Here is a 72089-nt window from a genome sequence, read left to right on the forward strand (position 1 = left end):
AGAGTATTTAACCTACCAACTCCTCTCAGTCATTAATGAGGGCTTCTCTCATGGAGTGTTAATTCCTCATGACTTTTGACCTGCCATACCTGTGCAGAAAGGGCTCTAGAGGCCACAGAAGTCCACAAAGAGATGCAGGTGTTATCAGATGGAGTTTGGGCCTTTGTGTATAGAAACAGTAATGACTAAGAGGATATGAGTGGGCCATCAATGTCATCTACAATACTATATCCTACAGCTATGGCCAGCTGTGGGTGTCACATGATCTTATTTTTTACCATATAAGGGAAAGTGGCTCTTTTTCTTATAAAAAGCAGAAATTTGAAAAATCCTAAGGAGAAGTCTGTTAGCGCTGACATTTGTTATTTCTGGAATAAAACCCTCTGACTAGGGAGATGGGTTCTTGAGAAAAGAAGACAACTTTAAGTCAGGCTATATGGTGTGAACTTGGGGAAAGCAGTTTGCAACTAAAGACAAATATTCCCAGAAGATAACTGATTTGCTTTTGTCTATTTTGTTTATAGACAATAAAAAAGGAGGTCATTATAGTGAATGGGACACAAAATTCAGGTGTATTAGTCTCTATGGGTGACTCATGATTCAGTGTGATATATCGGGCCTGATACTACATACAGGCAGCATCTGAATACATAAAAATGGGCTGCAAATTCTATAGGGAAGAGGAAGAAAACTAGGTATGGTGCGAGGCATTCTAGGAAAATAATAGATTTAAGATAATTGAGTTCCAGAGAAACTGCAGTACAATCAGAATTTGACTCAGGGATCTAGTTGTAGTGAAGAAGCGAAGGTGGCATTCCTCTAAGCTTAAATTGCAATTGAGTGCACGTGCTAGTCCTTGGTAGACTCACCATACACATACCACATAATGGAATAAGAGTAAAATTGATAGTTCCAAATCCTACCACTGGTAGTAAGAGGGCTTACTGTGTTCTATTTCCAAGGTTCAGATTAATTGGTTTAGGTCCTTGATGAGACTGAGCTCATAATTTGGAGGCCTCAGTTTCTCTAGCCATGTGGGGTCAGGAGAAGTAGGAGGCAATAATACCTGTAATAGTCTAAAGAGTCATCTTTCTACTATGTTTTTTCTAGAAATTTATTTTTATTAAGTTCAGGTTTAAAACTGTGTGACCTTAAATAATGCTCATTCTAAAATAGGGCGCCAAGCATTACAGAATCTGAGAAGGTAGTTCTAGGGACTGCAACGGACCTAATCTAGTTTTATTTTTGACAAAAGGAGAAAAATGAGAACTGAATCAGTTTTCATTTATCCTGTTGTAACAGCACATGTGCAATCTATATAAAGACAATTTTATAGGGTTTTTCTTTTTTGTAGCAATATTAAGATCTGCTCCCTTTTATACTTTATTTTCATGCTTCTAGGGTTTGCTATAGAACTTTAATGTCTGTGCTTTGGTTTCACAAGATTAAATATTAAACAATATCACTAACTAGATATGGTACATTTACTTTCCAAGTAATTGGATTGTGGATGAACCTGCTGCTACTGTTCATTAGTCTGTAACTTCATAAGACTTTAACTCTATTCTTCTTTTACGACACTGCAATTTGGAAACTTTCCATAGAGCTGAGAGTAGCTGAAAATAGTTGGATATGGCCTTACATTACCTTTGGGATGCAGTATCATGCTCATCAACAAAGGTGTCATGCCATTAGTGTTGAACTGTAATACACAGCATGCCAAATCATTCATAATTTCCTACCTAAACATAGATGTCACCATTAGTAATTTAACAGTAGCTTTACTTTCTTTTAAAAATTAGCTTTAAAGTAATATATGCTATCATAGAAGATGTGAAAAATTGATGAAAATAAAAAATCAGCTATAATTTCTCTACTCGGAGATAATACTAATACTTCCTTGCACATATGTGTACTTTTATGCACATGCTGTAATTCCATAAATATAAAATATGTTCTATTTTTCTTTTGACATTACATTATGAGCATTTTCCATATCTTTAAAATTCTTCATAAGTATATTTTACAATAGCTGCCTATTCTTTATTCTTATGGCTGCACCATGATATAGTTAATCATTTATTGCAGGACATTTGGATTGCTTCCAGATGGTCGCTGCCATAAATAATGGCATGATAAAATCTCTGTACATAAATCTTTGTCCTCATTTCTGATAATTTCTTTAGAAGAGATTCCCAGAAATGAAATTGCTGGGTCAAAGAGAATGAATATGTTTAAAGTTTTTGATATCTTTCCAAACTTGCTTTCCTAAAAGGCTTTATAAACATATTTGTATACCTACCATGAGTTTATGACCATGCTTCTTTCACTACACCCCACCAGATTTGTATTTTAATTAATTGCCCAATACTAGTCTAAGATTTGAATAAGTTATGATACTATCACTAGATGAAATAATATGCATTTCATTAAAGTTAAAATTATGCATATTATGTTGTAACATTAAACTTATTGATGATATGCTATTAAGTAAAACACATGATATAAAATTGAACCTACTCCATCATTGCAAATATGCAAATAGGCATGCATATGAAAATTATTGGACAAAGATGATGACCAATAAAAATAAAACCTAATAATAATAGAGTATCCTAGTAACTGACAGCTTACTATGTAGTTAATACACAACAGTGTACCGTGAAGTGCTTAAAATTCATTATTTCATTCCATTTTATAATAACAATGTGAAGGAAGTCCTAAAGCTTGAAACTTTTATACAAATGTCTTATAATCATACAGGATGTCAGCATGGTTCTGAAATTCAAACCCAAGTTGCTCGCTTCAAATCCAAATTGAAATTAGGATAGTAAGCTTATGTCTGAATCCCTTAAACATTTCTCTGTCTCCTGAACTTTATAAAATGCTGCTGCCTATTCTTTATAGAATAATGTAAAGTGTTATATTTAAGAGAATCCAAAATGGATAAGTTATGATTTTTTAGAGAACAAGTTAACCACTAAGAACCAAATAAAAAAAAGAATCTTTAAGACAGTACTCTGAATAGGAAAACATGAAAAACAGAGAAAGGCAAATACCATAAGATTTCAGTTATATGTGGAATCAAAAAACCCCAAAGAAAAGAAGAAACAAAACAAAGCAGAACTGGGGCGCCTGGGTGGCTCAGTCGGTTAAGCGTCTGCCTTCGGCTCAGGTCATGATCCCAGGGTCCTGGGATCGAGCCCCACGTCAGGCTCCCTGCTCAGTGGGGAGCCTGCTTCTTCCTCTCCCTCTCCCTGCTGTTCTGCCTACTTGTGCTCTCTCTCTCTCTGTCAAATAAATAAAAAATCTTTAAAAAAAAAAAAAAAACAGAACTTACAGATACAAAGAACAGAACAGTGGTTGCTAGACAGGAGGGGGTTGGGGGACTGGGCAAAATAGGTGAAGGAGGTCAAGAGGTACAAATTTCCAATTATAAGATAAATAAGTCATGGGGATATAATGTACAACATGGGGACTATACTCAGTAACATTGTAGTGCACACTTGAAAGTTGCCAAGAGAGTAAATCCTAAAATTTCTCATCAGAAGAAAAAAAATCATAAATTTATATGGTGAAAGATGATAATTAGACTTATCATGGTGATTACTTCACAGTGTATACAAATACTGAATTATTATGTTGTACACCTGAAACTAATATAATGTTATATGTTGACTATATCTCAATTAAATCAATGAAAATATAATATTTGATCTAACCATTAATCAGTGAAATGCAAGCAAAACAATAAAGTAGCATCAATTTAACCCAATCCAAGGATGGAGATCACTAAATGGTACCCAGAGTTCACTCTTTATATTTTTTTAAGATTCTTATATGAGTAAATAAATGATTATTTTTAATAAATGCTCAATTTCTTTTTATTGCTACAGATAAAGATATGCATTGTAGTAGAGCTGACTCTTCATATAATTCATGTATTTTTCATAAAGTTCACTAAATTGAGTATTTTTCATTGAAATGATAAAATACACTCTTTAACCCTTTCAATAAATATTTATTGATTACTTACCAAGTGCTAGAGGTTACTGTAGGAGTTACATGACTATATCCAAGAAACAAAAACAGTTGCCCTCAGCTATCTTATAATCTAATATGGAATACAGATAATAAACAAGATAAATCATTAAAATATATATTCTGTTATATTGATAAATATACACATAAATGCCTATGATAAGACATAGAAGGTAAACATGAAATGTTGGGGAGGGGATAATGAAATTTTAGATATCATGGCCAGAGAATGCATCATTAAGAAAGTAACTGTGGAGAACAGACTTCAGAGAAATGTAAAAGAGTGCACCATGAATAAAATTATGAAAAGAGCATTCCAGGGAGGGGAAGCAATCCTTGCAAAGACCCTGTTGTGATGGAGGATTTATTGATTTGCTCAAAAGAGTAGAAGGGCCAGTGTAACGATGACAGCCTAATTAAAGGAGGGCAATGAAAGAAGATCAGAGAAATAACAGGGGCCACATAAGAATTTGTAATCACCATGACTATACACCCCAGTTTATGCCTGCTCTTCTACTGTAATTATTAATAAACACATAGTTTTCACCCTCAAAAGCTTTCCAGTTTGAATAATAAGTCAGCATAGTTATAGGGAGGAGTTTGAATTTTACCCTAATAGAATCTGCCATTGGATGGTTTGAACAGGTAAATTTTATGATCTGTCTTCTGCTTCACTTGAATAACCGATGGCTTTGTTCAAAGTAGACTGAATGGGGGCAAGTAAATCCATTATTTAAATTTATAGACATTTAATCATGTCTTTTGAATCAAACAAAAACAAAAATAAAATAAAACGTGCCTGGTCCAGGATTATATGTAATGTTTAGTTGTCATGCATTTTTAGTCCTTTTTAATTTAGAACAATTTGTCCCTCTTCCTTTGTCTTTTATGTCCTTGCTATTTTTTAAGGGTATAGGGCAATTTTCTGTGGAATATATCTAAGTTTGGATGTCTAATAATCCCTCTTGTTTTTAAGTGATATTGTATTATTCTCAGTACTTCATGTCAGTATGTCATGATATCAATTTGTCTCTTTACTGATCATCTTATTTTGGTCACTTGCATCAGGTGGTATTTGCCTAGTTTATACAACTGTAAAGTTACTATTCCTTTTCCTTTTGTCATTGATAAATACCTTCTTACCCCATAAGTTTAACATCCATTGGTTAGTTTTGCCTGAATGAATTATTACCATTATGTTCTTTAAATGGAGATTTTCTAATTTTATCAATCTTTTTACATCTATTAGTATTCTATCTTAAGAAAATATTTTTTATTCTCCCCACTTTTTAATTTTTTCATTTCACTATGGACTCATAGATTTACACTTTAATCAAAAATTATAAAAGTTTATATTAATTTTTTACATTATTTAGTTTCAGCTATACAACATAATGATTTAATATTTGTGTATATTACAAAATAATCACAGTAAGTCTAGTTAATATCCCTCACTACACATGGTTATAAATGTTTCTTTCTTGTAATGAAAATTTTCAAGATCTACTATCTTAGCAACAATTATTTTTTTAATGCTCAAATTGTTTCAAATTTGGCCAGTGGAAAACTCCTTCAAAGGTCTTTCTTTGACACTTCACAACTTGACAATACAAGATGTTACATGCTTTATCATGTGATTACACAGGCTAGGACCCTGGATACACACACACACACACACACAAACACACACACGCACACACTGTCAACTGTCAACAAATACTGGAAACTATTGGTTTATATGATCAAAATAGAGAGGGAAGAGTGGTAACCCTGGGGATTGAAACATGATGCACATGGATAGATTACTTCATGTACACAGAGGCTGAAATGGCATTCCTCAGTTCAGGTGAAAAGAGAAAAATTCAGACATTCATTTGAATGTTTGGGGTCTCTTTCTGCCAAATGTCTGGTTTTTTGGAAGCGCACTTTTGAAACTGTGCCAAACAAAAGATGTTGCTTGCTTCATTCATCTCTGGGTCTATGCCAAGGAAGACACATTTGAGTTTTAGAATCATAATCAGTAGTTGTGTTTTAAGTGTTTTTCTTATTCTGGCAAGAAGATTCATCCCTCTCTGATCTTCTTTAAGTCCACTCTGTTCTGCCAACTCTTGCCTTTATGAGATTCTCAGAACTCTTGAGGCCCAGCTCTAACGTGCAATTTCCTGTTTTACGTAAATCACTGTGGAGCAGATGCTACTTGTGAATGGGGTAGGAAACATACTGGCATATTACTTTTGAGGGAGAAGTTAATAATCATTAATATTGCTATTCATATTTAGCAGAAAGTATTTTTTTTTCCTATGAGTTTGCTGAACAACAGCTATCTTAGTACCAGTAACTAGGAACACAGTATCTTCCTGTCTATTGACAATACAGAGAAAAGCAAACATAGTTTGACTTGTAAGGATAAGAGTAAATCATTGTAAGGGAATGGAGACCATATGTTCCACATTTTGCCAAAGCATCAGGATGGAAATTTTAAGAAGGAATAAAGAAACAAAGGATGAAGAAGGAAGGAGGGAGGGAGGGAAGGAGGGAAGGAAGGGAAGAAGGAAGGGAGGGAGGGAGGAAAGGAACTTCCTCTTATGTGAATGATCCCTATAACAAAACTTTTTTTCATTATGTCACCTCTATTGATACTTTTCCTTCTTTTAAGAGCATTTTTTTCTCTCTCCTTTTCATTTCTCACAATAAATCTATGGGTATAAAGCCATGCTGACCTGTGTAGTCTCCAATATAACATTATTATGTGACAGAAATGAGGATAATGATAGTAAAATAATATCTATGCTGATGACTCAAACTAAGTTTATTTCTCATTATCTCCATTTTGATAAATGAACTAAAAAGCACTTCATGTTTGGCTATCATCTCAAAACATTACAAAGTATGTTAGAGTTTAAATAAGCTGAAACTGAGTTATCCTTCAATTTTCCCTGACATTAAAAACATAATTACCTGTGTGTAACCCATAAACTTCTATTTACAACTAATTTACATTAAATTTATTTTTGCTCTCCTTGACAAACCTAAGAAGAATTTTTTTCCCCAGTAAGTCACTTTAAGATTTCATCGGAAGGTTACAGTCCAACTTACAACTTAAAATGTATAATTTTGAGGCATTCAGTCAGGTTCAAGCTATTGAAAGAGTTGATATATTTTTTTTTTTGCCCTACACCACATAAATGTTCACATTTGAAATAAGGTGTAATTACCAGTGGAGTTAAGCAGATTGAGATGACATGGTGCTTAGATAAGAAATTAAAATCAGAATAAATTCAGGCAGAAAATAATTTACATTGTTGTAAACAGAAAAAAAAAATTTTCCTTTTTGGCAGTAGTAAAGATTGCTTTCCCTCATGTTAGTCCTCTCAAAGTTTTAAACTGATTGTAATTTTTCTGCCTATCAAATCCAAATCTCAATGACTAACCATGTTGTTTTTAAGTTTCGGAAGCATACGTCATTTGCAAAGTGATAGAGTTTAAGAAGTTGTTGTTTTTTTTAATTTTATTTTATTATGTTATGTTAATCACCATACATTACATCATTTAAAAAAAAAAAAAAGAATAGTTCGAAAACATCAAGATCCATACTTAATGGTTTGGCAATAGCATGTTAAGACCATAGAATGATTTAAAATTATGGTGGAATTTTATATGACACGCACAGCTACATTTACATTTGTATATTCATATTATGTGTAGATATAAATGCCTCGGGAATATCTGTGATACCTTAATTGTCCAAAATAAACCTTCAATATTTATTTAAAAAAAAAAGAAGATGTTGGTTTGAAAGTTCTACTACCTTTAACTTTTTAAATGTATGTTCCTCTAGAAGACAAATTTTTCTGTTAGGAAAGAAAACATTTCATACTCAAACAGACAATAGTACTCAAGCAAGGTACATTTAGGAAGATAGACTAAAACCAATTAGAATTGAATAAAGCTCATGTTGACTTCAGGAAAAACTGAGTTAATTGAAGGGCAAGCTGTATTTCAAGACTGTTTCTTTCAATCCTCATACACCAAAACAGAGCAATCGATCATTTATCATAAATGGTAATATGAATTTCTTTTGATATTTAGAAGATATTTTTGTATTGTGATAGAACTCTGATTAGACAGGAACTGTGTGTGGGTATGTGCGCATGTGTATGTATTTATATTTGTATACATATTTTAATAAATTCATATATATTAATATATCTATATACACTTAACATTTACATGCTTAATTATATGTGCACTCATATACATACATATATATGTGTTTATATATGTGTATATATATATTGTTATATATACACATTTGTTTCCATATCAATATATACACATATATGAATTTATGTGAAATATTACAAACGCATATAAAAACTATGTAACAGACCTATTTCTTGAACATGGAACATCTGACCTACACCTTAAGCATTTCAGCATCCTCTACTCTAGAGTTCCATATAATAATGTGACACTCTTCAATGCACAGTGCTCACAAAGAGTAACTGGATTGATCCTTCAATCTAAAAAAACCCCCATGTTTTGGTACAACCAGAAAATTAGGAAAGAATGTGCAAGACTGGTCAAATGATACAAGTGATCCATTTTCTCCCCTCTTTTCTGAGTCTATTAATCAGTCTGTCATGACACTGCCTTTGATATTTATGTCTGCCTAGAAACAATAAAAGTCCACTTTCCCTTTTCCAAAAAGTTGTTATGCTATGTTGACATTTTCACCCTGGAGGAAAGCCACATTGCACTGAACAGATGCTGCAAACTGGTTCATTCATGCTAATTCTGCATAAATACGCTTACCTGCTGAGCTCAAAAATCGAATCACAGCAATATATTTTGAGGCATATGTATGACCTCCCAAATAAGTTTAAATGCAAATAGAATTGAAAAGGAAGATACAGACTCCACTTAATTTGTTGATATTATTTTTTTAAATTTTTATTGTTATGTTAATCACCATACATCATTAGTTTTTGAGGTAGTGTTCCATGATTCATTGTTTGTGCATAACACCCGTGCTCCATACAGAACGTGCCCTCTTTAATACCCATCACCAGGCTAACCCAACCTCCCACCCCCTCCCCTCTAGAACCCTCTAATTTGTTGATATTATTAAAAGCATGTATCAATATTTCTTTTCTGATAGTTTTAGCTTAAATATATGTACAAAAAAGAAACTGAGCTTCTTGGGGAATAACTTGTCTTCATTAGCCTTGCATGTCAGAAACCTGTGGGTCTGACCCGAGTTGGAGCCTCAAGAGATCTTTATGGTATTCCAAGGTTGAAATTTTAAACCCTTAAATATAAAACCATTTTAAAAACGATTTAAGGTGTATAATGTTTTAAGCAACATATAAATGAAGTTTTTGTTTTGTTTTGTTTGTTTCTTTTGCTAAGTTGAAATCCAGTTGCTGTTGCTTTAATTGGGGTACTCACTGATTTATTTCAATTTCAATTTGCCATATCACTATTAATTTTCTCTTTGTGCTTCCCATTCTACATTTCCTCCTCTTTTCTTCTTTTGTAATTAATCAATTGTTTAAATTTTATATTTACTCATAATTAATCAATTGTTTAAATTTTATATTTACTCATAATTAATCAATTGTTTAAATTTTATATTTACCCAGCTATTAGCTTATTAAGTAGACATTCTCTTTCTATTCTCTTAAGGGTTACTCTAGGTATTGTGATATGTATTTGTGACATCAAAATTTAATAAATAGAAATAATTTTATCACTTAATGGAAAGATGTTACAATATGCTATTCACATTCAACTCCCTTTGAACTGATGGAATAATATGGTTTTATATTTAATTGTGTGTATATATAAATTAATATTTATAACCACAAACATATTACAGTTTGTTTTATATGGATATTTTTCATTTGCCCATATAATTACCATTTTAATAGCTCATCATTTCTCCTTCATATTTGACCTGGGATCTTAGGATCAGTTTTCTCCTGCCTGAAATACTCCTTTTAAGATTTCCATTAGTGTAGGTCTGCTAGTAAAATTTCTCAGATCCCGATTATCTGAAAATGTCTTCATTTTTGAGAACATTTTCATCAGTTATAGAATTCTAGGTTAGTTATTCTAGGCAGTTATTCTCACTCAAAATGCCTTTCAAAATGCCCCCCCCCTTTTTTTTAGTCTTTTGCTTCCATTGTCTCTATTGAGAAATGAGTTGCCAGTTTTATTGTTGCTTCTCTGAAGATAAGATGTCCTTTTTCAGGGGGAAGTGCTTTACAGAAAATTTTCTCTTTGTCTTTGATTTTTTACATTTTAGTTATCATGGGCCAGTTGTGGTTTTCCTAGCACCTATTTCACTTAAATTTCACAATTCTTTTTTACAGCTTTACTGAGTTATAAAATTGGTATACAACAAATTGAACATAAATTGAGTGCATAATTTCATGAGTTTTGACAAACAGATACATCCATGTAACAATCAAAATAAAAGGCATTTCTTTCCCCATCAAGGGTTTCCTAGCCTCTTGGTAATTCACCACTCACTCCACCTCAATCTCCAGGCAACCACTGATCTGTTTTCTATCACTATTAATTAGTTTGCATTTTATAGAATTCCATCAAATTGAACTATATAAGGTTCTCTTTTGCCTGTTTCTTTTACTCAGCATAGTTATTTCAAGATTCACCCTTGTTTTCATGTGCATCGATAATTTGTACCTTTTTGCTGATGAATAATATTGCATTGAGTGGATATACTGAAATGTGTTTATTCCTTCCCCTGGTTATTTTGAGACTTGAGATGGAGTTGTTTCTAGTTGAGGGATGTTATAATTAAAGGTCCTGGGAACATTTGTATACAATTCTTTGCATAGATGTATGCTTTTAATACCCTTTCATTACTCTTGAGCAATAGCTGAATCTATCTATATGTCAAAACTCATAAGATAGCTTCATATTTAGCTTTTCACAATACTGCCAAACATTTTTAGCAAAGTGGTTGTATTCTTTTTAAAATCCTTATCCAGCAGCGGATAAGGATCCTAGCCCCACCCTCTTGCATCATTTGATATACTGAAACTTGTTAATTTTAACCATTCTAGTGATATCCCATTGTGATTCCCTAATGACCAGTGACACTGAGAATATTTCCATGTGCATATTTGCCAACTACAAATCTTCGGTGAAATGTCTGTCGAAATTTTACCATTTTAAAAATTGGTTTGTCAGTGTTTTGGTTCTATTACATTTTAAATTTATTAGGTTATAAGAGTTCTTTATATAATCTATATACGAGGGTTTTTTGGTGACTTACGTATTTTGCAAATCTTATCTCCCAATCTGGTTTGTCTTTTCGTTTTCTTAACTGAGTCTTTTGAAGAACAACAGGTCTTAATTTTGGTATGCTGCATGGTTGGTTGGTTTGTTTGTTTTTTGTTTCTGTTTAACTAAAGGTAACTAAGATTTTCTGTAATATTTTCCCTGGAAGTTTTGTAGCTTTGGCTCCCTTAAATTTAAGTTTATAGGGGTGCCTGGGTGGCTCAGTCGCTAAGCATCTGCCTTCGGCTCAGGTCATGATCGTACCCAGGGTCCTGGGATCGAGCCCCGCATCGGGCTCCCTGCTCCTGTAGGAATTCTGCTTCTCTCTCTCCCACTCTCCCTGCTTGTGTTCCCTCTCTCGCTGTCTCTGTCAAATAAATAAATAAAATCTTTAAAAAAAATTAAAAAAATTAAAAAAATTTAAGTTTATAATCCATTTCAAGTTAATTTTTGCATATGGTGTGAAATAAGGGTTGAGGTTCATTTTTTTCCCTTTTTATTTGCATATATGTAAAGATCTTTACTGAATTAACAGGTGCAAGTCACTGTACTACGCTCGATAGGGAAAGCAAAGATGACTAAATTAAGATTCTGTCCTTAAAAAAATTACAGCTCAGTAATACAGAAAACAATATTCTAAATTATATATTGTATAGTTGTCTCTTTACACAATATAAACTATCTACCTATTAATCAACTTGTCATATTTAATGATCACTACTTCTTACCTGTTCCTGGTAGAAATGATCTTACGTACTAATATTGACAACTGAATAGGTATTTTTTTTTCTTTTGAAAAATATTTATTGAGTATAAATAAATGTCCTATACATTAAATATCAAGACATTTTTAACCTATACATTTAAAATAATATTAACCTTGAAACAATAATATGTCTTTAATTTAAAATATAATTGTTACTTTTATTTTCGGTTTTGTTCGGGGCCCAAACAACAGCATTTACTGGTCCTTTTCAGCCTGATGTTTCACTTCGTCTCCCCCATTCCCCATTTCATTGCCAAAAGATCAACATATTTTTCTGAGGCAACAAGCAGTATCTGTGAGGAACTGGCATATTTCTTCACTGTTGGAATTATTGTTTCTGCCTTTGGTTTCCTGTTATTCTTGTCACGTGGCTGTGGTAAGTTTTCTTTTCTATTGTTTTTCCAGTTATCCTCAGTTGACTTCAAAGGCTTCTGTCTGGTATTCAATTTCATTTCCATTGCTTAGACTCTGTACTCAAAGCCAGATGTAATTTCAGTTTCTCTACTCCTCCATTTTCAATCTACCTATCAATATCTTGGCCATGTTTTCAGAATGCTTTTTTGTTTGTTTCTCCTACAACTTTTAGCCAGACCATGTAATTTCTTGCTTTTTCTACTTTCAGCTAGTCTCTGGAATTATTCTTAAATCCTTGCCTCTTAAATCTTAGGACAATCCACGGAGAATACAATAGCAATACCTTTCTAGCTCCAAAATGAACATCATATCAAATTCTCCTGCAAATAGAATCATAGACTCAATTCTCAACTCAATGAACTAGGCATATATTGAGAGACAACTATGTAGCTACTCGAAGATGCAGTGAATAATATATCTTCACATCCAGTATAAAAATTTTCTTTCTGTATCCCACTGAAGTTCATTTCAAAAAATTGATTTTAGAATGTTAAAATAATCTTGAATTTTGGAATAAACCTTGCTTAGTCACAAACTATCATGGTTTTTTTTTTTTTTTTTTTACTATCATGTTTTTTATATACTTCTGGATTCCATTTGATCCATTCTGATGAAAATGTGTATAGTTGTATTCATGAAAAATATTAGTCCATGGTTTTCTCTTCCACTAATGTCTTTGTGCTACCAGATAATGCATATCGGTGAGAATGAACTGAGAAGCATTTCTTCAGCTTCTATTTTCTGGAAGAATTTATATAGATTTGGTATTATTTCCTTCTTAAATTTTTGGTTCAATTTGGGCCTATAGTTGTATTTTTTGTTTTATTTTTGTTTATGTGTATTTTGTTGTTGTTGTTTTTTGAGGAGGAGACATATAATAAAAATTTCAATTTCCTAATAAGATATAATGCTATTCTCTGGCACTTTGCCTCACAAATTCTAGCTCTCCTGGACTTCTCCAATTATAAACTCCACTGCTCAATTCAAGAGTATTGGTCTCCATTTAGGTTCCCTCCTGTGCTGCATCCTTGGAAACTCTATCCAGCTGCCAACTTGGCAATCATTGGACTCACAGTGTTCATTCCCCTTCCTTCAGGAATCACTATCTTATGCTGCCTGGGGTTCAATGCCTGCAAATACTTGTTTCATATAGTTTTCTATTTCTATTTTTTTTTTAATATAACAAAAAGTCTTTTTTTGGTGTGTTTTTTTTTGGCGAGCATATTTTTAAAAATTCAATTAGCCAACATGTAGCACATCATTATTTTCAGATGTAGCGTTCAATAATTCATCAGTTGCGTAAAACACCCAGTGCTCATCACATTACGTGCCCTCCTTAATGCCCATCACCCAGTTACCCCATCCCCCCCACCTACCTCCCCTCCAGCAACCCTCAGTTTGTTTCCTGTAGTTGAGAGTCTCTCATGGTTTGGCTTCCTCTTTGATTTCTTTCCACTCCAGAGTTCTATTTTTGTAAATTATTTTTAAAGATTTTATTTATTTGAGAGAGACAGAGAGCAAGAGAGAGCACAAGTCGGGGGGGAGGGTCAGAGGCAGAGGGAGAAGCAGGCTCCCGGCTGAGCACGGAGTCAACCACACGGGGCTCCATCCCAGGATCCCAGGATCATGACCTGAGCCAAAGGCAGTTGCTTAACTGACTGAGCCACCCAGGCGACCCTAGTTTTCTATTTTTTAAAGTCACTTAATGTGTGGGGATATATCTAGTTCCTATTGATTATACCCAGAAGCAGAAGTATTATGATACTTTTATTCTTTTCTAGATGTTGTCAATCATTTTTAGAAAATATCAATTATTATCCTTTTAAATATTGTATCTGCTGCATTTCTTTCCCTTAGAGTTCACTAACTCCAATTACACATAAGTTAGATTTATTCACCATGTTCTATAGATCATAGTCATTTCTCTATTTTTCCTTTTTGACTCATTATGCTTCTATTTGGATATTTTCCACTAATGTAACTTAAAGCTAATTAATTTTCTCTTTAATTTTATCTAACTGGCTATTAAACCCATCCATTTATTTCTCAATTTTAATTCTTACATTTTATTTTATATAATATCCATTTGACCTTTTTACAGTTACTAGTTCTCAGCCAAATTAATTCATCTTAATGTTTAATTTCTTTAACATATCAATCATAAATATTTTAAATTTTGCTTCTAATAATGCCATCATATGAATTGCCTATGGGTTTGTTCCCTTATTTCTTGTTCTCAGGGGGTTTCCTTATATGCCTGGATATTTATTGATTAAGCACTGTGCATTATACTTGAAAAGCCATAATAAAACCTAGTGTCTGAGTTATGTTTTACTGCTCAAGAAAGCATTTACTTTTGATTCTGACAACAAGTTGGGCTAAGAATAAATTATTTTAAAAAATACATGAGATTGAGCTGATTGAAAGATTCATTTCAGGCTGTGTATAGAAGTGTATGGATTTTAGAGGTTCCCACTAAGAGCCCATGATGTTTTCAGAAGCTTCTCCCATCCAATCACTTAACTCCATTTTTTCTCCCTTTCTAGCCCTGTGGGACTGGTGAAAGCTGTACTTAGTCTCTGACCACCAGTTATAAGTAGAGGAGAAATGTGGCATAGAATGTTAGGCTCTTAGTTTGAGTCCTCCAAGAATTAGACACAAAGACAAGATTAGACAACAAACAAATAAATAAAACACATCTATTGGCTGGAATGCTTGTGAAAAAAAAAGGGTCTTAGAGAAGGTGGAGAGAGTCTTTTAAGTATAACTCTTATGAAGGAGAGGGAAAAGAATGAAGTGTTTTTAGAAAAGATGTGACTACACCACAGTTACAAGAGTATTTCACTCAGGCTGGTGTGGAGTTCTCAAAACAAAGTTGTCCATTAAAGGAGTTTTGGATACTACAGTAACTGACCTGAAATTAGTATCCCTGTGTGTGTGTGTGTGTGTGTGTGTGTGTGTGTGTGTGTGTGTGTAGAGAAAGAAAGAGAGACTGATTCAGATTTCTACTTGTTCTTAGGATGAGGATTGGTCTAATAAAACTAGTTCATAATAGCTGAAAGGAGAAGTAGAATACCAGTTTGAAATTTTTGTTAGTTTCATCTTTAGTTTATACAAATGACATATATAATTCAAAATGTGATGTCTTTTGTGTAGAGCAATTCAGTATTATCCAAGCTGAATTTATTTATTTATTTATTTATTTATTTATTTTAAAGATTTTATTTATTTATTTGACAGAGAGAGACACAGTAAGAGAAGGAACACAAGCAGGGGGAGCGGGAGAGGGAGAAGCAGGCTTCCCGTGGAGCAGGGAGCCCGATGCGGGGCTCGATTCCAGGACCGCAGGATCATGACCTGAGCCGAAGGCAGACACTTAACGACTGAGCCACTCAGGTGCGCCTCCAAGCTGAATTTAAAGAAACTACTGAAGAAAGTACAGAAAATAACCAAAGATATCAATTTGAAAAAGACAAATGTCTCAAAACTTTTAAAGCATGCATGTGAGAACAATTAGATTTTTGCAGCTCAAAATAAAACGTGTGGAGTTACATGAAATATAGATAGATGATAGATAGACAGATAGAGAGAGAGAGAGAGAGAGAGAGATCTTCTAAGATTTTATTTATTTGTCAGAGAGCGTGAGCACAAACAGGGGGAGTGGCAGGCAGAGGGAGAGGGAGACTCCTTGCTAAGCAAGGAGCCCAAAGCAGAACTGGATCCCAGGACCCTGAGATCATGACCTGAGCTGAAGGCAGGCGCTTAACCAACTGAGCCACCCAGGTGTCCCAAGAAGATATATATTTTAACCAAATTAAGCCTTAATTTTTTAAAAATGCCAGTAACTAAAATTTTCAAATCTTGTCATAAGTAGCTGACAAGACAATTCGCTTAACCAGAAACTGAACAATCACCTATGAAACTCATGAGAAGGTTACTTTTATTAGATGTTAGATATGAAATCAGAGAAGATAAGAAATTAGGGAAGTTGGACATGAAATTAGAAGTTATTTAGGGACCAAGGGATCTTCCGATCCTAAGTTTCTAAGATCCAGTCCCCTCTAAACATTCAGTATATTTTGTAGTTCTCCTTCAATAAAGTATTTGCCAAATATCTGTACAGCCCCTGACATTGCGGTGTTTATTATATAGGTTACTTTAAAGACCAGCCAATGTCCCTGGCTACAAAAAATTTAAATTTCCCTCTCTCCATTAAAATTTCCTTTCCTAAATGGTCCTTTGTCCTTCTCTCTTCTATACTCCGTAACTGTCATTTTCCATTATCTACTGTAAGGCATGTGATGTGAATTACTGTAATTCCAGCATGGTTTGTAGATTGAGTATGTGCAAATAACATTTTGTACTCTGTATGTACCATTAAGGAGTTCTTCAGAAAATGGATATCTGAAAGAACAAAACAAGGGCAAAACTTCTGACTTTCTCTATCATATTACAAAACAATCTATCAGAATCCTCAAAGCATATGCAAATTACCTTCTTTTAAAATGTGAATCTTGTTAAACCCTGAAAATGGAGTTATGTTTCAATATGCAAATGCTCCTGTTTCCCTTTTTGGAAAAAAAAAAGGCAGATATTTTAAATATGAAAGCATTAGGAATTTAAAAGGAGTCTGTAGGAATTGCACAGCTATCCTTCTGTTGACAGCTCAGACCTACTGTACTAAAATCATCTAGTTACGATCATATAGGTGGAACTACTTGACCAATCGAATTAAATTCAACAAACACTGAGCAGGCATTGTATTAGGCCCTGCAAGGTGCAAATAGGTAAATAAGTCATGATTTGTGCCATCATGGAGCACCATGAGATAATTTTATTTACTTGCTCATCTAAAATTTTTATTGAGGTAGAACATACATTAAGTACGTAAATTTTAAATAGATTGATTTACTCATGTAATGGCCACCCAAGTCACTATATAACTCTAAATGTTACCCCCCAAAGTACCCTCATGACCCTTCCCAATTGTACTCCCCCACAGTAACCACTAGTCTGACATCTACTTTACTAGATTGGTTTTGCCTGTTCTTATACTCCATAAAAATGAAACCTTTTCATGTTTGGCCTTTTCAGCTCGTTATTATTTTGGTTTGACTCATCTATGTGATGTGTATCATTCATTTAATGATACACATCATTATGTGTATCAGTTTTTAGTTCTTTTTTTAATACTATATAGTACCCCACCACAGAATATACACAGTTTCTTTGTTCTACTATTGATAGGTATTTAGATTATTTCAATTTGAAGCTGTTATTGATAAAACTGCTATAACTATTCTCATTCTTATCATATGGTCAACATATACACTTACTCATAAGAGAGGAACTGGTAGGTCATAGGATATGTATATTCAGCTTTGGTAAATATTCCCAGTTTTCTACTCCTGCTGGCAAAGCATGAGAAATCTAATTGTTTTACATGTCACTAACACTTGGTATTATCAGTGTTTTTTAATTTTAGCCCTTCTGGTGGGTAGTATCTCATTATGGTTTAATTTGCATTTCCCTGATGATTAATGACATTGAGCACATTTTCATATATTTATTGGCCAATTATCCTCTTTCATGAAGTCTTTCAAGTTTTTTTCTCACTTTTTAAAAAATAACTTTACTGAATATAATTCACATAACATACAACTCAACCTTTGGCTCACTTAAAGAAAATTAGTTTATTTAAACAAAATTAAACTAAACGAACAAACAAGCAAATAAATAAAAGAAACCGTTCACCTGTTTCTCTTCCCAACTCCCCCCCCCCCCAACCTCTGGCAACCACCCATCTGTATCTGTGAACATTTTTTTTTCCTCTAGATTCCACATATAAGAGAAATCATGGTATTTGTCTTTCTCTGTCTGACTTAACTTCACCCTCTCTGATACAAGCTTTTCAAATGAATATATCTAATATTTTGTTAATAATAGGGGTCTAGAAAGACTTCAATCTCCTTACCAGCCTTCACATTCAAACAACTGATGTGTTGTGATTTGTGTTTGCATTCTTAATTTTTCCTTTCATCTTCTTCCTTATTTTTAATAAAAATTTGCTGGCAGTTTTTATTGCCTGCTCGAAGTAATTCTTAGACTTTATTTTTCAAAGGAGAGTGGCTTTTTGTTTCTAATCCCTTTTTTGTGTGTTGAAACAAACTAAATTATCTCTTCTCTTACCATGGTTTTTAATCTTTACAATAAAACACTTCTTCAGAGGTAGTCTTGATCATTGTTCTTTTGATAATCCTCAATTTCAATTTTAATAAAATTTCTCTTGGCAGTAATGAATTATTTATTGATAGAGTCAGTGTCAGTTTTATTTTAACACTTACCTGTGGATTAATAATTCAGTTGTTAAAACACTAAAATCTCTATCGTTCTGTTCTCTTCTCAGGTTAAACATTTCTAATCCTAATAATTTCTGATGTGATTAATACTGAATGTGTTTCAGTTTTGTTTGTTTGTTTTAATATTCTCTCTGAAAGTAAATTTTCTCATGCCTGGCATATAGTTGATAACATGGAAGTCACTTGATATTACCAGATAAATGTTACCTGGTCTGCTGAATGCTTAAATACTTCTCTAATTTTAATATTAACTTCTGATCAAGAGCATTGCAAATTTATTTTGTATACAATGGCTTGGTTAAGCATCAACTTTTAGCCATCAAACATCTTTTTGTTTTAATTTTCATCTTGCATGATTTTGAAAATACTGAAAATATGAACGCACTCCGTTCCTAAGTTCTCTACTAACAACCTTAACTTCTACTGAAAAAAAAAAAAAAAAAAAAACCTTAGGAATTTTACTTGCTGGTGATATGAAAATCGTATTTCCAATGCTTTGATTATATGCTAGGCTAGGCATTTTAAAAGGTTTCAGAGGAGACTTATTAGATTTACCAAGGCTAAGAAGTTACGTTCATACAAAATTAATTCTGTTTGAGGCGAATTGTGAGGTGAGACCTCCCTCCTTCACTCTTGCTACACCTCTCAGCTCTTATGGGTGTAACACATATTGCTCATTTTGATGCCTGTATTTACTTCCACTCCCAAAATAGTCCAGCTGCCCTCTACAGCATTACTCTAGTGCATTTGCAGAGTATACTGTCAAGGAACAAAATGTCTTCTATAATGAGCCAAGAGCTTTCTAACTCTTTGCCTTTCTCCTCTGAACCTTTCCTTTCATGGTGTTGTATCAGCATTCATAATCTAGCCTGCATCTGGAGTCACTGAAGCTATGTGCAATTCTGCTAGCAATGTCAACACAAGGACATCAAGATTCTCCTTGTGTATCACTGTCTTTATCACATAACAGATCTCGGGATCATACAAATGCCCTTTCACAGAAGTGCTGGGGGAGGGTTAATAATATATCCGCTTCTAGGATTATAAATAATCATTTCTCCTTCCATCTTTTCATCTTTTTATTTCTTCCATGGTGCCTTGTTACTTTATTGTGGAATAATAGATTCTACGTTACCAAACAAACAAACATGAAATCACAAATTGCTAACATGTGCCTTGGGTTCAATGTCCATTCTGTACTAGACTGTAACTTAAACAACCATTTCTGAACCAGTATATTTTTTACTATCATATTTATGGTATTTTGATATCTAGAGTGCAGGCACGGTGTCATCTCAAAGACTGATTATGTGGCCTTTCCCCACCGAGTCACTTTAAATCTCCATGAGGAAAAGCATATAAAAAAGACAGCCCTTGTGAAAGTGGAAGGAAAGCCACTCACGATGTGACAGGTAGGTAGCTCGTGAAAACAGACTGACAGAGTCAGGTGCACTTACCGAGTGTAAACTGCCAACAAACTGTCAACTGCCAAAATGAATTAGACTCTCATACCAAGGAGGTCTCAAATCTTAAATGTTTAAACATTCAGAAACTTCACTAAGACATCTAGTCATGCTATGTTTCCATGGGTGTCCCTGCCACACCTTCACTGCTGTTCAAAAGTAAGATAAAATAAAGACATTCTTTATCTTGCATGAATAATTTCTCAATAGGCTTCATAGTCTACCAGAGAGAGAGAGAGGAGGGGGGGAGGTTGAAGATTCCCTGGAAGACTGTCAATGTGTCATCTAGCTGTATCTGCTTCCATTTTGATTATATTCTTCAGTTACACCTTTTCCAGCATTTTTTTTTTAAAGATTTTATTTATTTATTTGAGAGAGAGAGAGTAAGAGAGAGCATGAGAGGGGAGAGGGTCAGAGGGAGAAGCAGACTCCCCACTGAGTGGGGAGCCCAATGTGGGACTCGATCCTGGGACTCCAGGATCACGACCTGAGCCGAAGGCAGTCGCTTAACCAACTGAGCCACCCAGGCGCCCCCTTTTCCAGCATTTTTGTTGTCAAAGTTGTGTGCATCTTTGAAATATGCCTTATTTTGTTTTTAATCCCATTAGCATAATGTATCAATTACATGCAACCAAACTTGAGATCACTTTGGGTTATTTCTAAATATGTTAACTGAGGACATGTAGTTGGCTCCTAGAATATTTCCCTTCCTTTCCTCCCTCTGTGGCACAATCATATCTTTGTCACTTAAAAATAATAATGTCAGAGAAAGACAAATGCTGTATGACCTCACTCATGTGCAATCTAAAAGAATAAATAAACTCTATAGAAACAGAGAACAGACTGATGGTTATCAGAGGTGGGGGGGTCGGAGGTGAGGGAAATGTTCAAAAGGTAGATGAAGATGTTCAAATGTACCACCTTTCAGTTATAGGCTAAATAAGTTCTGGGGATATAAGGCACAGAATGGTGACAACGATTAACAATACTGTATCGTATATTTGAGAAACGGTAAGAGAGTAAATTGTTGAAGTTCTCATCACAAGAAAAACTTACAACTATGTAAGGTGATGGATGTTTTCTAAAGTTATTGTGGTAAGCATTTTGCAATATGTACATACATTAAATCATTATGTTGCATACTTTAATACAACGTTATATGTCAATTATATATCAATACAACTAGAAAAAAAATGCCTTAGCTAAATATACTGATTGGGAAGGTAGTATCATAGTTTTCTTTTTCACCAAATAGAAGGACATGTCACTTGTGGGCCTTTGGTAAATATCTGGCAAAGAAAAGATATCCATAAGCTTAATATGGTTTTTCTGCCATTGTTGAAATAATAAATAAAAATATATACTCTTGCACCTGCCACTTAAATCTTGTGGCATTCATTGATTCCTTTTTCAACTGGTGTTACAAGGACATTCTATCACCTAAAGTATTGGAAGGGGTTAGCTTCTTCTCTCTGTCACACATTTGGGTTATTCATGGAGCTCTTTTATTTCTCCTCAGTGCTTTCTTTTAAAGTCATAAAGAATATGTTGCACTATTGTTCAGTACTTGAATTTGTTATAATATTTTGAATTGCATCAGCATTATAACTGCTCAGAGGAGTTACAGTATAAAGGAACTATGAGATAGAATGCTAAGTTCCTAAGCACAAAAGCAGTTTGACCAAGCATAGCCAAGTGTTTTAACATATTGTGAGAAAGTTTCTTTATTATGATTGTTGGTGATGAACTTAATTTAGGGATATTTTTCATGACTGAATCCTTCTCTCTGGTTTTTACTGAAAGCCTGAGGCTCTTGTCCTTCTTTCTGTTAATCAACGTAGTATGATTACTACAATAATGTTGTAGTTTCAGCTTGAATGATGTCTTTCTTCTACTGTCATCAGAAACAACTGAAAGCCCACACTTTTTTCTTCAGAGTATTTATGACAATTTATAATTATACACTTACTTGTATGCTTATGTTTCATTAACTCTTCTTAGAGTACAATTTTTTGAAGATATAAGCAATGTCTATTTATTCTCCAATATACATAAATCTCATGTGTGCCACTTAAGAGATGCTCAATAAATATTTGATTATTAAAAGAGTGGATAGTTAGATGAATATTCTAGCTTGCATTGGTTTAGTTACACTCTTTATTGGCATCAAAAGAAATTTGGGCCATTAGAAAAGGCTTGGCTCAGCCAACCCTACATCTTTCGGTCAGCCTACTTCGTAATATATTCTGAAGTTCTCTTCATAGGGAAATTATAAAATGTGACTTTGGCACAATTTCTGGTACCAAATAAGCACTTAATAAGTATTTTCACTTCAAATACAAGTCTAAGTTATTTGCCAGGCAATTCTACAAATTTCTGAAGTGCTAAGTTTTTCTCTCACTCTCTGGTTTCCTATTTCTCTTATTTACATTTTTGTTGGAAACTGCAGATACCTCAAGTGCCAATCATGCCATATTAATTTCTTCATCTATTACATTTCCACTATAACATGGCTCTTGTTAGGAATGTAATAGAGAGAGGAAAGGGATTTGGAGACAAGAGTAGAAATCTAAGTCCTATCTCATTACCAATGAAGTATAGCGTATTTGCACTAGATAATTTTTGTTTTATTTTTAGAAAGGAATATATCATCATGAACTGAACAGAAACAGAGATCTTTGAGATTTCTGTAGATTCCAGGAAGGAGTAAAATGAAGATAAGCTGACACATAGGACCAAATTGTTAAATTAGACTTTCACAACCAGTGATCCTCTAAATAGTATCAGGCTTACTAAGTAATTCCCAGTGGAGAAAGGGGAACTCTCCTACACTGTTGGTAGGAATGCAAACTGGTGCAGCCACTCTGGAGAACAGTACAGAGGATCCTCAAAATGTTAAAAACAGAACTACCCTACAATCTAGCAATTGCACTTCTAGGTATTTACCCAAAGGATATGAAAATACTAACTCAAAGGGATACATGCACCCCGATGTTCATAGCAGCATTATCTGCAATAGCCAAATTATGGAACCAGCCCAAGTGTCCATCGACTGATGAATGGATAAAGAAGATGTAGTATAAATATACAATAGAATATTACTCAGCCATAAAAAGAATGGAATCTTGCCATTTGCAATGATATGGATGGAGCTAGAGTATTATGCTAAGCAAAATAAGACAGTCAGAGAAAGACAAATGCCATATGATTTCACTCACATGTGGAATTTAAGAAACAAAACAAATGAGCATAGGGAAAAAAGAGAGAGAGAAGGAAACCAAGTAAGAGACTCTTAACTACAGAGAACAAACTGATGGTAACTACAGGGAGGGTGGGTAGGGGGGCTGGGTTAAATAGGTGATGGGGATTAAGGAGTACACTTGTGGTGAGCACAGCATGATATATGGAAGTACTGAATCACTCTATTATATGCCCGAAACTAATATTACACTGTATATTAAGTAACTGGAATTTAAGTAAAAACTTAAAATAAAATTCCCACTATATAAAGAGATCCAGTTGGCAAATAGATTAAGTTAGGTCACCTACCTTCTTTTCTTACCCCAGAAAGGGCAAACCCACCTTTCGGTTTCTTTTCCTCCCCTCTCCTCCCCCTCTGCCACCACAACTAGCTACCTAAATCAGCATTTTAGAGGCTTGTCAAAACATATGGGTTAAAGAGAGAAGTACATATTTTACTCCATTTTGCAGAGATAAATAGCAGGCTTAAATAAACAGCAAATAACAAAACAAAAGATCTATGTGAAATAGGTGTTCATTTCAAGCATTGGTACTTGTGTCCAACCAAGAAGAAACTATTAAATACTGAGGGAGGTACAAACAAAGAATTCATTGTATTTTGCAGAAAGGTGCCTTGAGACAACATATCTAAATGGAAACTTTGGGTACTTGAGTTCATTTCCTCTCATTCCTTAACCTCTAAGCAAAATACGTTTGGAACAATCAAAATCGAGTTCTTCAATGAAGGTCTAATGGAAACACTGCATAGCTAGATGGAGAGCAGAGCAAAAGAGAATTCTGAAGGAAAGAGAAAGAATGGACCTATTCAAGGAGGAGTAACAAACAGAAAGAAAGCACGATTGCCTTGCCTGGTTCCTACCAAAAAGAAACGAAAGGTGAAGAAACCCACGTGAAGAATAAGGACTCTACATCCAAAGTACTGTTCATTAATACAGTTCAGAATGTCTCCAAATCTCCAGAGAGAGAATACGGTAGACATGAATGTCCCTACATATTATCAACCACAGATTCAAGAAAGAAGAGCAGAGTGTCACTGTCTAGCACGACACGAAGAGCAGGCTTCCTCTAAAAGACTGTAAAACTATGCCAATTTTGAGAAATATATTAAAAATACATCAAATTAACAGGTCAAAGGAATGTATGGTCATAGGTTTGATGCTCACATGTTACTTGATAAAATCAAGCATCCATGCCTTATTAATATCTTAGCAAACTGAGAGTAAATATATATATTATATTATTTTTATAAGAAGGGATACTAGGAAGTAGAATATGCTATTGTAACTGATAGAAGATTTGACTGTATATTTGGAAATCTTAAGAAAGAAAATTATAAGCAATGTAAAAAAAGTGAGTATGGTGGCTGGTTGTGAAAGTTATATAAAACAATATTTTTTTCTAATGACAGATGTAGTGAGTTTATTGCTATAATTTAAAAATACCATATTCATTCTATTGACAAACAAAAAATAATGAAAAACTTGGGAGGAAATGTAGAAGTAATATTAGTTATATATATTAAGAGGATTTTAAATACTAAATGAAAACCTACTAAAAAGGGAAAGATAAAACATTTTCTCAGATCATATAACTCAATAGCATAAATATATTATTTCTCTCAAATCTATAAACTGAATGCAGCTTCAAAGAAAATTTTAAAAATATTTTTTGGAGCTTGGGGAAATTATTTAAACGCCTTTCTGGAAAAAAATACACATAATAGTAAAATTCTAAAATAAAGAGCAATGGGGAAGTAGTTGTATCAGATATTAGCATATATGTTAGAGTAATTAAAGATATATTGTTTATGGGTACAAGAAGAGAAGAAAAAAAGCTAAAAAGAAAAAAAAATCCAGACTTCGGACAACTGCATGACGACTGAGATTTTAAAATGAAAATTAAATATCTAATTTTGTCCTTACACGCACATATAGGCACATGTACATCATATAAAAAAATAAAGTCCATGTATATCAAAAATATAAATGTAAAACATAAAAATAAATTATTAGAATAAAAATAAAATACTGAACATAGAAACTTAAGCAAAATTAGAAATAATTACAGCAATATAAAAAGATAGTCTTTTATCCCTTCTAACAGATTGGAAAAATGAAAAGCATATCAAATTCTGTTTGCCTTTGGAAGCAGTCACTCTAATTTATTGTTAGACAAACTTTATCTAACAATACCTAAGTGTTTATTGTTAGATAAACACCGTGGGAGTGTAAATCACTACAAATTTTTTAAAGGGCAGCGTGTAACTATGTTTCATATTTTAAAATACAAGTACTGTTCTTATACGATTTAATTTCTGGAAATCTCTCTGAAATATACATACAGTACACACAGCTGTAGGTATAAGTATTTCATTTTTTAGATAACTATAATAGGAAAAAAACAGAATTAGTCTAAATATTTATCAAAAGAGAATTTGATAAAATTTTCATGGCATATTACTACAAGGCAGTTTTATGAAACTTTTCAAAAAGAATATTATAATTCTGCATATGTGACATATAAAGGCATCTAATAAGTGTTAAGTGAGAAAGGAGTCAAATTGAATTATTCATAGTATGATCTCTTTCTAGAAAATATTATAGTTATATCATTTGCTGGATTCAATAAAACATTTATTTCACATCCCCCTGTCCCAATTTAATGAGATTGGAATGTTAATTTTTTTTAAAGATTTATTTATTTATTTTAGAGAGAGAGAGATTGAGAGAGAGAACAGGGAGAGGGGCAGGGAGAGTGAGAGAGTCTTAAGCAGACTCTGTGCTGAGCGCAGAGCCTGACGGGGGGTGGGGGCAGGGAGGGCTCAACTGATCTCATGATCCTGAGATTATGACCTGAGCCAAAACCAACAGTGGTTGCTTAACTGACTGTGCCACCCAGGTGCCCCAGAGACTGGAATGTTTTTAAAATTCATTTCCAAAGATATCAGCCCTGGCCCAGGAGAGAAGTTGTGAATTATCTGTTATTTAATTGCATGCACACACATACAAACACACAGATTTTGCCATATAATATACTGTATTTGCACTGTTACAAGCACACATGGTTATATTTTAATTTAGATTTGGATCCCTATTTGCCACTTAAAAGTGTTTAAAATATTCCACTATGTTCACTATGAGCACTGCCATGAAACTGTCTACCTAAAACACATCAGACAATAAAATTTAAATCAACAGAAATTACTACGTATCTTAGTATAGTATTTCCAATGTTCAGAAATGTTGGAATGACCAGCGTTTAAAATACTTATCAAAAGCTTCTGCCTTACTTTCAGTTATGACAAAGTAACTGATAGTGGACCAGTCCTCTAGTTGTAAATAACCATAGTCCTGGGTAAAATACATGAGGCAAAAAGCTTTCCAACGTCGAACAAGAGGCACTAGAATAATATAATTCTGAAAAGAAGGAAACTTTGAGCGATCTCTGTAATTGCATTTTTTTCTCTACCTGGGGACAATTTTCCAACCATGGTCCAGAGAGTTAGAATCTAAGCAGAACCCAGAATTCCCACTGAGCTGGGGAAGAAGTATCCTGAATTTGAAGTCGCTGAAGGGACTGGACAGAACTCAAAGATATGTAGATGGGGAGGTGCCAGAAGTCTATGTGGGGTTCCCTTCCCTGCAATTCCCCAGATTACAGCTGGGCTACACACATGCAGAATAAGGTTACACAAAGTTTTCCAAAAGTAGCTGCTCCAGGATTGAAAATGGCACAGACATACGAGGTTTAATGCGGTAGAGGCCGACATCAGAGGTTCAGCTCCATTAAAGTGGAAAAATTTACTTAGACTTTCGTTATGCCTTGGTTCTTTATCTGAGACACCAGAAAGGCCAAGGTTTGGGAATAAAAACTGTATTGTAGAAAAAGTCTCCTTTTTGGACTAAAATCAACCCCAAGTACCAACTAGAAACCAAAGTTTGGGTATTTAGTACCTCCAAATTAGAAGGTCCTAAAAACTCTTTGGGCTTTTCAGAAACAGCCTTTCTAAAGCAAAAGATCCAGTCTACACAAGTGAAAAGTGATCAAACAGTAAAAGGACAACTAGCTAAAATTAACATCTTCCCAGGAAGATAACAGAACCAAGAGCCTCTCAAAACTTAAGAAAAACACAAACAGAAAATGTGACCGTATACTCCAGAAAAAAAAAGGTCAATAGTAACGATTGATCCAAGACGGCAAAATGTTGGATTGGCAAGACAAATATTTTAAAGAAATTATAGTAAGTACATTCAAGTAACTAAAGAAAAATATGTTCAAAGAACTGCAGGAAATACAGGAGTAAATTTTTGTGGATTTGTGTTACCCAATGGTTTCTTAAATAGAACATTACAAGAACATATGATAGACGAAAATCAAATAAATTGGACTTGATCAAAATTTTAAAAATTAGTGCTGCAAATAATACCATCAAGTAAGTGAAAATACAAACTGCATAATGGGAGATATATTTGCAAATTATATCTCTGATAAGGGCCTTATATCCAAATATATGAATTATTCTTAACCGACTGAGCCACCCAGGCATCCCTAGGAATCACTCTTATAATTCAAAAACAAGACAACACAATTAAAACATGAACAGAGGATACGAACAGACATTTCTCTATTAAAAAAAAAATAAAAGCCCATAAAAGCACATTAATGGATCATCAACATCATTAGACATTAGGAAAATGCAAATTAAAATCACAAAAAGATAACACTCCACACCCACTAGGATGGCTATTATCAAAAAGATGGACAATAGGGCGCCTGGGTGGCTCAGTTGGTTAAGCGACTGCCTTCGGCTCAGGTCATGATCCCGGAGTCCCGGGATTGAGTCCCACATCGGGCTCCCTGCTCAGCAGGGGGTCTGCTTCTCCCTCCGACTCTCTTCCCTCTCGTGCTCTCTGTCTCTCATTCTCTCTCTCTCAAATAAATAAATAAAATCTTAAAAAAAAAAAAAAGATGGACAATAAACAAGTGCTGGTAAGAATGTGGAGAAATTAAAGCCATTATATTGCCAGTAAGGATGTTAAATGGAACAACCACTTTGGAAAATAGGCAGTTCCTACGCAGTTAAACATGGAGTTACCATATGACACGGTGTGGTAGGCAGAATAATACCCCATCCCCTAAACATATACATGTCCTAATCTGCAAAGCATGTGAATATGTTCTCTTACAAGGCAAAAGAGACTCTGCAGATGTGATGAAGCTAAGGAATTTGAGATGGTAAGGTTATTCTGGACTACTTGGGTGGGCCCCATGTAATCATAAGGACCTCTATAAGTGAAGCAGGGAAGCAGAAGACTCAAAGGGAAACTTAACCATGCGACCTTGCTGGATTTGAAGATGGGAAAAGGGCATAGGAACTAAGGAATACAGATGGTCTCCAAAACCTGAAAAAAATAAGATTCTCTCTTAGAAGCTCCAAAAGGAACACAGCCCTGCTGACACCTTGAAATTTTCTGGTGAAACCCAGGACTTCCAGAACTGTGAGATAATAAATTTGCATTGACTTAAGCCAATATGTGTGTAGTAACTTATTACTGCATAATGGGGGACTATGACTAATTCCATCCCTAGGTATATACACAAGAAAAGAGAAAAAGTATATATATCCACACACAAGCTTGCATACAAATGTTCATAGCAGCATTATTTATAATAGCCAAAAAATGGAAACAACTCAAATGCCTACTACCTGAAAAATGAATATACATGAACCATGCATGTGATGGAGTATTACTGGCAATAAAAATAAATACTGATAATTGTGACAATACAGATGAAATTTGAAAACATTACACCAAGTGAAGGAAAACAGTCACAAGAGATCACATATTGTATGACTCCATTAATATTAAGTATCCAGAACAGGCAAATCCATAGACAGAAAGAGTAAATTTGTGGTTGCCAATGGGATAGTGCTGGGAAATGGGGAGGGAATGATAATGGATATGGTGTTCCTTTTATGGAGTTTGAAATGTTTCAAATTTAAATTGTGGTGATGATTGTATAACTGAATTTACCAAAAAAATAATTACATTGTATACTTTATATGGCATATAAAATTTGTCTTAATAAAGGTGTTCAAAGTAAACTCCAAAAATATTTTTAAAAATAAAGTGAATATAGTCTTCCTGAGTAACCAGATAGGGAAGCTTAGCAGAGGAAAGATAATTATAAGAAGATGGAAATTTTAAAAGAGAAAATGGAATGAGGAATTCACTAAATGGGTTAATGACCTATGTGAGAAGGAAGAAGTTTCAGTGAGCTTGAAAATAGATCAATACAAAGCATTCAATTTGAAAAACACTGAGAAAAAAGAATGAAGATTCAGATACATGGAGACAACGATATATATGTAATAGGAGTCCCAAAAAGAAAAAAAAAAGAATCCAGCAGAAAATTATTTGTTAAAGTAATGGGTGAAATTTTTCTAAATTTGCGGAAAAGCGTCTACTTTCAGATTCATGATGCTTAGCAAACCTCAAATAAGCAAAATACAAGAAACACAGACCTAGACATGATAGTCAAACTACCAAATACCAAATAAAAAGAAAATTTTGAAAGTGGCCAGAGATAAAGGACACACAACTTATACCTGGAAACGTAATTGAGAGTAGCCACTAATGTTGAATCAGAAAACAGTGAAAGGACCTCTTTTAAGTGCTTGCAGTTAAAACAAAAACAAAAACTGTCACCCTTGAATCCTTTATCCAGTGAAGATAGCCTTAAATACAACATGAAATAAAACCACGTGTATTAGCTTGCGAGGGCTGCCATAACATAATACTGCCAACTGCGTGGCTTAAACATTGGAAATTAACTGTCTCACAGTTCTGGAAGCTAGAAGTTTGAGATCAAGGTGTCAGTGGGCTTGCTTCCTTCTGAGAGTTATGAAAGAAATTTTGTCCCATGCCTCTCCCCACTGAACCTTAGGTCTGGTGGTTTGCTGGCCATTTTCAGCATTCCTTGGCTTACAGAAGAGTCACCCAAATCTCTGCCTTCATGATTCCATGGTGTTCTTCCTGCGTGTGTGTAAAGTTGTTAATATTTATTCTTACATTAGCACATTCATTCATGTTTATGTGTGAAATTATGTAAGTATTATCTTTCTAATTATAAGACAAATACAAATAAACATTTATTGATCACTTACTATATGCCAGGGAATTTAAACACTTCATAGAGCTTATTTGTCATCATAAATTTTGTGAATTAGATATAGTATCCTTATTTAGGCCAAGATATTGAAATATTAAAAGATTTCCTGACCCATTTAGTAAATAGGATTAAAATCTAACTCTAGACTCCATAATCGTTATACCATTTTACTTCCAACAACAAATCACTGCAACCTCTATTCAAAAACAAAACTGTAAAATTAAAGAATTATCATATGTTGAGCTGTAGAAAAGGGAGCCACTTAAACCCAACCACATCCACTTAAAGAATATGGCATCTTCTGAGCAATACCTATATTTAAAATATTTCCTAAACACCAGAGTTTCTGAATTTGGGGGACAGTTTTGATATAAACCATCCCTTTGTACTGGCTTCATAAATCATGAACACTGGAAAATTCATCTAAACTTTATCTAAACATTATCTAAACTTCTAAACATTATCTTCTAATATCCACTGTCTCTTGCACTAAGATATAGCAAAAGAACTACAATAGCAAAACAACAATAATCTCTTATCAGATTGTATACCCATGTTCTGGGTTACAACATACATGGCTCCTCTTAGAAGAAAGAGACACAACTTGAGACCAACCATTTTTAGTGAGATGAACCACTTTTGGAATATTCAGAAGGTAAAAAACAAAAATGACCATGAAACTTTCATAGCTTCAGATGTCAGATCCCTATCGTTTATGCCATATAAGCCATATATACCTCATGTGGACCAGACCCTTCGGAAAAGGCAGCTTTAGCCTTTTTTCTATTCTCATCATCACTGTTTCCCATCTTCAAGTGGCAATGCCTTCAAATTCCAAAGTTCCTACATTTCCTGAAGATCCTTTTTTTTTTTTTAACTGAAGATTTTATTTATTTATTTATTTGAGGGAGAGAAAGCACGTGCGAGCCACCATGAGCAGTGGGAGAGGCGGAGGGACAAGCAGATTCCCTGCTGAGCAGGGAGCCAGATGCTGGGCTGGATCCCAGGACCCTGAGATCATGACCTGAGCTGAAGTCAGCTGCCCAACGGACTGAGCCACCCTGGTACGCCTCCTGAAGACTTTTAGCAATTTTCTCAGAAGATCTGAGTTTAATAAAATTACATCAGAAGTTGGTATATAACCTGGTCATTCCCATACTCTACTTTTCTCCCAAACATTGGACACATCAACCTGATTTCAGTTAGCCAATAAGGCTTTGAGAGAAAATGAGAGACACCTGAGATGGACTTTCAGGATTTGTTTAGATATGAAGAATGACACTAATGATATCTGAGAAACTTTCATTTCAGTTACTTAAAACGTTTTATCTTTTGTCAGATAAATGAAGGATGAAGTTCACTTTCAGTATAATGTGACTGCTCCCGCACCTGACCCCTCCCTGGTAACCTAACCACAACTTCATCTTCTCTCAAAGATGGTTTGAAAAATGCAAGGTAATTCGAAGAGCATAACATAAATATAACTTTAAGCAAAGTACAGAATTCATTTTAAAAAGGAAACTATATGAAATTTTCACTAGGTTGAATATTATCTCTAATACTGTCATCATCATGCACCTCAGGAACGATTGTGGTGCATCAGTGTGCTTTGGATCCTACAGTTTAGATCCATGTCTTATTCCATTCCATCATCTTCTTTCCCTGTCTCTTAAACCCATCTATATTTTTCCTTCCAATATACAATGACAACAACAACAACAAAATTGATTAGAATAGAGGGGAGATACTCTTTTTGGCCATGTAAGAGTGTGTGCCTTATTTATTTATTTATTTATTTGGCACAGGCTTTCCTTATCTTAAGGAAACAATGGGGTTTAAGTGAAAGATGATGGGTTGCATAAAGGTGGAGCAAATCATAAATAGCGGCTGTTTATTAGTTTTAAATCAATTAAGCCCTCTGGAAATTAAAACTGAAATTGAGTGTTTTGCACTATTTTTTATATCTAGGGCCCTTGGCGGGTCCAGCATAGCCAGTCTTGTGTCTGCTTACAGAGTGTTGCTCATTTCAGAGTTTTGATAATCATATTCTCATGTTTTACGGACACATCCTCCTGTCTGTAGTTCAGACATAAACATGCAGCTGTATGTAGAGCTCGGTCTGCCGCGTTGCCTCAGCAAACCATGAGCCATCAAACTAGGCATTCTGGAACAAACGCAAGCAGAAATAAGAGAGGAAATTCATTTTTCAAATATAAACTTCCAAACAGCCTCTTTTAATGGCCACATTTTGTTCTCTGAGACCACAAAAGTTTTAAAAAAAAAAGTTGGCTACTATTTGGACATCACATAAACTTTTCAAAATTGACATTATTTTTGGAACTATGGAGCCAGTTTCTCAGAAGAAAATCACCCAGGCTCCTTCCCCTTCATTCCTGTTAAGAGTATACTTTACCCTTTAACAAATCCCCAAGGTTTTATCCTAAATTCTTCCCTTATAACAGCCAATGCCACCATCACGCCAGTTGGGTAGACTTTCTGCATGTCAGGATTATTTATTCATTTATCTGGTCAACATTATTGGAAGTTTTCCTTCTATCGAGCCCTGCTAAATATTGGGAATAAAAGATGAAATAAGATTCCCTTGCTTTCAGGAACCTCACCTTTTAGTAAACCAGATTTTATTCTGTGGTTAATCTGAAGGAGGTAAGACATCATGATGTGACTTTACTTAAATTCAGAAGAACAAAATCAATGCAGTATGAATTTTAAAGATAAATTTGCATATACAGATCAAATTTCCAAACCTCAGAAAAGTATTGGAACAAGATATTTATGTTTTAAGGTGAGGATTTGGGGTTTGTTTGCTTGGTTTTGCAAGTAATAGAAGATGGCGAAGCTGCATTAAATTAAAATGCTGCATCTATTGGTAAGAGAAGAAAGTGTAGTTTGGCTTCACATGGAGCTTCTTAGAAGGAGAAAAATAAAGTTCTAAACAAAGGAAGCTACTTTTCTCCAGCTCTCAAGGTATCACAGTCTCATCTTTATTTCTGTCTCATTTTTAATTTTATATGTTTACGAGTCTTTCTGTTCCACTGTGCACCTGGCATAAGAAAGGCTGTATTAGCTTAGGAAATACATATTTTTCTCATTATCAGAAAAAAACAAACAGATCACTGATTTCTAGTCTTGAACTCACTGCACAAAATTCTAGGAGAGATAATCTGATGGGCTTTTGGGTCCACACCTTGCCCAATCTTGATGGTGGTAGGAGTGGGTGGGTTTGGAGGCAGGGTCATGCAGTCCAGACCAGCTTGTTGGTGTGGGCTCAGTGATAGTTGCTCAGTACCACAAGGCTGAGGCTGGGTAGAGAGGTTCTAGCACACACCGCAGGAAAGACAGGCCTTGCTTGGAGGCTGCCCATTTCTAAAGAGCACAGCCCAGAATACTAACAGTTTCCTATATTTGTATTTCTTTCCCAAAAGAAATTTCCAGGCTAATCAAAGTGACAAAGATGTAAGAGATAAATGCAACACAGTGGAATCAGTGCTCTAGGAGAGGTGAATATCAAGGACAGCCGTCAGAGTGCGAGAAATTGCATTACACAGCAAAGATGCACACACTTTTGAGGCTTTATTCTCTAGGTTCCATTTTTGCTTTATTAACGAATTTGATTTATTCTATATAGGAAGTCCCCTTAATTTTGAAGTTTTCAAGAGCCTATGAAATCTCCTATCAGCACAACCATGAGTCAAATATTGCCGGCACCCTGGAAACTTCCCTCAAGCTTCCTCGATTAGTCTGTCCTAATCACCACCTAAAGGTAACCACTGTTCTGTCTTTTCTCCCCATAGCTTAGTGAGGCCTATTTTGAACTTCATATAAAAGGAATCATGTAGTATGTCCTTTTGTAGGTCTGACTTTTTTAACATTATGTTTGTGAGGAAAACCCATGTTGTCTTATGAAGCTGGAGTTTGTGAAATTTTACAGTGATATCGAGTTTCATGGAATGAATATACCACAACACATTTATCCATTACACTGTGGATGGACATTTGGATGGTTTCTATTTTGCAGCCAGTACGATAAGTGCTATTAATATTCTTGTATATATTTCTTTTAATAAATGCATGTGTGCTCTTCTGTTTGTTTTAGTCATTACGATGGATGTGTAGTTATATCTGTTATCATAATTTGTATTTACTAATGACTGATGATATTGAGAACATATTGACAGGCTTATGGGTTATGTAGTTGCCATTTTTTATAAAGTAAAAATTTTTCTTTTTCTTTTTTAATGAGTTGGTTGTCTTTTTCCCCTGCTTTCTTTATGTAAACTTCATTAAAAGTGAGAACTTCTGTTTATCAAAAGACCCAGTTGTGAGATTACAAATAAAAACACCTTATTATTTAAAATAGAGACCCTCTCTTACCAAAATGTGATTCTAACTCAAATCTTTAAAATTATGTCTGTTACGTGAAATAATGCCTCTATTAAGATATATGCCACTTCCAAACGTGGTAATAGTATTCTATAAAGGGAAAACTTGACTCAAAGATTTGCATTTTCTTGTATTTTTTTAAGATTTTATTTATTTATTTAACAGAGAGATAGAGCCAGAGAGCACAATCGGAGTGAATGGCAGAGGGAGGGGGAGAAGCAGGCTTCCTGCTGAGCAGGGAGCCCGATGCGGGGCTCGATTCCAGGACCCTGGGATCATGACCTGAGCCGAAGGCAGACGCTTAACCGACTGAGCCACCCAGGCGCATTATGCCTAAGAGATCCATAGAGAAAAAGCAGCCTGCACATTAGGAGTTATATATTTTGTGCGTAATCTCAATGGTCAAAATCTATAAAGAAAAAAACTTATTCTGTCTACTTCATCATTTATCTTTTTTTATACTTTACAGAAAAAGCTGCCCTCAAGTCTCAGAATCAGAAAAATCTGTGCTGGGCAATTTACTTGGTTTTCTCCCATGAGCACTGTGGCTTCTATGACAGTCTGTGTCCCCCTCTGCTTTGTTTCCCAACAAATGTTTACCTCACATTTATAAACTACAAATGACTCTATGTATACATTTCTCCCTACTAATCCCATCCCTGCCTTTACTTTGCAATTTCCTTCAGATGTTTCATTTTATATAAAATATATGATCAATATAAAAGTAAAAAAAGAAACACAAGAATATATATGTATGTGCATATGTAAATATACTATGTATGTTTTATATATATATACACTAAGCTAAATATATATAGTGTATATATAAAATTATATATATATACACTTAATTAAATTCATATGTAGTAAGTAAAATATATGTGATGTATATGTAAATGTATACTGTGCATACATACACACAAATAGACATATATAATACAATACACACATACTATTTTAAACATACATTATATATAATATACATAACAAACAGGACAAACATGTTTATTTTTATGATTGGGCTTAAATTTTGTAAGAGCAACAAACAATAATTTTAGAGTTAGTGGCCTTAATAAACATTTCTGTTCTTACGTCTTGTGGTATATTATTATTTTTGCTACAGTCCTGGGCCATATGCTTGCTTAACTTTCGTTTCATGCTACAAAGTACAGATTAGTCCTGGGATCGAAGCGGCCTAAAGTATACTGTGCAGCATCTTATTTGTTTGCAAAGTGCTTGAACTATGAATAAGGATAAAATTTCAAAGCTAAAGCATGGAAAAAAAGACTGGAGAAAAGCATTTTTATGCTAATGGCCATAGCAATGATTATAAAGCAGAGTGCACACAGAATGCACCATGGAGATGCTAAATGATATTTATGGAGCATACGGGCCTTGCATAGCAGAAGCAGAAATGTTCATCTTCCAAATTCTGTTTGCCAAATCACTTTGGACATTAAGGAAAATGCTGAAGTTTCATTTGAACTGTGGACCGAAAATCCTGACCAAAAACAGGGCAGGGATTTGTGAGCTGTCATTTTTTTTTTTTTTTTTAAGATTTTATTTATTTATTTGACAGAGAGAGACACAGCGAGAGAGGGAACACAAGCAGGGGGAGTGGGAGAGGGAGAAGCAGACTCCCTGCCTAGCAGGGAGCCCGATGTGGGGCTCGATCCCAGGACCTGGAATCATGACCTGAGCCGAAGGCAGACGCTTAACGACTGAGCCACCCAGGCGCCCCTGTGAGCTGTCATTTTATTCACCACAATGCTAAATAGAACTGTGACATGCTAGAATGATTCTGGATAAATTGTCTTTCACTTGCTTGATATAAGGGTGCTCTGAAGGGGAAAAAAAAAAAAGTGGGACACGGAATAAAAGTTTCAGAAAAGTTTAAATAGAACAGTTTATGAAATTCTTAAGGAAAACAGGAGTCCATGGGATAAACAAATGCTTTTTTTTTTGCAAATCTATTTTCTAAATTTAATTGTAATAATCCAAAGCATCAATGGATAATTTAGGGATCTGGAAAACATATTTTGAATTTGAAAAATACATAGACATCTCATCAGTCATCCCTTATGCCTCAGAGAGCACATCTTGATGGATTCTCATCAGTGTTGGTCTTCATTTCATTTGCTCAGATAATAATAGGAACACACTGGCTAAGTGTTAGGTATTATGCTGACTTTTATCTCTAGCATTCCAAGATATATTTTATTACCCTGGTTTTATAGACAAGAATGTTGAGTTTCAGAAAGTCTAGAAAGCTTGTTCAAAATCCCACAGGTAGCAGAGTAACTGGAACTCAGTTCTACCTGAGCAAAAAGGCCCTGAGCTTTTCAATACATCACCGCTTTGTTACAAAACAAACAACACTTGGAGAAAGAAAAAAAGAAAAAAAGAAATAAAGAAAAGGAAAAAAAAAAACAACCAAAAAACAAAAAAGAAAACAAAACAAACCTCTAAACAAACATACATCAATCTCAGTATAAACCACCAACTGTTATAACAGATGTAAAAAAAAACTACCTTTGAAATGGCATCAGGGAGATAGACAATCACCACCAATTTATATTCTGTTTATGGGAGAAAATTATCAGGATGATTTCTGGATGAATTCTGTTCCTAAATATCCCTGAGTATTTTTAAAGTAGCACTTAATCGGTTTTAAACTGTGGATATTGTGGAACCGGAGTTTACTCCTCTTGGCCAAGGTTTAAAATTCCTGATGATTTTGAATGACTTTTTGGTGGGTAAGCCCGCTCCTCTGGCCTAAACAAATCAGTCTGTGTGTAAATGGGCTCTCAATATGAGGATCTGGATCGTTGAAAAATATAAAATTGAACACTTAGGAGAAGTTTTACACTTCTACAGTGTGCCATCCAAATTCGCAGGACAAAACCCCTTTCTTCCTACTCCTAAAGACAACGCAGTGATCCTTGCCGCCAGAAAATATGTAGCTATTTTTTTTCTCTCGGGTAAACAAAAGATACCTTTGTTCCTATAAACTGCATATTCCAGCTGACTGAATTTTTTTTTAAAAGTTTTAAAAAATCTTGTACAGAAGGACGTATTCACCAAACTATTATTTTGATCTGTGATGATGCGTTATTCAGTTTCATTAAATTGGTTACATGAGAATTCGTTCCTACTCCCAGGGAAAGTTAAGTCTATTATTTCTGTTAGCCTAAAGTATTGGGGTGAAACCTATTTGTAGTTATTGATGATGTATATAAAAAATAACTAGGTACTATGCCTTTTATTTAAAGTCAATATTCCTTTTACTAACAATTTTGTAAATGTACTCCTAAATAAAACATAATTCATCACAGCCTGTTCTTTGTCCTATTTATTGAGAACTTCATAATAATAAATATGCTTTGTCGAACATAGTTCTTCTGTCTCTTTGTCACTATCAGGTAAATGCAGACATGATTTATTTGGGGAAAAATGCTTTTATTCTGAAGAGCCATTGGCCTAACTTCACACCAAAGTTGCATCATTTCTCTTTATGTACTTCTAGTAAAGAAAAACGCAACACAAGCAGTTCATCATTGTAGTAAAAGTTTCAAATGGAATCAAAATAATGTATGCATGGAGAAGCAGCAGATATTTATGAAGAAAGAGAACTGAAAGAGCCTGGCCTTAATAAGCTTGAATAAGAGGAGAAATTGGTCAATTTCCCTGATACTAGTAGAAATATTCACCTTCTGTACACAATGGCAACAAGGAACTTAAACCCAAGTAGGATTAAACAGGGGAGAAGAGAGACTTTCTTTGGCCATACAGTGACCTCCATTGCTACTTAACACTGGAACTGTGTGGGAAGATGAGAACAGATCTGAATGGGATGCAGATGGCAATTACTACAGCAACATTCTTCAGCACTTTCTAGTATTTTGTCTCCCTGGGAAAACTTTGGTACGTATTAAACTTTACGAAGTTTTTTTTAAGTAACATTTCTACAGTGCCTTCAACAGAGTAGACACATATTTTAGTTTTCATTTATTTATTTATTTGAGAGAAAGAGAGTGAGAGCCAGTGTGGGAGAGAGAGAAAGTCGGGGGACAGGGGGAGAGGGAAAGAATCCCAAGCAGATGCCCCACTGAGCAATGAGCCTGACATGGGGCTTGGTCTCACAACCCTGAGATCAGGACCTGAGCCAAAATCACGAGTCAGATGCTTAACAGACTGTGCCACCTAGCTGCCCCAAGACATGTTTTTTACTTATTTCTGGAGACTCAAAATGTAAGAGCAACTCAAAAGTGATAGGCAACTAAATAATTAAAAGGGAGATGACTAAGTGATCAGTGCAAATAGTAAATGATAGTTTTCATGGCATTTGAACATATATTAATTTACTTTTATCTTCATGACACCACTATGGATTAAGTTGTGGAGTTGTACTGACCCCATTTGAAAGATGATGAAATAGAGAATAAAAGAGGGAAACAGAAAGGCAATCAAAAATTGCCTAACATATGCTGAGAACCAGGAACTATGCCAAGTATTTCACATAATTATTGCATTTCACTCTCATCGAACCTGTTGAGGTTGGCATAATTTTCTCCACTTCAGAGAGGAGTAAACTGAGGTCTTAAGGATAAGCTACAGAAGTTCACAAAGTTAATCAGGAAGATACTCTATTTTTTTCCCCAACCTAAAAGCAAAGATATTTACCTTATTATTTACCCTGGAGGATACAGGTTTTGGAATGGTCATTAGATAATATGAACCCCAGAACACCCATTTCCCATGGAGACATGCACATCCAACATGTTTAACCATATGATGATACATATAAGAAAACCCATACTAGCTTCTAAGAACCAAAACTAATTCAACTGTGAATTTACTACAGATCTAATAACAAATCTAGGAAGATCCAGACAAAGAAAGTATTTTATTATCCTTAAAAATTGTTGGTGATGTTATTTAGAAGAATAGAAGACATTTTTATTTTATTGAAATTTCTGAGTTGAGGTTTTGAGAAGTTGCACCTGAGCTGGTCTTTCAATCATTCAATGGAAAGATCAAGCGTATCTTTTTAATACCTTAAGCCAACAAAACAGAGTTTTAACTTTTGCTATTTCAAACATACAGTCATAGTCTCTCAATTTTTAAGAGGAGAACTAAATTTAATCTCTTCTTCCCTAATGATTTTATTTTTGTATCTGAAAGCACATAGATTGAATTTATGCATGTCTATAAAAGTAACAGTAGGTAGTATCCAGTTGTTTGATAAATACCAACAATCTATATGGATGATTGGAACCAAATGACCTAGAATTCAGGCTTCAAGGTTAGATTGCTTGAGTCTGAATTCCTGTTTCAATAATTTCTGGCTAATCACCTTGTGCAGGTTTACTAATCTGTGTCTGTGTTTCCTCTCCATTAAAATGGGGTTATTAATTATACCAGCAGCATCAAGTTGTTTTTAGGCTTATCAGAGTTAATATGATAATATAAATTCTTTAAGATAGTGCTTGGCCCACAATAAACTTTTAACGAATATTCACTATCATCATTTTTAGTATTATTATTACTGAATTTTTTAATAAAACTTACAGATATTCTGAGACATACAAAATCAGAGTCTCATGCAGCTGGGTTCTAACTAACCTAATTCAGCATTTGTACCTTACCAGCCTACCCAGCAAGATTTACCAAAACATCTCTAACAACATATTCCTCTCATTTTCAGTGTTCAATTCCAAAAAGCGGTCTCCTCATACTGAGCCCCAAACTGCCTTCCTACAATTTGCTCACATACGATTGAGTTGTGCCTCCTGAGAATACACAGAATAAGTATAATCTCACTTAAAACAAAAACAAAAACAAAAACACAACAACTCTCAAATAGTTAAAGACAGGTAGCAAGTTCCTTTTGAGATGTCATTACTTGAGACTAAACATTTTTCATTCCTTGTGTTTTCCTCCCAATTTGTAAGTTTATTTTGACTTCCTCAATTACTGTGCTTTATTATACTAGAAGATTTTGTACCATTATATTAGACAAGAGTGCAAAGTAGAGAATGTGGCTCTCAGCCCTAGTCGCACTTAGAATATTTAGAGGACCTTACCAATACCAGTACAAAGATTGCATATCCAGAGATTCTGATTTAATTGGTTTGGGATGCAGCCAGGTTGGAAAAAACATTGCCGTAGAACCAGTAGCACAGAATTTATAGTTAGAAACATCTCATGTCTGTGTGACATTTTGAGCGATTACTTAACCTCTTTGAGTCTCATATTCCTTTGTTCATTTAATCAGCAAATACTATTAAACCCTTCTTGTGGGTCAGGCATTGTGCTAAGCAAAAGGAATACACAGCAATGAGACATACTCGCTGCTTTCTAAGGGCAAGACAGTAAGAATCAGTGTCACAAGTAAGGGTGTATTATACATTCAGATAAGCGCTATAAAAAGGATCATGGTTCTCTGAGATTCAGCAAAAACAATGAAAATGAATCTGGTTTAGTGTGTATTATAAAGGGGAGAGCATTTGTCTCAAGTCCAGAAATAAAAAGGCATTTTGGCCAGGGAAAGAGAAGCTTCTGTGATTGAGTTACAGATGTTGACAAGAAGTAAAGGATACTTTTTTTTTTTTTTTTTTTAATCAAGAGTAAAAAAGAAAAACAAAAACAAAACCAAAATGCTCCAAGTTTCCAGCTTCATGGAATAACCACTTTTTATTGCCTTAAAAAATTTGAAATTTTCAGTGGTGGAGGGGCTGCCTGTTGATGGGATTTGACGTTAAAGTTCTTGGGGTGAAGAATAATGGAGCTGGTAGCTTTGTTACTCTCCCAAAGGAAACCCCCAAAATGCAAACCTCAGAGTAGGAAACAGGCCAGCTATGTGGGGCAGAGCAGCAGCTCCTGGTGGCAACATCACCTTGCTTGCCAGCCTCTGGCCTCCAGGGGAAATGAGATGGAGAAAACGCCTCTTCTGGAGAAAGGTGTCCTCTATGTTAAATAAGTTTGTCATAACATTCCCCCACCCACCCCACCCCCCCCCGCAAACAGATGTTAATTATTAGCTATTCTGGCCTGACTTTTGGAGAATACGATTTTTAAAGTTTGAAAGCTTCCAAACAAATACCTTACAAACTTTAAACTGTATATACATCTTGTTAAAAACAGATTCTCATTTAGTATTTTGAAGAAAGGGGGTGCCTGGGATTCTGCATTTCTAACATCTACTCATGTGTTGCCACGTAGTTCATCAGTGGATCACACTTTTAGTAGAAAGGATGTAGCAACTGAATACTCTGCCTCATTTTGCCCATCACAAAGGGTTTGTTTGATGTAATTATCATATGGGTCAACTACAGGAATAAACAAGTTTCTGAATGCCTTTCCTGAAAAATCTCTGAAGTATTCACATATGGATCTGTCTTCCCTAAAGTAGAAAGGATTGAACATTCACCCTGGATGCCATTTTCACCTCAGTCATTTCTTTTATTGGTAATAGAATATCTTAGGGATATCAAACCACTTTAAGATTTGTAGACACTCTTTCTGCCTACCATCTTGCTGCTTGTCTTGACCATTGACTGAATATGCTTGCCATATCACTGATCACCAGTTATTCAATGCACTCTGAAAACTGCATTGATTAATGTGTCTAAATGATCAAATTACTTAGCCAAAAATCAATATTGCATTTTTAATATTCCACAGAAAGACTGCTTACTCCTCAACTCTGGAGAGGAAACTAGAGGAATTATATTTCTATACCTGAAATTTGTGCCATATACAGTGCAAACACATAAGTTAGAAGGCTATTTTTTATCTGAAAGCTCATATGGTAACTATTCTCCATTAATGGTATAGAATCCCCAATTCTAATTGCAGAACTAGCTCTTCTGGGGAGGTGAGAGCTCTTAATTTTAATCTGCAAATCTGAACTAGACAAGCAGGCTTGGTAGAATATAGGTATTAATGCAATCACAGAATACTAGGATCAAAATATTAGAACAAGTATTACTTTAAAAAGTATCTACCTGGCCTCCATATTTTGTAATTCAGATATGGCAAGAGAAGGTAGAAAATTTTCTAAGACTTGGCCAACTTGTTAGTGACAGAGATGGTGCTACCATCAATTTCTAGATTTATAGTTCTGGTGACTAGAAATTCAGAATCTAGGGTTTTGTCATAGGTCTATACAAAGTCATTGAACTTTTGGAGTCTTGTTTTTCTTCTGTGTAATTTGAACATTAATTTCTCTAAGACCCAATTTAAGATGAATAGGCTTTGAATCCAGGAAAATCAATATTTAAACAATACGTATAACTTTTTGTGCTTACTTAGGTTTGCTTTTGAACACACACCATGCAATCTGAATAAATAATTTTAATGAGTAACAGAAAGCTCACATGGGTGAGTAGGATGAATGAACTACTACCTGCATGTCATGGGATTAACTTTCAACTTTATAATTTAATAGTTCAAAAAATGATACTTAATTTTAATATTATCATGATAGATCTTACCAGAGATAATGAGAACTAAATTTATGATGAACAAAAAAATGTTACCTGAAATATTTAAATTCAGATTAATAAAATCAGAAGCTCTGTTTCCATACACTTTAAATATTTAAAACAAAAGTTGTATAAAAAAAATCATGAGGTATATAGCAGCTATGATAACAATGATGATACAATATCTATAGATTTTTGTTGCTTTTATAGTGCACTATGATTAAGTCTACATTCATACAGAATTTGTGTGTATGTGTGTAGGAGGTAGAGTGTAGGGGAGCACCTGCCTTTGTTAAGTTACAAATTCTATTTTGTTCTAAATAAAACAATGAAGAATTTTCCAAGATACCAAAACACATTTCACCCCTACATAAAACATTTAGGTAACAGATGGCGAACACAAAGAATCTACCTGATTCTCTGGATAGGTAAGAAATGTTCAAAGGGTTTTTCAGTGAGGTGTAGAGGCGTAAGAAAAAGAGTATTACCCAGTGTAAATCCCCAGGCATGGAAACTGCCCAAATGAGAAAAATAGACATTTATATTTCTCCCTTGGATTATCTCCTCGGTCTACACTGGGGAAGAATTGGTCTTCTTGGAGCCATAAAAACAATACGGTGTCTAGTTACCATCTCAGAAGGGAGTCAGGGACTGTTAACCAAGGAGCATGTCTGGAACATTTTTTAACATCCCCCAGTTTGTAATTTCCTATATACCTATCTGTTTCCCTGCAAAAGAAATAGCCTGAGTGTTTGGTTCCCCACAGGTTTCAAAGGAGGGACGGGAGAGATGCTCTCCATACACAGCTAAATATGGAGAAGAACCTACAAGGAATATGTTGGCGGGTGGGATGTTAGAGCTTACAGGAAAGTTTAGGAAACGGTAAGGCTCCCTGGCAAATGCATCCATATTTTATCCCAAACTCAGTAACTGAGATAAATGCATATTTGTTTCAGGAAGGAGAGGCTTTGAATTATCGTTATGAACTACTTACCTGCCCAGACTCACTGGAGAATTTCCACCCTCCACAATGCACCAACAGAGCATCCTTAAAAATGAACTATCTCCTGTCTAATCCCTCTGGAGCAAACAGTTCAAACTTATCAGTTGGAGAATAATGATAAAAGTGCTTTGCCAGGAGAGGGGTAAAGGATCCCCTACTACTGTCTGATTTTGATGGTATCATTTGTTAGATAAAAGCTCCAGTTTGAAAAGAAACCCAGTCGTCTGCCTCTGCACATTTACAAAGTGGAGACAATTTACAAAACCATGCAAGTTGCAGAGATGAAAGCAATGTCAATGCCCAGAAGGCTTTGTTGTTATCGTTGCTTTATTGTTGTTTCTGTGTTGTTGTGACACTAAGAATTATGATCATCAAGGGAGGTGACCTAATCAGGAGGAGAAACCTCAGCTTGGTGGAGTGAAGCAGCAACTAGCTGCCAAAGCGTGGGTCATGGAGAGACACACATTATTTATATGGAGGCTGCTTGCTGTTTGATAATTGTCCTCTTCTTTCCAGGTTAGTCACCATTCTGCTCTCATTCCCCAGTTAGCTCCCCTTTCAAAACACACTCAATCAGGGGATGTTATTTATCAAAACACTTGAAGAATCTGGATGAAGGCTGTAGGGTGTGTTTTGCATACTGATTCTAGAGAGATTGCCATTTTAATCAGCAGAGGATCTTCAGTAAGTCTGACCCCCACGGGATTCCAAGTGAAGAGGAAGTCACACTCCATGGATTGTATTTCTTCCCAGTGCCTTCCATCTTGACAATTAGACTGCTGCCTTGAGTCCACTGAGTGTGTATGTGTGTTTGTGCCTGTAGAACAACTCACAGTGTCTTAAACTTCTATTATTACTTAGGGAATTCTTGGCAGAATAGTGATAAAATAACATAATTTTTGTGAAGAGCAAAGTAAAAAGGATGAAAAAAGTTGCCTAAAATAACATGACATGGTAGAAGCCATTTGACTTCATCTATTTAAGAACAAAATACCAGAGACTGGGTGGCTTATAAACAATGAACATATACTTCTCACAGTTCTGGGGGCTGGAAATTACAAGATCAAGGTGCTAGCAGATTTGGCACCTGCTGAGAGCCCACTTCCTGATTCATAGATGGCTGCCTTCTCTATGTCCTCCGATAGTGGATGGGCAAGTTTGCTATTTGGGATCTCATTTATAAGAACGTTAGTCCACTCGTGAGGGTTTCACCCTCATGGTCTAATCACCTACCAAAGGCCTTACCTTCTAATAAAGTTACCTTAGAGGTTAGGATTTCAACATATGAATTTTGGGGAAACACAGACATTCAGTCTATCACAGTACTTTCAACATTTATATCAGATTTCTACTCCAAACCTTTTCCATGCATATTTTCAAGATAAATAACAACATGTTTTATATATATATATATATATATATATATATATATATATAGTATTTTGTTTTCTTTCGCTCTAGCATAAACTAAATATTTATTAGACAAAATCCCCAAATCCTAAATTATTAAAAAATACTGAAATTGCTGGTTATATTAAAATGTTAAAGTTGTGTGTGTCCTATCACTAAAAACTTAATGAAAACATAAGCGATTATCAAAGATATTTGAAACATATAAACAACAAGTTACTGGCATAAGGGATATTCTACAAAATCAAGAACAAGACAACACAGAATGTGGGCAAATAACATTCACAAAAGAGAAAATCTGAATCATCAGTAAACCTAAGTAAAAATGTCGAAAATGGGACAAGAATAAAAATACTGCAAAACATACACAATGAAGAATCACTCACACTATGACATTCACCAAAATATGACATTGCCAAAATATTGGATCCTCTGAAAATGCTAAGTATTCGTTTTTGTTGAATCTGTGATGCAATGGGAAGTCTTAAAGATAGCTATCCAAAGAGCAAATTAGCTTAACAACTTCAAAGAACAATTTGCTGTTATCTAAGAGAGTAGAAAAGCTACATATTCTAAGACTCAGCATTTCCATTCTTTTGTATATGTACATGACAGAAAGCATGAGGCACCAGAAGAAAGGGACATCTAAAGAATGTTCATGGCAGCTGTGTTTTCACAGGAAAAATTAAAAGTAACATAAATATTTATTAACAAGAGAATCGATAATAAAATTGTGGTATATTCATATACTAGAATACCTGAATGAATTAGAAATGAGTTAATTGGAGCCACCCGTATCGGTATAAATAAATCTCATAGTATAATGCTGAGGGTAACAGTGAGTAACCAAAGAATATATGTTTTAATATATGACATTAAAACATGTGCAATATTGTGTACTACTTAAATTTATATATACATATGTATTTAAATATATGTAAATTATACATATGTATTTAAATATATGTAAATTTACGTGCGTGTGCACGCACGTGTGTATAAAACATATCATTCCTCTGTGTGTGTGTATATATAGTATATATATATGTATATATATATATATATAGAGAGAGAGAGAGAGAGAGTATATATACATATATTCCTCTCTCTATAGATAGATCAATCCCTGGGTGATTTAACTGTATTCATGTTGAGAATTAAATCTTGCCTTTTGTGAATTAAAAGAATTAAAACCACAAAGGAGCAAGATCTGAAATCTATTAAGCTTTCCATTAAGTTTTAGTTTTTAAGTAAGAGTAAGAAATACCTACATTGTGCTTTACTAAATGCCAGGCACATGTCCAAGTGTTTTACATATATTAATATATTTATTCCTCCTGGTAACCCTAGAATTTTATTTTATTTTACATATATTAATGCATTTACTCCTCCCAATAACTCTAGAATGTTAACCCTTATTTTGCAGAGGAGAGTTTAGAGGCCCAGAAAGGTTAAGTAACTTGCCAAGGCCACTTAGCCAGTATGTGACAGGCAGGATTCAGACCCAGAGGATCCAGTTCTAGACCCAAGCTTTCCTTACTGCACATTCTGCCTCAGTCTGTGGTTCTTGGGACCAAGGTGATATAAAAATATGCTCACTGGATCCCTCCTTACCTTTTATGTGTCTGAGACATCTCACAACAGGAAGTCTCAATAAAGAAGATGCGGGCACTACTATAAAAGATTGAATGAATCTTTAAGGTCTTCCAATAGGCCTGTCCAGATCCATGAAGAAGATGGTGTTCTAGAGAGGGAGGGCTATGAGGTAGAGGTGAATTGGGGAGTTTTGCGTCCAATTTGAGAACATGAGATTAGGATAAATTAGAAAGGTTAATGGTTCTGCACAGAGTGTGATAATTAGAATGGCTTTCTGGCTGGATCCAAGAGAATCCAGTTTAATTTTACAGTTAGAGGGAGAATTAAATCTTGCCTTTTGTGAATTAAAAGAATTGAAACCCACATAGGGGCAAAACTCTGAAATCTCTTAAGCTTTCTCCCATTTGGTTCAGAGGGAGAAGTGGCATCCAGTGGAGCAGAGAAAGAGAAAGAGAAAGAGCCAAGGCGTGGCTCACTGAAATGCCTAGAGCCCCTGGGCGTCCGCCCTCCCATTCTCCTCCCGCTGAAGTCCATAGGTATCTGGGGAGTGTTCGGCAAGGTGTCTGAAGCCTTATCAGAGATAAAGAATTGTTCTCTTTCCTTGGGCAGACATAGAAAAGGAGAAGATGGAAGAAATATTCTGTCATCTACCATGAACGTTTGGAGACAATAAGAGAGAGAAACTCAGCACCACCACAGGGTACAAGCAGCATTTTTTCTCATCATCTGTCTCCTATGCATCCACTAAGAATCACCCCAATACACCACCATCATTGTAGCACACGTTTTACTTAAATGTTTACTTAGTTGCTTATTATAATTTCCTGGCTTGGCTTTCAAGTCTGCACTGCTCAACAGAAACCTTCGCTTTCACATAAACGTGATTCTGTACGAATCCTTCACTGCTATGTATAATGTCAATTAAGTGTTCAGGAAAATTAAAACATTTTTGAGATTTGCATAAGAAGGGGAAGCATGTGCTTGCATACAAATGTTCCCCCTTTTTTTTTCTTTCAGGAAACATTTTCTAAACAGCGAAAATGTGTTTTGCTGATTTATTCTGGAAATTAGAATTAGTTCTTTACAACCACTAGCATGATCTTTCGTTTAAAACATTATTAAAGATTTTAATGCTAAAAATGATTTCATTTTTTCCTAATTAAAAAAATGGAGTAGAATCAAATAGCTACATATCATATTTAAAGTTTCTGACTATTCAAGCAAATGAATTATTAGTAATATTTTAATTGCATGCATCATTTATATAAAAAAGGCAAAATGTTTCTAGACACCATTCGAATGCTTCCAAACTTTTAAAGTTTTCTGCTAACTTGACCATTGTCTAGTTGAACCTATTATTGTAAAATACGAAACTGCATTATCTAAATAGAACACATACACTGGAAGTAGGGACAAGCCTGAAAGTAATACCATCAGAATCTCAAATTACTAAGAATTATGACAGGGGCTTGCCATTAATAAAGGAGATTATTCCCATAGAGATCATTTGGATATGTTTTCCTAATAGGACGAGAATGCTTTCCCAAACTCATGACATAGAGTAGGACCTAAATTTTTCTCCTCATGTACTCATCGTCATGGGCTAGTAGTGGTAGCCCGAATCACTCTCATGAAGTTTTCCTAATGCCTGGATCACAGTGCTCTGATGTCTGCCATCACCACTAGAATAGGGAGTAGAGACATCCATGATACATATCTGTTATGTTTTAAAAATGTATCCTTGGACTCATTTCATTAAGGAGTTTTTTTGTTTGTTTAAGGCGATAACCTTTTTTGGAACATGAAGGCATGTTCTGAGGCCTACCCATTGGAGTCTAGCCAATGGAAGATACAACAAGTCTGAATATATCAACACCAAGAAGAGTTAGTAGATGACATCAACATTCATTCCGTTTGGCAGAGATAGTCCCAGATAGGGCAAGTGGATAATGTGTACTATCATGACTGTGACACTTCCCTCAGGATTTCCCCTTGCTCTTTTTTAAGGAATTCACAAAGAGATGCATGACTTCCTTTGGAGGAGTGAATGCCCTTAAAAGCCAATCGAAGTATTCTGGTTTGTGAAGCAGTCATATTTAGTAATTGGCATTGCTTTAGGAAGTTATGATTTTGGTTAGTGAGGGTCTACCTTCCAGGGACTGACCACCTCAGAAGTATCAATGGTGTTTTTCAACCAGAAGATCTGGACATGACTATTTCTGTGATTATCTTATTAGGCAAATACATTAAATCTTAGTCTGCTGCCTTCTCTCTTTACCTTCTCCTAATTGCAGAAGATTAATTTATTTTTCAAGCCAAAAGATTACTTCATTGGGGTAATCAATGTAATCATAAACAAAATAACCAGGGTTGAATGCTTCCTATTGACCAAATTGGGTTAATAGGCCATCAGTGACTATACAAATTCAAATCAGTCAGAAAACTGTCAATGTGTTATGATACCACATAGACAAGATTCATATACTGTGATACATTATAACAAATCTTTCCATAAAAGTGCCTGTCACCATTTCATGTAACACAGAACCCCAAAATGTAATATCTGTTTTGAACACATTATATGTTTCTCATGAACATTTGATTATACATATGTTTATCTGAACTTTTGTTCTTTTGTTTGGTACTAAATCTTGATATTCACGAGTATCAATTTGCACCCTTGGAGGTTTGTAATAATTCTGTTAAGGACCCTCCTTTGTCTAGCCTAACCCTCTGGAGGCATTTGAGAAGCAAAATTCCGTGACTAGAAGCTGCTATGCTTTAATTTGTACCAACACATGGTATCAAAGATCACGAAAGCAATGTTTTCATCCAATTAAACTTGCTAGAAGCTAATGAAAACTGCCCAGAGAATTTCCCTTTGTAAATTAAAGATACACAACAAGGACTGTCACTCGACTTGCTTTCAATTGGCTTTGTATGGCACTAATAATCTCGGTTAGCAATAGCTGTGAGGAGTTTGCATCTGTGAAGGGCAAACCACAGAGGACATAGAGATTAGCCAGAATTCGGCTAAGCTGCTACCAAAGTTTCAGTGTTTATTCCAATCATCTTCAAACTCATTAGGTCTACAAAATTGAGTTGCAAATCTCTGGAGCACATGCTTTATTAAGAGATGGCTGGAATTTCCCTTTTCCAGTTGGGCAGAAGCCCTGTGAGGACTCCATTTTTTCCCCAGGAGAATGTTGGCACATCTGTCAATAGCCCAAGCCAGAACCAAGAAGTGCATCAGAGTGTGAAAGAATGTAGTACTAAAAATATTATTTTTGGACTCATGGTCTTGGACATTTTCTAAAATTTCAATCTAGCTATCCGTTAACTTTAGCCATCTCTCATCTAGAAGAACTCCTGAAGTAAAATATTGAATCATCTGGCTGAAGCTCTTTTCTTTTTCTTTCTTTCTTTCTTTCTTTCTTTCTTTCTTTCTTTTTTTTTTTTACACAATACCAAAAGTTTCCCAGTATCTTGAATTTTCCAGTTTTGCTCATGGTTTCCCCTCAATGAGCATAACTTTCAGCACTGGTACACTCACTGGGGACACAACAGCTACTAAGAAATGGTGTGTGGTATTTTGCTTTACATAGCTGATTTTTCATAGGGTAAAGCCTGGCAAAGAGGTGCAGAGCTCCTAGCTCCTCATATCTTGGCTTCCATAGGGTTAAGACAGATGGAGAGGTCCAGAAAATTCAAGATTGGGAAGACAAAGTCCCTGAAGCAGCTAGGCTTAGAGCCATGGAGTCCAAGCTGGAGGTAGGTCAGATGCCAGGATTTCAAAGGTCATGTAAAGATCAGCCAAAAACAAATTCCAATAGAAGCCAGTTCAGGTGTCAGCAGATTTCTCACAGAGAGAATTGGGAGTGCTTTGTTCCAGTACTCATCTGTCTCAGAGTTACTCACATTAAAAGAAGAAAAAGGCCAAAAAGCTGGTTGTACGATACAATTCATGTAAGAGAAAAAATATAAAAGCATTTTTTAAAAAGCCTCATTTCATAACCGTGAGAATAAGAAAGACAAGACTCAGAAATAATTCCCCCCCAAAAAAATTATCTTAAAGATAAAAATAATGCATGATCAAATAGCACACATTGTTCCATTTATATAAGTACCTATGAGCATATGTTTTAACTGATGATGGTAATCTATATGCATTTGTTTTTTTTTAAACATTAAACAGTTTGAATTTGTATAAATCAATATTCATTTGAAAGAATATCTACTTCACTAAAAAAGGTATATTGCCTTATGGAATTTGGTATAAATATTTTCATCTACTTTCCCCAAACCTCCATGTCCCAGAGGCATGGGTGTCTGTAAACTACTAATGTTACTAGTGGGGCCAAGCAGTAGCATGCCCAAAGTGTAGAGGAAAAAAGAAACTAAAAGAGAAAGAAAAAAACAAAAACAAAACTTATCAGCAAAGTTGACTGGGATGAGAATGGAATGGAGAAAACCCAATCAGTACCTGACCTTGTGCAAATGACATTAACTTTCTAGACTTCAGTTTTGTTGTCTCAAGGAAAACTCCTCGTAGTTCTAAACTGGTTTTATACATTTTTCAATATTGCTGTTTTCATAGAAAGGAACTGGGGGAAAAATGTCTACTTGTTTGCCCCTAATTTTATTTTCCTAAAATTCTCCATTTCAAACATTGTTCAGTGGTCTAATGTCATCTCACCGAATAATACAGAGCCTGATAATTATCTATGTTATAATTGTTATTAGCAAAACTGGTTATTGCCTAGATTAAGCTTGCCCCTGAGAGAAATACGTTACATAACTTTGTTGCTTGGAATCTTTAAATTTCCTTTTATACTCCGTGACCTTAGAATTTATTTGGTACAACACTGTCACAACACTTTGGTGATATTTTTTATTAGTAAAGACCAATGGCATCTTAATTACACAATTAAAAATCTGACAAGTATAAGTAATAAATAATGCCAGAAAATGAAACTATTAACCAAAGGCATAGACAGAGACATGTGCCTCAGGACAAGAAAACAAAAGCCATTAATGAAGGTTCTAAATAAAGCAAATTATAATTTGTAAAAGGTGTGCAGAAAGTTCTCATTCTTTATCTCCTGACACAGAAATGGAGCAGAAAGACTTCTGCTGGGCTGGAGTGCTGCTACTGGGGCTAGTTATATCAGTTCCCAATAAACAATTCTTCATCCCAATCATGGGGGCTGTGAATCTAATTCACATTTTGCGACTATACTCCGTGGGAAGAGGTAAACGCCAGAAGCTCTGGTGAAAGTTTGAAAATATTTTTAAAAACTTATTTGGTCTCTAAAAGAGGTCCATGATCCCCTTGATATTTTGTATATTTTGTATTTAATATATATACATTTTTCTTTAACAAAACTGGTGGATTGCTTTCACTTACTCTTCAAAGTACTCAGTGCTCTAAAACTATGAAGAGCCACTACCAAGTATTATGGAAGGTGGAAAGGGGGAATGGAATTTGCATTTCAGGATTACTCTGGTAGACATTTTATGTATGTTATTTTTACTAAGTCATAACAATAATTATATAAGACAAATATTTATTCAAAGCTCCTAAGTTAAGGCATCAGCCCAATGTTACAGAGCTAGAAAGTTGTAGACAGAGAGATTAGGTTCAGGTCAGAAACCAAATTCTGTGGCTTTTAAGTATATAATACTAGAAAGAGTATTAAGTATGTAAGTAAGTATTACATACTTAAAAGCCACAGACCAATTCCCTAGACACTGTGTAATAATGACAACACGGAACTTCTTTTTTGGCAACCTTGATTAAAAGCTTTTAACCAAACCCTAAACTTTCAACAATAAGTTAGGAGTTGGCCTTTATTGTTCAAATACAATCAACTGTAGAATCCTAATTACTAGAATAAAGTTAGATGGAAGAGACGGAAGACATAAACAGCCATTCTTAATAGTAACTTATTCAGATTCAGTAAGTACCTAGGAGCAAGCATTTCTCCCCTGACTCATATTCTCCCTCTCTCCCTCAATCTCTCTTTCAAATTTTCATAAAGTCCTATAAGGGATCATGTAGGATGTTCATCATGAAGTGCTTGTGTGAACAGAGAGAAAGTTATGTAAGCTGGAACTCCAATAGGGAAAGCTTAAAACAAACTACATGAAAACAAACAACATAGATTTTAAAAACACAGCACAGCGTAAATTATGTAAAACAAAAGTAGCATGTATGTAAATAAAAAATACAGATCCCAAAACCTTCCTACATATTTACAATAATACATACCAATTCAAGGACATATATCCACATACCTCAACCACTGCCTACAAGAATATAAAAAGAAGTCAAGGATGTGGTTAAAGGGAAATAAATGAAACAAGAAAAGGACTTCACAGAGACCAATGTTGGGATACCATGAACTGAGGAGCTTGATTAATTCAACTTTCTTCTCTGATGTTAAATTATATCTTAGATATAATTTTTGTATACTTTGTTCCTGATATTCCAATGTTTATGAGCTTGGCAGTTCTGATTTTTAAATGGTATTTTCCTACTGATTCATGATGACTTATTTTTCCTGATTTTAGTAAGTTTTGAACCTAAGTCATATTCTTTGGAAATTTCTCTGTGGAAAGCTTTTGAGATGTGGGTTTAAAGTGAGCTCCTCTATAGTAGGCTTGTGATTCCTTTGCCAAACTCTTGGAAACACTATCACTCTGGGAAGAGCTTTTAAGTAACTTTAACCCTCATTTGTACAATATTCTGGGTAAAGTTGTCAGAGCAAGCCTTGACCAAGAGGACTATGTATCTGTAGTCTCTCTTCATAGATTTCACAGGGGTGTATGTGTGTATTTCTCTTACTGACCGTGTTGTCTCTTGGGAGTCTTAGGTCCTGACATTACACATAAGTACATTTTATTTTAATAGGCCATTCTGATACAGTTCCAGGCTCTCTTCTGCCCCTGTTATTTAGAAACACTTTTAAATATATTCAGGTCCTAATCCACTAAAGCTATCACCAAATACCTTTAGGACAAACTCCAACTATGATGCTTACTTATTTCTGTTCTTGTCACCAAAAATTTTCCTTTGTATTCAATAGATCAGCCATATGTTAAAATAAATGCTTTTATATTTATCCAGCATTTTAGGTGCTTCTCTCAAATAGATGAAAATAAATGTAGCCACAATGAATATCATTCATTATTGAAAAAAAATAGCTTTTCCCTTTATTTGTAGGGTTCACACTTTTAAGATTAAAGAAGGGACATTTTTTCAGGTTGAACTGATATAGAAAAAAAGTATCTTTTTCTAGATATACTCAATATTTATAACATTTTACCAAGGGGTGGTAAAATAACCAATATTATCTGTGATTATGTGCTATATAAATGGTTTGTCTCTGACATGGGCAATTTATGTTTAATGTGAGCGTTTACAAAGCATCAGCATTTTAGTATATGACCTTAAACAACTGACTATGTATTTCTGATGAATTTAAACAAATAATCATTTAATCTTGGAAACAGATTATGACAATTTTTTATCCTTAAATATATTGGGAAATTTAAAATATCTTCTGCAAACTTTTCTAAAAGATTAGTGCTTTCAATTTTTTTCTTGTATTACTATTGGCGTACTTTATTTATATATAAAACAATTGCAAAATACATTATAAACATTTTGACAGATATAAGCATCAGGCAAAAAAATGTGGTATGATCCACCTGAACCTAAATACCAGAATCTGAGCACATGCTATATTACATTGTCATTAACAACCACCATGTACTGAGTGTTCAAAATATTCCAGATCATTGTTCTAGACCCTTTACAAACATTTAATTATCACAGCATCTCCCACAATGAAAACAACCCGATTTTATATATGAGAAAAATTACAGGCAGTAAATTAAGTAAATTTGTCCTGCCATGCACAAATTATAGAAATCTAAGGATAAAATCATTTGCTGGAACAATTAATACATAACTGTAGTAAATATATTAATAAGTAAGTCATTTTTTTTAAAGATTTTATCTATTTATTTGATAGAGAGCACAAGATGAGGGAGGGTCAGAGGGAGAAGCAGATCCCCGCTGAGCAGGGAGCCTGAAGTGGGACTCAATCCCAGGATTCTGGGATCATGACCTGAGCTAAAGGCAGACGCTTAATGGACTGAGCCACCCAGGCACCCCTAGATGAGTCTTTGTTTATATTTATATTTGTCCCTTCCATAATTAATGGCTTTTTTAAATTTCCTTATGCCATCTCTATTTTTTTAGCTACATATTATCACTTTTGCATTGTTAGAAAAGTGATAAAATGTCATGGCTTCATGTATGAGTTCTATACTATAATTGCCTGAAATTAAATGTTGACAATGTCATTTATAGCTGTGTGACTTAAGTTACATCATCTTTCTGAGCCTCGGGTTCATCATCTACAAAGTGGAAATAAGTAGTAATTCATTATAATAATTTATGAAATAATTCTATTTCATTATGGTGAGATAACACCCAGGATAATAAATGCCAAATAATAAGTGCTCAATGAGTGTTTATATATTGATGTTATAAAACAATCTGTCTCCAGCAGTCATTTCTATGCTATCTCTTTGTGGCTCAAAAAGCATTTTGCTTATTACTTTTTTTTTTTTTTCCCCACAGTGTTTCAGTAACTGAAAATGACAAATTTCTGAGCTCTGAGTCTATAAAGTAATCATATATTGTGAGTTTTGTCTTTAAAAATACCATTTATTTTGAAATAGTTCTTATTTTTTTATCTTTATTTTTTTAAAGGGACGGTGGGAGGGTCAGAGAGGGAGAGAGTGAATCTTAAGCAGGCTCCCCAACCAGTGCAAAGCCTGACATGAGGCTCGATCTCAGGACCCTGAGATCATGATCTGAGCTGAAATCAAGTCAGACACTTAACCCAGTGAGCCACCCAGGTGCCCCTACCATTTTATTTTATTTTATCTTATTTTATTTTTAAAATATTTTATTTATTTATTTGCAAGAGAGAGAGAGAGAATATGCACAAGCAGGGGGAGGTGCAGAGGGAGAGGGAGAACCGGACTCCCCTGCTGAGCAAGGAGCCCCATGCGGGACTCGGTCCCAGGACCCCGGGATCATGACCTGAGCTGAAGGCAGACGCTTAACTGACTGCACCACCCACATGTCCCTCATTTTATTTTTTTTTTAACTAAAGAACTTACAAAACCAAAAGGAAGAATGGCTTGCATCCCCTTTCAGTGCATAACTTCACACCCTTAGTTGCTATAGAAAGTAGAAATTTTTTGCCAAGTTTCTGAAAGGAGAGGAACTCAAGAGCAAGGCTACCCCACTGTCACAGCCCAGAACTTGAAGTGAATGGTTCTTGTCTTTGTTGTGAGTCTTACAAGATGTCAACATTCAAATATTTAGTGACTGAGCAGACTACTTTACTTGTTTTGTGCAGAAAGCCAAGTTTTCTCAATCTTGCAAAAACTCCAGTGAACTTCCTTTCTCATGTTTATTACAGCATCATCCTTGAATTATAGGTAGCAGGAACCAACGTAAGTCTACATACCATTCAATGGTTTGCTCTTTCAATATTTCTGGATTTATACTTGCAATATATTTCTGAGATCAAGTATACTAACTATTCTTTGATTACAGTGTAAAATATCAATATTACATTGTAAGGAAAAAGCCAAAAATAAATTACTTTTCCTTTCCTGTGTCAAAATATTCAGGAAACGTCAAACTGACTTGTTCAACTTTGTTCAAGTCTTAGGAAAAATTAGTTTCTTTCTTTTTGTTCCCTAGTACCATGTAATACTTTAAATTAATGGATATTAAAGAAAATGGAATTCAATCCTCTTCATTTTATAGATGAGGGAGCTGAAGCTCAGAGCCACCCACACTTATGCATGCAGCTCTTTGCAAAGGCTAAAGCCAACTGTTCAACTCATTTCATTACACTCCCATAATGTTATTTATGAAAACATCTTCACTTGTTTTATTCTTATTTCCCTCATCCTTTATTTACTTTCTTTCGTAAAAGCTAGCAATTTAGTTAATCTGTGGATAACATAAATGAAAATACCTAGTATGGATTTGGTGATAATGAATATAATAAATTAGAAAAAAAAAAAAAGCACTTCTATCGAAATTTTACCCACATTTCAAGTCCTTAGGACAATACTATCAGTTAGGCACACTGATTAAAAATAATGTAAAATTAATGCAGGGACTAATTTGCCCTCATTTTTATAGTTACACAATGATTTGTAGTAAGGGATGTAAGCTAGAGGATGACTGGAAGCAGAGTGAGTGATCCTAGATCTTTTCTTCTTATTCATTTTCAAGAATGACAAAAGTGAAGGTACATAGCTTACTTTACATGGTGATGTCCACAGATCCTCAGTGAAATAAAGCAGGCTAAGTACTAAGCAAGATACCTGAGACTTAGTAAGCACTCAGCAATGTTAGTAATTCCTATCCACATCATGATTATTAAGGGAATTAGAAAACTAAACTGGACAACCTGCAAAGTCCCCAGAATGGTTTCCTTTTAGATTCCACTGGACTTGGACTTCATCCGTTTCTGCTAAGTAGGAGTAAGACTGTGAATCTCAAAGCACGGGAAATATGTCCCCTTTGGAATAAAGCTATTCAAAGAGGGAGGTCCCAGCAGCATGCTCTTCTTCTCTAAATTAAAAGACTACAAATTTTCAGTGCGTAGAGAAAAAATTAAACTAGGTATTACCTCTGATAGAAAAATAACCAGTACATACTGAATTACAGAATGTTTGTATACAGCAAGGTAAATTCCAGCAAATGCTTACTGAATATTGGTGGTGTTTTGCATTCTAAACCTTGCAATGTCTGTGCTCGTTCTTAGGAAATTAAATTCCTTCATGATATTTCTGAATTACATTTAAACTCATCCATGGAGTTGTGAACAATTCTTATGTGAAATTCTAGCATGTTAATCTTGCAAACTCATCCAGACTGCCTTAAGATCTATGCTGGGAGAGAAGAAAAGAATGCTAATTTCATTTGCTTTTCTACCTGTTTGCTTCCCATGGGGGAAATGAATTGTTTAAAAAAAAAAAAAAGTTAATTTTTGTATCTCATTTTTATGGCTGATACTACTTTCAGGACTGAATTGTTCTTGCAAGCAAAAGTTAAACATTAATTGGATCCAAAGGGGTAACTACTCTCAGAGAAACCTGAAATATGAATATTTCTAGGTAAGGAGCTAAGAGAGAGTCTCAGATAGAAATTTGTTAATTTATAAATCAGTATTCTAATATCATTACTATCTCATTACTATGTAATATCAATACTTATTAGATACTTACCACCTAAACACCTAAAAGAATGATGAATGAAAAACCGCCCCCTCTTTCAAGGATCTCACTGTGTACGTGAGGTAGTCTTTGACTTTACATATTGTAAACTCAGAATAAAATATAAAGCAAAATCTAAGGGTAGGCATAAGAAAGGTATAAAAAGAAATGTGCTAGAAAAATCCAGGAGAAGAAAGAGTAGTTTTATTGGCAGAGGTAAGACAAGACTTCATTTCGGAGAAGACACTGAACGAAGGTGACATTTTCACAGGTTGAGGTGACAGGGCAGGGTAGAGAACTACAGGTGAGAGAGAAAAGCATCAGCAGGGACATAAGTCATGGATCTAGAAAGAAAGCAATAGAGAAATCAAAACAGATACAGCTTCCAAGGGTTAAAGGAAATAGAAGCCTGCTGAAGACAAAATGGCAACCCAAACTAATTTCTCAACTATCATACTGAATCCATCTGAAGGCAAAAGTCGCATTTTGTGATACTGTTTTTGGTTTTTTAATGAATTAATAAAATTAAACATGAGAACAGTAATATGATATCCCTAGATGCCCCTGTTAAAGTTAGGATACTTTTTGACTTTGATATAATTTTAAGTGAATTATGCAACTTGGCCACACTGTCTTACTTACTGTGATGCCCAATTATGGACTCTTTCCAGGGCAAGTTACTTCAGTAACTCAACTAAATTTTGATGGATGTTGGTTCCTTCCAATCCAATTTATCTACAATGTGCTGGTTTCTTCCTTACCCCTGAGGCTTCTGCTTTTAAGTTCTACTGAAATCTCCAGAAATTACATTTTCCAACAAAACTACCCAAAGACAAGAAGAGGGTTAGAATAGCATCTAATCTTCATATACTCCTTAAAAGATAAACTTATCCTGAAGCAACAAAGGCTTTCCAGTGCATCTCCTTAGCCAGAATTGCATTACAGGCTTATTTCTAATCCAGTAATTGGCAAGGGAAATAGGGTTACTGTGCATTGACGAAACATGAAATTTCACCCCTCTAAGCTGCCAGCTGAAACACATGGATACTCAGTAACTGACCAATACTGGGGTTTTGTGCTTCTACCGACATAAAGTGGGGGTGGAAGGTGGGGGGGTGGAGGAGGTAGCTAGTGGATGTCCAGCAAAGATGTTTACTGCATTGTTACAGCTTTACACTTTTTTTTTTCCCCAGAAAGAAACAACCAGTACTATTTATTTGGATGTCTGTGCCACATTGGGTACAAACTATATTCTCTGCAACACTTTTTTAAACTTTGTATCTACTCGTAATGTACCCATGTTCCAAAGATAAACATTCATTTATCCATGCAATCCAAAAGATGTATTTCTTCCCCAAATTATGTATATCTTTACAAAGCAGATTGAATTAGAAATGGTAAAAAGCCAGATATATAGGTTTAATACCACAGGTGGGTGCACATGTACACATACCATACACATTTAACGAAAATACATATTTTAGAGTAAGTTAAGGGGCTTCTTCTCGCTACAATGGGATCCATTTTAGTAGACAAATACCTGGTTGAGAAGACCTAGCAAAGCTGAATGAAATATGAAAGAAAAAATCTATAAGCATTAATGAGCTTCAAAGCCAATCAAACTAGAGAGGACAAAATTCTGAGAAGAAGAGGTCACTGGCCCAAATCCGGTATTACATTTGCCACTTTTCCTCTCAAGGCATTTGCAAATTTTTATGCTACATGCAGTGACAGTCTAAGATGATCTCCATAGGGTAAATGCCAAGAAAAAAGTAACCACCAGAATTTTAGGCAATTTTATGGGGCCAGGTAGAAAAAAAAAAAAAAAAAAAGTCCCAGCCTGCTAAAGTAACCAGGAACTGGGTAGGACACCCAAATCCCAAAAAGAAGAAAGGCTTAAGTAAATAAACCTGACACTGTGCCAGTTTTCTCCTGAAATTGTTTGTTATTCATAAAATACACCAAACAGGGGGATCAGAAGCACACATATAATGATAAAAAGCTGATCAGACCTTTCAGTAGATACACAGTGCCAAGATAAGGAAGAAAAAGGGGTCTAGTATTTATAAAAAATGTAGAGACTGCTTTTAGGAAATAGGCTTGGGCAATGGAAACTTGAGCAAGGCTAATGGGTGCACAGTGACCATGGAGCTGAATACAAATAGGTTCTGTAAGCAACCCACCTCAAAATGGCCGTAAGTCCTAACTAACCAATGGGCTACTTACAACCAGGCACAGTTACCAAAAAAGGGAAAATTCTATATGTTCCCATACTTCCTCACTCCACCCTGTAACTATAGCTCTCACCACCTCCTCGTGGCACACTGCCTCTCCCTTGCTGTCCTGCCCGCAGCTCCCTTGCAGTGTATTCAATAAACATCTATCTCCGGGGGCCCCAGGGTGGCTCATTTGTTAAGTGTCTGCCTTCAGCTCAGGTTGTGATTCCAGGGTCCTGGGATTGAGCCCCTCATTGGGCTCCCTGCTCCTCAGGAAGTCTGCTTCTCCCTCTCCCACTCCCCCTGCTTGTGTTCCTATCTCGCTGTGTGTCTTTCTGTCAAATAAATAAGTAAGATCTTAAAAAACAAAACAAAACAAAACCTCTCTATTAAAAAAAAAAATCTATCTCCGTTGTTCTGCCTTGGGTGGATTCTTTCACCATCTGAGCCACCAGCTCCCACCCAATTGGAACACACCACAAAAAAAGGGGGGAGGTTGGTAAATACTATGGACAATCCAGACAAAGATCAATTCTTCTAACAAATTCTGAAACACCATTTGGATTAGCTCAGTCCTGGTTGGATTGTGTAAGGGAGGAAACCTAATTTTTCCTTTACCCTTCTAGGTTCTTGGCTGAGACCTCCCCATTTCTGCCCTGTACCACTGCTGGTGATAAAACAGGAGAAGAAAACACAGAAATTTAATAACATGTATACCTCCTGTTATGCACATGAGATAGCCAGAAGAACAGAATAACTCCGTGAAATAGCCCAAGGGACCTCCTTAAATACCAGTCACACAGCTAAAGAGGAAAGAAAGATGTTGGGGGTGGGGCAAGGAGAGTTCTGGGAAGTTATCAGGGAAATCACAGTAAACAAGGATGTTTGTTATCCAGATTTAAGTTGGTGCCTTCTTCACTGATAAGTGTTTATAGAGATTTGGTCATCTTCTTCCTGGTTCAGAGAGGAAGATGCCCTTATAAATGGTAATTTCCCTTATAAATGTAAATTTCCCTTATAAAGGGTAATTTCTCATTTTCAGAACTTCTGTGTCTGCTGTTTCTTAAAAATAATGAGCTCAAAATAATCCTATGCCAGAGAAGCATATTTTGGGGTGACAAATTCTGCTCCCCTTCAATTGAAATGATTTTCCTCATTTTTGGTGCTTAGTAGCAAAAAGGCAAATATTTGGTGGAAGAACATAACATTCTATTTTATGTTTTGAGATTTCTCTAAGAAATAATATAGAATTTTGTGTAGCTTTTTGTTTTTGACTTTTTTTCAGCTTTGAAGACTGTAGCCAGTAATCAATTCAGGACAATATTTTATGACTTCAATATAAATCCCAAATTTTTCATGTTCATGTAGAAGAAAGGAAATGAACAAAAAGTACAACTGTTTGTATATGTATTTTTGCCAACTAAAATATGTGCATTATTAATGTATATCTATTTGTAAAGACATATATAAACATATATGGCTATTTACAGCACAGTAAAATTTTAAGGGAATAAAAATGACTGACCTTTCTTTGTTGCATTGCTTTCAGATTTGAAAAACTTTTTGGAACCTGCAGATTCCCTGTTGACAATCCATAGGAAAGAAAACACATGAACAATGACAGAACAGGACATTTTTTTTTTCCTGAAGTCTTACATTTAGTTTGAATAGAATACCTTTAGTGAGAGTTTGCTTGTGCCTGGTCACAGAATTTCACATAGAAGTATTATATAAGGTATTAAGAGTATAGAGACAGAAGTACCAATGGAGTTCTTGAAATAACTACAGTGAAGGTAAGGAGGGGTTTCCAGCAAGAAGAGATCCTGAACAAAGAGTCATATAAGCAGCACATCAGGGAGAGAATAGTACCATAAAAGATAAAGGGTAACATTACCGGTGGAGATCAAATTTAAAGTCGTATCAATTTAAAATAGCATTATAACATTTCTTAACATTCCTGTGCCTCTAAAACATAAATAGTGTGATGAGAAAACAACACAGTGGCACAGATTTAGTTCAAATTCATTAACTATTGTGTGAAATCCTAGGGAGTCTTAACATCATCTTTCGACCACTTTAAGAAGTATATTTGGTTCTTCATTTATTCTGTACTCTACCTAATGAGGTGTCAAACTCTTTTACACTACTTCTTTGACTAATAATGTGGTGGGATTTTTTCTGTGTGGTGAGTCCATTTATTTGAGGCATGAAAGGCAGAAGCAGCTGGTTCAGAATCCTGAATACAATATTTGACTAGAAGTGATTCTTTTAATTTCTAGTCAAAATAAATACTATAGTCTTTTTTTTTTGTAGGAATTCAATCAAGACCTTCACAAATGTTCTTCTAAAAACTAGTTTTTTTAAAGAAAATGACTACTTTCAAAAATAAGTGGACTGCAAAAGGTAACACATTTTGATAATGAGAGGAAGTATCTGGGTCCAGAAATTATACCAGGAGTCAGTTGGCCTCATTTGATAGTATGGTTGAAGAAGAACAGTGAAAGGGAAAGATAAAGTAAAAGTGACTCAGTCTGAATGATAAAGTGGGAGAGCAGTAAAATCTAAAACTTGACACTGAACAAAATATGAGTTTTCTGGTTGAGAGAGAAGTCTCAGGAGTATTTCATATTGCCACATAAATTGCCCACACCTGACACTATTATTGAAAGCACAAACAATTCACAAGTCATGAAATTTTAATCAGTCAACTTTACATTTTGACAAAACACCATTCAAATTTTGTTGCAAAAGTAATGAAGTTTCTATAGAAAAAAAAATAATTTTCACCTGTCAGATTGGGATCAGTTAAATTTTAGGTGTGTTTGGTTGTTTGTTTTTTACTTGGCATTTGGTTTCTTCTCCTGATAGTTGCACAACCAATCCCCCCCCCCCCCCCCTGCAAACACCTTTTCTCCCACTTGTAGGCACTTCTACCCATAGGTGGAAAATGGGGCAGCTGTCCTGGGCCCAGGCTCATCTAAGCATTCCATTCACTGTCATTGCAACAGGCACTTATGAGTTAATCAGAACCAATGAAACAAGATAATACTAATTCTGTTAATGGAATTTCTGGGAAAGAAACCTGCATTCTACCACCTGCTTCAAGCTGAGGTATATCAGATCCAGAGCTGTTATCAGTGTCTTGGAAAGACAGAAAATTCCCCTGAATATGGAATGAATCAGGAAAAAGGAGAGGAGGTGAGTAGAAAAAAAAAAGAAAATACTATGGTAATGAGACACTGTCGGAGTGCTTCCACCTAATTGCCTCTTAAGTGAAACTTGCACTTAATATTACAGTTACACCAACCACTAATTCCCCCTTTAAGCTTGTTTGGTTTGAATTTTAGGCCACTTGCAAACCAGAGTCCTAACTAATATACCAACTGACTTTATTGATGCCAAAATTCAGCATTAGCATTTAATTCTTATGGAGAACTACCTAGGCTTCTTCCTGCTCTTCTTCCAAGGTGGTGATTTACATGTTAAGTCACTAATTTATCAATTTCGATGAGATTATAGATCATTTTTTATGAGAACTTGAAGAGCTCTTTGCCATAGAAACAATGGGGACTAGAGGTGAATAATGTAGAAATGGTGTAGGAAGAAGAGTTAGGGAAATAATTGGACACAGACTTTCAGAGCATTACATTTTTTTTTTTTTTTCATTGATTGGACATCACAAGTCTTTTTACAATAGCTATTTAAAAGATTATGGAATAAAATTTGACACAAGATTAGTGTTCTCGGGGTCCTCTTAATATTAGAATTTTCTGAAAGAAACATTTTGGTTTTCATTCTTTTCCCAGCCAAAGTATATTTAAGCTTTTTTTTTAAAGATTTATTTATTTATTTTAGAGAGAGACAGAGAAAGAGAGAGAGTGCACATGTGTGCAAGTAGTGGGGAGGAAGAGGAAGAGAGAATCTCAAGCAGACTCCTCACTGAGTGTGGACCCTGATGTGGGGATCCATCCCATTAATCAGAGATCATGACCTGAGCCGAAATCAAGAATCAGATGCTCAACTGACTGAGCCACCCAGGTACCCCATGCTTATTTAAACAAATAATATATGAGTTACACAAAGTCAATGGAAACATCTGGGTTATTAAATACAAGGTGTTCTTTGAAAAATTATAATCAAAACATTCATTTTAATAAACCTTATCAATATACAAACTCCTTACCTGGACATTCATTTCTCATTGTGCCAGTCAATTGCTAATGATCTCCTGCACTATTTCCCTTCTCATATAGTCATTTTTGTCAGAAAATATGTCCTGGACTCATATAAAGTGTTTCCATTCATATAATTTTGTTCTTCTGAAGTATTTCCAGTCCTTTATTGGCTGATTTCTGTATTTTCCAAATCTGACCAGTTTCTCAAGAATATGTTCAAATGCCACTCCTATCACAAAACCTCCTTTCCTTCTTTCCTTTAGAGATAATTGCTTATTTCCCTGAATACCCAAATATTTTCAACTATACACTTTTTTTTTGCATTTATCACAATATATTTATACTTTTTAATGGTCTGATTTGCATATTTATTACCCCTTTAGAATGAAAAAGATTTCTACACACTTTTAATCTTCAAACATGAGTAGCATCCAGAAAAATGGTGTTTACATAATAAATAAAAAGTAAATATTATATGTTAAATTAACTAAACAAGGAAGCCATTATACTGTGCCATTATACTATAAGCCATAAGGAAGCCATTATACTATACACATTATACAGTGATTTTAATGCTTTGCTGACCTAAATAGGCAAACCAAAACCTAAGCCTATGAATGCCTCAAGGTTAAGAAATCCAAACCTAAGGAAAACTAATCATAGTCAACCAGGCATTAAGCTATAGCCAATCAAAAAATTCCCTTTCTTTGCTTCCAAAACTACTCTCTCTCTCTTTTTTTTTTAAGGTTTTATTTAATTATTTGAGAGATAGAGAGAAAAAGGGAGAGCACAGAGGGAGAAGCAGACTCCCTGTTGAGCAGAGAGCCCAATGTGGGGCTTGATCCCTGGACCCTGAGACCATGACCAGAGCCAAAGGCAGATGCTTAACCGACTGAGCCACCCAGGTGCCCCATTTGCTTCCAAACCTTCTCTACAGAAGTCTTTCCCCTAGGTCCTATCTGAGGTGTGCTTCTAACCATTTCTGGTTTGGAATAAACTCTTTAACATTTTTAATATGCCTCAATTTATCTTTTACCATATGACTGATGATTTTAGATAATCAAATAATGAATAATATGCTTTCTTTTTTACATAGTTGAGACAATTTTAAAGTATTTATTTCCTATACAAATGCAGATAATACTAGGGTAACTTCTTGAATTGTTTTTACATTAACGACACTTAGAAAATTCCAGTATAATAATACTTTATAAAACTTGTAATAAAAAACTATACAATTCCATAATCCACAAAAACTGTTGCTATATAGATATCATTTAGTGTTTCTAATTCAGGTTAGGAGTTTGTATTAGAATTTTTTGTGCATGACCTCTATGTATCCTGATTGATCCAGTTGGTCTATTCACTGCAAAGTATATAGAAGCAAAAAAAAAAAAAAAAAAAAATTACTATCCTGAAGAGCCTCTATTACAGTTTTAATGGCACATAAACTTCATTCTTTGAAAACAAAAATATCCAAAAATTACAGAGATATCTTTTTTAAAAGATTATTTATTTATTTATTTGACACAGAGAGAGAGAGAGAGAGAGAGCACAAGAAGGCAGAGTAGCAGGTAGAGGGAGAGAGAGAAGTAGCCTCCCTGCTGAGCAAGGAGCCCAATGTGGGGCTCGATCCCAGGACCCCGGGATCATGACCTGAGCCAAAGGCAGTTGCTTAACCAACTGAACCACCCAGGCACCCCCAAGAGTTACAGAAATATCTAAAATATATTATTGAGGTGCCTGGGTGGCACAGGCAGTTAAGCATCTAATTCTTGGTTTCAGCTCAGGTCATGATCTAAGTGTCATAAGATTGAGTCCCATGTCTGGCTCTGCACTCAGAGCAGAATCTGCATGAGATTCTCTCTGCCTCTCACTCTGCCGCTTCAGATAGTGCATGCACGCACTCTCTCTCCTTTCTCAAATAAATAAATAAGTAAATAAATAAATAAATCTTTAAATAATAAAATAAATTATCAAAGAATACATTTGTCCTAACGTAGATTTTAAAATTTATTTTTGGCTGAAATTATTCAGATAACTATTTTGCTTCCTTAATTCATTTTGTCTGTATGGGCGTAGCCTGAATGATTTGCCCTAAACATACTTAACTAGGCATTAAATTGAAATTTAATAGGATCATTACTGAGGTTAAATAGATGCTTTAATGATTTCTTAAAAGACACTTATGAGTATATAAAGCAATATATCCACTATGTAGTTGTAAATCCTCAACAAATACCTTACATTAATAATATATTATTTAATAAATATAATTAAGTTTCATGAAGATCTAGTTATAATAGACATGGGTTGTCATTAAATGATCATTATTAAAGCAGATTTTGGGGGCCTGAGCTGTGCAAGAACTAAATATTGACATGCTTACTAGTCAGCTGTCTGTCACAAATGTTAATGAGTGTTATATGAGCTTAAATTAATTCCTTTTAAATGAATACCATGTGGAATTTGGTAAAAATATTTTTTGTGTGTGCTCTCCACTTCCATTTATATGATCTATTATATACATTTTACTTGGACTTCTTACTGATTTCAAGTGTCCCGCCTGTATCATTACATAGTAATGATATATTGTTCAGGGGTGGAATATTTTGAAAATGATATCACAAATAAATGAAGAGCACAAATATGTGAATAAATATATAAGATATAAGATGTCAGTAACAGAAAGACCTTTGGAAAATTCCCAAATACTCAGAAACTAAGTAACATACTTGTCAAATAATCAGTGTATCAAAGAAGAAATCAAAAGTGTAATTGGAAAGTATATTGATCAAAATGAAAATAAAAATGCAATGTATAACTTGTGGGATGTAGCTTCAGCTATAAAATAATGATGAAAATTTTATTAATAATTGATAAAATATTTAAAAATATTAAATGGATATATATTAGAAAAGAAGAAAGACCTCAAATCAATGATTTTGTCTTTCATCTTGCAACATAAAAAAACAAATTAAATTACCTTTAAATAGATAATATAATAAAAATCAGACCAGGAATCAATGAAATAGGAAAAAATAGAAGAGATGAAATTGAAACCTAGTTCTTTGAGAAGATTAATAAAATTGATAAATCTCTAGTCAGACTGAACAGTAAAAGATGAGAGAATCCACAAATTACCAAAATCAGGGATGAGGGAGGTGGTATCATTACAGATTCTAGAATTATTAAAAGGATAATAAGTAAATCTTATGATGACAGAAAGCTGATCTGTGGCTGTGTGCAGATAAGCCACAAAGGTGGGAGGAACAAGAATGAGGGAGTACAATGAAGCATGCACAGACTTTGGGGTTGATGATTATACTCATTATCTTGATTGTCATGATTTTCCAGTTACATTCATATGTCAAAACTTATTAAATTGTTCACTTTAAATATGTACAGTTTATTTTATGTCAATTATTACTCAATAATCCTATTTTAAAAATTAAGAGATGATGAGGTCATGAAAAAATCTGGATGGTAAAGGGGATGAGGTTGCATACAGAAAGAAAAAGTTGCATACAGTTAAGATAATACAAAGGATAAATGGAATGAAAGAACAGTGTGAGGTGCACATAGCAAATGTAGTGACCACAGTAAATGTGTTGGTAAAAAGAGATGGATAAAATTTTAAAAAGACATTTTAAAAATTCCTCGTATTAACTATGTCTAGAAAATTTATACTTTGCATTTCCTTATCAATCATGACTGTGAAAATATATCTATATAGCACACAGTTGGATAATTCACTTTCCATTTGACCTATGTCAAAAGTACAGGATGTAAGATTTTAAAGGGTATGTCAGTTATCAATTTCTTGCTTCTCTACTCTAAATTTGCCCTTCAATACATGCTCGTTCATAATAGACAGAACTCTAGGCATCCCTCCTGTGTGGTGAGCGTCATATTATGCTTCTCACTAGAGGGCACTGGAGAGACATGGGGTGGGGTTTAGGGAACTGAGTTCTTGCTGTTCTCTGCTGTGGTTTGGTGGGCTAGTTGTATGCAGGTGAGAACATCTGGTAGATCTATGCCCCAACACTGTGGCCTATGCTAGGCCTGGCAATAACCTTCAGTAGGCTCTGTACACGAGAATCAGCTCTAGAAAGATCGCCCGCCTGTATCTGCACCATAATTTCTCAGGCAGGACCTTGGGCGGTTTTCTAGAGTGTTCCCAGAAAGGTGCTTCACCCTCAGCATAGGGATGTTGCTTCCTGCTTACACAGGGACTGCAGACCAGCTCTGGCTTGGGCAAACCACCAAACTTCTCTGCTATCCAGTAGACCAAACTAAACCTTCTCCAACAATGTCAGAAACTCTTCTAAGTTTTTCCTTCCTTGGGTACTATCTCTTATCCCTGTGGCATGATACAGAGTTTCATTACATTTATAGTCAGTCCTTTAGCAGAGTTTCATAGTTCTTTATATCACACTTACCCTGTTTAACCTACTGTGTGATTTCTAATTCCTGATTTGATTCAGACGAATATAAATCGATAGTAAAACCCTAGCAAAGAGGATCAGGAAAGATACCTTCAACAGAATCCCAATAAGGACATGGCTCTTCCTGTCAGAGAGATTAAATAATCCTCCTCTATCAGGTATGCCAGAAAAACATCAGCCAATGGGAAAAAACTGCTATTATGGCAGGGAGAACTAAAAGGCAGTATGATACGTTTAATGATTAAAGAAGCTTTGGGTGATTTTTTATATTTAAAAAGTTAGTTCCCAATTGTCAATTGCCAGTAAATAGAAATACAATTGATTTTTCATGTGTTGACTTTTTATTCTGTGACCTTACTAAACTCACCTACTAGCTTTGTGATATTTTTTGTAGATTGCCTGGGATTTTCTACATAATCATGTTATCTGAAATTAGGGAGTATTATTTCTTTCTTTCTAACCTGTATGACTTTAATTTCTTTTGTTTTCCTATTTCACTGACTAGGACTTCTAGTACAATGATGGGTAGGAGTGGTAAGAGGAGATATTTTTCTTTTGTTACCAATCTCAGAAAAAATTGAGTTTCTCAACATTAAGTATGATGTTAGCTACAGGTTTTTCTGTAGATGCCTTTTATCAGGCTGACAAAGTTCCTATTCTTAGTTTGAGATATCTTCATCTGGATAAATGTTAAATTTTGTCCAATGTTTTTTCTATGTCTATTTAGATATCCACATGTTTTTTCTTTAAAAAAAAGTCATAAATATTTTGAATTACATTTTGATTGATTTTGCATATTAAACCAATGTTTTATTCCTATGATAAATCCTGTATTTTCATGAATAAAACATATATTTCATATATTGATAGATTTCTTTTTCTAAATTTTTGTTTAGAATTTTTGTGCCTATGTTCACAAAAGGGTACTGTAGTTGTATTTCCTTTTCATTTATTTTTCTGATTGTGATATCAGGGTAATACTGGCTTCACAGAATTGGAAATTTTCTTCTATCTTCTAGAAGAGTTTTGCATTGTTGTTATTATGTTTTCCTGAAATGTTTGGTAGAATTCCCGAGGGAAGCAATTCTGATCTGGCATTTTCTTTGTGGAAAGGTTTTTTAGATGCAAATTCAAATTTCTTTCATAAAGAGATTTAGGTTATCGTTTCTTTTTGAATGTGCTATATCAGTTTGTGCCTTTCAATGAACATTCAATTTTATTTAAGTTTGAAAAATTGGCATAAAGTAATAATATTTATTACCTATACTTTTATTATTTGTGAAACGTGCAATTCTCTCATAATTTTGGAAATAGTGGTCTTCTCTCATTCCTTTTTTTTCTCAATCTAGTTAGAAGGTTTTTTATTGATATTGTCAAATAAGCATCTTTTAGTTTCATTGGTTTTCTTTTTCCCATTTGATTGATTTCATATTTCCATTCTGATTGCTCTGGGTTTTTTTTCCCTGCTAATCTACATTTAATTGTACTTTATCTTTATAGTATCTTAGCATGGAGACTGAGTTCATTAGTTTTAGACATTTTTTTTGTAGTATAAGCCTTTATTGCTATTAATTTAGTACTTAACTAATGAGTTTTGTTATGTGTGTTTACATTCTCATTCAATTCAGAATATCTTTTTAATTTTCATTTTGATGCTTATGTTTGGATTGTCCAGAGACCATTTTGTTTTTGATTTCCCCTTTATTTCTATTCTGGTCAGAAAATTATATTTTGAATCCTTTTAAACAACTGAGACTTGTTTATGTCCCAGAATATAGTCTATCTTGGCAAATGTTTCATGTGTCCTAGGAAAGAATGTTGATGACTGAGAATCTCTGTCAATTAGGTTAATTTTGCTGATAGTATAGATTAAATCTTTTATATGCTTACTGATTTCCTGTCTCCTCGGTCTATCTATTATTGAGACAGGAGTATTAAAATCTGTTCTTTTAATTGTGGATTGGCTTCTCCTTCTTTCAATGCTATCATTTTTGCTTCATGTATTGGAAACTCTGTTATATGCGTGAATATACGGGACTATTCTAACTTCTTGAATGATTGACCTCTTACCATGATAAAATAGCCATTTTATTTTTGGTGATATTCTTTACTCTATAATCTATTTTGTCTGAAAGGAGTGTGACTACACCGACCCTTTTATGATTACTATTACCATAGTATATCTTTTCCCATACAAATTTTTAAATTTATATGTGTGTTTATATTTAAAGTTTATTTCTT

This window comes from Phoca vitulina, unplaced genomic scaffold (genome assembly GCF_004348235.1).
Source record: "Phoca vitulina isolate PV1807 unplaced genomic scaffold, GSC_HSeal_1.0 scaffold75, whole genome shotgun sequence".
Lineage (NCBI taxonomy): Eukaryota > Metazoa > Chordata > Mammalia > Carnivora > Phocidae > Phoca > Phoca vitulina.